Genomic DNA, 72,089 nt, shown 5'->3' with positions numbered 1-72,089 from the left:
AAAAAAAACTAATATGAAACAGCAAGAGGCGCCATTACAGTAGGAGGCGCCATAACAAGTATGAAACAGCAGGAGGCGCCATAACAAGTATAAACAGCTGGAAGCGCCATAACAAGTATGAAACAGCAGGAGGCACTATAACAAATATGTAACAGCAGGAGGCGCCATAACAGGTATGTAACAGCAGGAGGCACCATAACAAGTATGAAACAGCAGGAGGCACAATAACAAGTATGTAACAGCAGGAGGTGCCATAACACGTATTTAAAACTTGGCTGAAATAACACATAGAACAGACAGCACTAGTGCTGATACATGTGGCCATTGAGTAGGGTACAAGAACACTCACAGAGTCAGGACCGCTGTCTACCATGGCCGCATTATAATTCTTATGGCTTCTTATGTTGTATTTGGACCTTGGACCTTTTAGACACCAGGGCCAGCGTTTGGCTGCAGCCTCTGCACTTGCTATAGCTACACCAGCCAGAGTTTAGTTGTTTCCCCCCTGAGTAGAAGTAATTAAAGTTTTGGATGAAGACGGAAGCGGATCCAGCGCCTTGGGTTCCTGTGGTGCTGACAGCGCAGACACAAGGAGCAGAACAAATATGGAAGAATAACTTTTATCCTGACGTAAGAAACTAAAGGGAAAGATTCTCATAAAATTTTGACTTTAAAAGGTCAAATGAGGGATTGATGTAAATAAGAATTAGAAACAGATGATGAGACTGAGGCCATCAAAACTGCAGGATTATGCAGGACTATTAATTAAAGGGATTTTCTGGGTTATTGATATTGATGATCAATTCTTAGAATAGGTCACCAGTATCCGATCAGTTAGGGTCTGACACCTGGTACCCCTCAGTTTTTTATTCCTGGCAAAAAATGTATATATAGTAATGGGGACAGGTGTATGTGCAACACCCCTGCCAATGCATGGGTAGAGGAGTGGTTGCGAATAAGCCCCTTGTACCATTCAGTACATCTAGAGGTAATTATGCAGCGGTAGATTCTGCCTAGATAGGCAAGGGTTAATAATATTGCATACTGTTATTGTCCAATTACATGCTTCATTGTAACCTGGAGTGTGATTGGAGAATGAGCCACCACCTGACCAGAGGGAGTAACAAAACCCCTGGACAGGAAATGACACGTTCTCTTTCCAGCCAGATCTCCTACCAGAGAGACTTCAGACCACATGCTCTTACTACAGGCCTCCTAGGCCTCAGCTCTCACTATAGAGCTTACAGAGTGTCAGTGCACCACTTGCACAACATTGCCTCCGTCTGGTCCCTGCTATGGCTGTCACCATCATGGGCTCCCCATCCATTACCCAGTGACTTATACTACAGACACTCGGGTTGCCCCAGGGAGAACCAGTACATCATCCTCTCCCTCCATATTTCTTGCACACACCACCTGGAGACCAGCCCTCCGGTCCCCATACCAAGCACCATGACCACAGCGACTGCAACCGCCAGCCACTCCACACTGAACCACTCACACATGTACACTCACCGGCCACTTTATTAGGTACACCATGCTAGTAACGGGTTGGACCCCCCTTTGCCTTCAGAACTGCCTCAATTCTTCGTGGCATAGATACAACAAGGTGCTGGAAGCTCCTCAGAGATTTTGGTCCATATTGACATGATGGCATCACACAGTTGCCGCAGATTTGTTGGCTGCACATCCATGATGCGAATCTCCCGTTCCACCACATCCCAAAGATGCTCTATTGGATTGAGATCTGGTGACTGTGGAGGCCATTTGTGTCCAGTGACCTCATTGTCATGTTCAAGAAACCAGTCTGAGATGATTCCAGCTTTATGACAAGGCGCATTATCCTGCTGAAAGTAGCCATCAGATGTTACAGGGTACATTGTGCTCATAAAGGGATGGACATGGGCAGCAACAATACTCAGGTATTGAGTATATATGGTACTGAGGACAGGTGCGGGCGCACACATGTATATATGGTATTGGGGACAGGTGTCGGTGCACATATACTTTACAAAGCTCGGATGCTCCTTCATACGGCACAGATTCTGGACTCGCTCAGACACATAACTGCCCAGGATTTGGAGACCATATGACATAAAAAACATAAGTTATGTAACAGAGAACAAAGAAGCTCTGTATATGATCCTGATGTATAACACAAGCTGGAAAACATTAGTATCCTTCCCTCCTGAGCCGGCGGACGCTACATTCACATCTTATTTCTGTATACTGCCAGTGGACAAAAAAATAAAAGGATCCAAAGTGAGTGTTAGTGCCCCAACTGGCAGCGGCTATATCTGGAATCCCCGCAGGTCGGACCTGTCCATACTGGTGTGACCTGGCGGAGATTGATTCTGAATATAAATATACTAAATGAGCGCCGAAGGGGGAAGTTGGGGGAGAAATTAAGAATGACGTCCAAAACTCCAGTGTTATTAGATGCCCCCATTGTGTAGTTGCTGCACCTCTCCGGTAGTGTATGATGTACGTATGCAGAACTTTAGGTTCTCCATTGTGCGCTGCCCCCTGAGATGCGGCTTCAGCATATCTCTGCAATAGTCTACCTCATGTCTAACATTCGGGAAGCTCGTGTACATGTTTCCTCAGACATAATGGGGCACATTTACTAAGGGCATTGTGGCACAATTCTGATAGACTTTGCATGTTCTTTTACATGAAAATGGCTTGCATGGGTATATAAGAAGTGTCTGCGCTGCTATTGTGGCACACGTGACCCTATTCTGGCCTCCATGAGACACTGCACTCAGTTCCAACTGATTTTGGACTGAGCGCCGTATTGTCGTCCCGAGTTCACCAATATAATAGAAATATGATGGAAAAATTTGTGTCATAGTTTCCTTGCAGGGTCCTATGAAAAGGAAGAATCCGGGTTCCCAGAGCAGGAGCTCTAAAAATAATCTATCTTTATCCACACCTTCTTGTTGCTCCTGTAGCCCTGGCAGCCAAGGATGTCGCTTTAAACTGGCGCTGAGCTTGGAAATTCCTGGGCTGTATTGGACCGCAGGAGGAAGCCTTGAGTCCTGTCTGGCAAACTCTGTGTTGGGGTGAAGGCCTGGGTGCCCACAGAAAGGGCTCCGAGTGCCACCTCTGGCACCAGTGCCATAGGTTCGCTACCACTGCTCTATGTGCTTTCTTTCTGTCTTTTGATTCACCTCTGGGAAGTATGGTTTGGTTTTAAAGGACATCTACCAATAGTTAAGTGATAATAGATGTGTCCTAATAAGAATCTCCTGAGGAACATCATTCCTCAGGACTTCTTTTATCATAACTCTATCACCTATGTACAGGTGCGGGACCGCTGGCGCTACGGCGGGTGTGCACGAATTAAAATACAAGGCATAATTAGCATAAGTTTTATAACACTGTATTTTCGCAATTGCAGCATATAGACTTATAATAAAAGAATGATGTTCCGCAGGAGCTTCTTATTAGGTAGGACACATCTACCATCAGTAAACTGATGGTAGATGTCCTTTAATACACATTTAACTTACACTTTTATTATTATCCAAACCTGACAATAAACAGACACAGCAGTGCAGGCTTGGATGGAGTAGCATTGGCTTTGAGTCCAGCTATGGTTCCGGCCTTAATGACTTCCTCAGGTAGGTGGCTGTAAAGCTCAGACTAACCCCTTAATCTTTCTGTAGCCCACTCGGCTCTGCTACACATAACTCAGCATATGCTGTATATCTCCTTCAACTCTAATCACCCATAACCAGGGCAGAACACCTTTTATAAACTACTCTCCTTTGAGAATGTTCTGGTTTACCAGCCAATAGGACAGCCTGCATAATACCAGGTGATGTTTAACAGTAAACACAAAGCATGAATAATAAAATATGTTAATGCACAGTCATGAGTCAAAAATACCCATAAAGGTCAGTAGGGGGTGTTAATGTTCCACCAAGCTTTCTCTCAAAAACGGACTATAGATACTAGTTAGCTAAGCCAGCCTGCAGAAGGGACAGAAAGGAGATAGCTAGTCTCCCTTTAGGAATATACTTAGTATAGCTTATGTAAGGATTCCACTCTGGATCATTACATATGCTTGTTTTTCTTTGTATAGTCTCTCTTTAATGTTAACAGTCGCCCTTGGTGCTAGCACCGATAGCGGCACTTAACCCTTTAGAAGCTGCAGGTGAGCCAGATTGTGTTCCATTCTCAGTCCAGAGAAGAGGGTCTGACTGTGAAGATGAAGAAGACCCTCTCTATTTTTCTACTGAGTAGCTAATCCAATCAGTGGAGCCACGAGCCACTTTGGGACTAGTGTAATTCTTGACATGGCAACCAAATTGCCATCAAACGTCTGTTGTTTGAAATTTTTAAGGCTCTATTCAGAGGCGTAACTAGAGTCCTAGAGCTGATTGTGATGCTACTTTATTACAGGGGTCCAGTTGTCAGTCAGGCCACACTTCCATCTCATGTCTAAGTCCCCCCAGATGGTGTAGACCTTGCTGTTCCACAGCCAGACTCTGATCTAAGGTCTCCGCGCTTCCTCCAGCATATGCTAAGGCAGGTGACGGCCCCTCCAGGAGGACAGTAGATGCCTGGGGCAGTGGAAAGTGATAAGGCCACCATGGTCCGGGCACTGGAAGTCTCCCACAGCCGCTGCTCCTCCTTCTTGGAGCATGAGCCCTACAGGATCCTCACAGGTACGTGGTTACATAGCACCAGAGATCCCTGGGTTATGTCCTGCCCCCGCCACACAGCACGCAGCATAGGCCGACCAGAGAGCTGCACCATCCCGGGGACTAAGGAGCCAACTTGGTCCTAGGAGGAGGAGCCCAAGCCTAGTAACGATCATCAGCCGATGAGCCAGATTGGGAAATATTTAAGCACGACCCTCCACCATTTACAATGTATGTATGTACGTAGCCTTGTATGTATGAAAAGTTACCTTTCCTCATCCTTCTACGATAATATTTTACATTATAATTGTGAAACATGTGGACACCTCTGTTTGAGGGATTCTCACACATTGGTCCCACTGAAAGTCAAATCCCACTGAAGGTCAATCACCAAACACAAGGGTCAACAGCTACAGCAGGGACTTGTGGACCAAAGCTGACCCCAGTCTCAGTGACCTGGACACTCTCCATTAGTCCTGTGGACCACAACTCACATGAGAGTGGAAAGTAACCCCACAAATACATAGTAATGTATATACAGAACATGGGCTCCTCGATACAGACCATCATAGGCTCTCACATACTGTGAATGTTGATTATGTTACAAAGAATTTACATATAGAGAAGTTATATGGTGAATGTTATCTATAATAATTATAGCTAACAAGGCTGACAGACCAGACCTTGAGGCACAGGGCCTCCTACCCTCATCCATACCCTGCGTGCCATCTATGTGACTTCTGAGACAACTTGATGTGAAACTATTTTTGCTATTTGACCTGAAGTCTTAGTTAGAAATAATCAAAAACCAGTAATATGACAAGTCAACTAGGCCAACAAAGTATCTGTTATATATCTATCATTCGGTTGGGATTCCAGACGCTCTTCGGGTCACTGAGGTTAGAGAAGTCGTTTATGCTCCACTCTTTTAAGGTTTAAGGCTACTTATCCACATGCGCCATTCATGTACAGTCTTTTCATATTGTCCTGTCTTGAACTTGAGCATGTAACACGCAAACTGAGCCATGCAGAGTGCAAGATGTAGATCCTCAGATTTCTGTACTGCCACTATGCATTTCATATGGAATTTGCTAGAATATTCAATCCCTGGAAGATGTCTGTAGCCCTGAATGTTCTCCACTTGTGAATAATCTCCTTCTTTGTATGATGGACTTCAATATTGTTTGTAAATGGCTTTATAACTCTTTCCAGATTGATGGATAGTCACTATTCATTTCCTAAGATGACTACTTTCCTTCTTGGCAGTGTATTAACACACAATTGCATGCTCTGGACCGGAATATTGCCTAAACTGCTGGCTTTACAAAGGTGGTCACACTTACTGATGATAAATTACTGTATACAGTATACACAAGTATAAGCCAACCCGAATATAAGTCGAGGCACCTAATTTTACCACACAAACAAGGAAAACTTATTAACTCAAGCATAAACCAAGGGTGGAAAATGCATTGGTCACAGCCACCCCCTTCCCACTAATAAAATTACCAACAGCCACCCCACACTCATTTAGTACCCTGCAGCCTCCTTCACTCATTAAATTCCCTGCAGCAGCCTCCTCCCCTATAATAGCTAGCCGGCAGCCTCCCCCCTATAATAGCTAGCCGGCAGCCTCCCCCCTATAATAGCTAGCCGGCAGCCTCCCCCCTATAATAGCTAGCCGGCAGCCTCCCCCCTATAATAGCTAGCCGGCAGCCTCCCCCCTATAATAGCTAGCCGGCAGCCTCCCCCCTATAATAGCTAGCCGGCAGCCTCCCCCCTATAATAGCTAGCCGGCAGCCTCCCCCCTATAATAGCTAGCCGGCAGCCTCCCCCCTATAATAGCTAGCCGGCAGCCTCCCCCCTATAATAGCTAGCCGGAAGCCTCCCCCTATAATAGCTAGCTGGCAGCCTCCCCCCTATAATAGCTAGCCGGCAGCCTCCCCCCTATAATAGCTATCCAGCAGCCTCCCCCCTATAATAGTTACCCAGCAGCCTCCCCCCAATAATAGCTAGCCAGCAGCCTCCTCCCTACAATAGCTATCCAGCAGCTTCCGCTTGGACCGGTCTTTACCTGCGCTGCTACACAGAAAGCCGAAGAGGGAAGAGGAGCTGCGGGGAAAGACAGAGGTAAGTACCTACTTTATATTTAATATATTTGAGTATAAGCAAAAATTATGCTGGAAAAACTGGAGTATATACAGTAATCAGTGCATTTGATAAGAAGCATCTGGCTGCTACTTACCCTCTTAATTCCTAGGTGTGTTTCATACCTTCATTTTCTGTTTCTATCCTATTGTTTCCAATTTTACATAGTAACTAAAGTTGCTAAAAATCCACTTACATCAACATCATAATATCGGTTAGTAGAGTAGAGGAGTATTCTGGCCCTGGCTTACAATCAATTAGGAAGTTGATAACTTTAAAGGGGCGTTCCCATTTTGGCAAATTAATGCTATTGTATAAGTTATACAATTTTTCAATATTCTTTCTGTATCAATTCTTCACCGTTTTTTCTAGAAATCTATCTACAAATGTATCATCTTTCATATTTATCTTCTATCATCCATCTCCCCATCATCTGTCCGTCTCCTATAACATTCTCCTACAGCCCCATATTACAGATACTTACCTACTACTGGGTGTAACTACAAAGTGTTATTATTGTGCGCGGCTAAATGAGCCTCTTACTGAGTGTGACTGCTCATAGAATTGTTTTATTTTGGGGCCCCACTTTTGGTTTTGCCCAGGGCCCCACACTGTCTCAAACCGGCCCTGGTAAGAGAAAGGTTTCTGCTGTGTTAGATTTCTCACTGTGTCTGATGCTGGATGAGTAATCTATAAGACTGTCTGGTAATACTTTGCATCTGCAATTAGTTCGCTTACGCCAGAAAACTTAACCAAAACTCTGGAGCACCAGCAAAAATGTTGGATCACGATGTTGGTCTCCTGACCCGTCTCATTTTCTACATTCTCCAAGTCAAAAGAAGCCATGAAGATCGCTGTGGCTGGTCTCTATTTGGACAAGCAGTCAGATGGGCGTCAAGAGACTTCCGCTCTAGAGAAAATCTGTGGGAATGTCATAAATACCTGAGATATAAACAAGAACAATGATGGAGGTCATGCTCCCTGTGCATGGCAGATTTCCTGGGATCCACCTGATTTTGTGGCTCAAGGAACCACCACTCACAAACAAGGGTCTGGGATTCAGAGTTGTCACAACCATTGGTTTGCTACATTGGAGACAGTCTCCGCTTACCAGATGCACCTATGGGGCATATGGATGTAGTTCCCCTTCCTGCAAAAAGGAAGCCATCTCTAAACTTACAGGTGGACACTTTCTTATTTTAAAAGCCAAAGTTTGTGTTCACCTTAGGCATAAAAAAGTGGCATGTGCCACACAAGAAGTGCACTAGGAGGTGGTCTATGACAATGCCAACTATGAAAAGGTCAGGGGTCCTCTGTAAGTGTACCCAAACCCTTTCAGTGCCCCAGTCAGTGCTCTACTTGCTATGGTTTAGAGAAAACCCATTTGCTTTCCAGCTCTACTTTGACATTTGTATATTCACACATATGAGTTACAATCACATAGATTTATGCACTCATATATACACACATTTATATACTTATATACATAAAGCATATACACACCATATACACACATACAACAAAAACTTATACATACAGTATATACACAACATATATGCAGCACATAAATATGGTATCATATACACCCATGCAGCATTTTCACATCACATATGCACATACTGGGGGTCATTTACTAAGGGCCCGATTCGCGTTTTCCCGACATGTAACCCGAATATTTCAGATTTGCGCCGATTTCCCCTGAATTGCCCCGGGAATTTGGCGCATGCGATCGGATTGTGGCGCAACGGCGCTGGCATGCACGCGACGGAAATCGGGGGGCGTGGCCGAACGAAAACCCGACGGATTCGGAAAAACCGCAGCATTTAAAAAAATAAATAAATTGTCGCAACACTTGCACTTACCTTTACTAGGAATAGGCCGGTGAACTTGAGTGCATTTCGGCGGACTTCAGCGCAGCAGCGCCAGTTGGTGGACGTCGGAGGAACTACCTTAGTGAATCCCGGCCGGACCCGAATCCACCGCAGAGAACGCGCCGCTGGATCGCGATTGGACCGGGTAAGTAAATCTGCCCCAATGTACATATAGAGCATATATACATCACCATATTCAACATATACACACACAGTATTTATACACTACTACACACTACACACATACATACACACATCCAGCATATACAAACCCAGTACCCCAGATTCTGGGGCCCCATGACACTGCTGGCCCCATAGCAACTGCTATGGCTGCTACCCCTGTAGTTTAGCCATGAAAAGATCTAGATGCACCCTAGGCCGGGTTGAAGAATCCATTGGCCAATTACACACCCGTTAGACCACTGAGGTCCTTGTGACTGTGGAGCAACATGTGAGACCGGACATTATAGGCTGAGCTTTCTTTCTTTTGCATGAGAGGTAATTTGCATATCTTTTCCTGGCAGCACTGCATGGGATCCCCAGTAATCTATAACCGAATCCCTACCCTTTCAATAGGTAATGAGTTACTTTCATGTCTAACCATATCTGCCCCAGTCTACACAGTAAAGCTGACAAAGCTGTGGAAAATGGGAAGTTTCAACCAGTGTTACTAGGGTACAGAGAGCAAAGTGCAACAGTGAGAGAAGGTTTTATGTCATATAAGTAATTTGTCACTATTTACGATACCTTCCCTTTTAAAATATTCCAAAAATGAAATTTTGCTTAATTCCTTGTTCCACTTTTACGCTCCTCTATGCCTCAGGCTGTAGTGTATTGTGTGCACACAGTATTGCAATTTACATGAATTGCTCAATTTGAGAAAAAAAATTCCCTGAGCAACAAAAAAAAGTAAATTTCCTCTCCCCCTGTTCACCAATTGATACAATGACAGTGCCCCCTATTGGCAGCATAAGGAATCCATCAGCAATGTAGCTCCTCATAACCTGATTATCCATTCTCTTATCTAACATCCTTGGCCACAAACGGAAAAAAAACCGAAGAAATTAATTACCGCTCTACGAATAATCTTATTTGCCCCCTTATCTTAAGGACTTCTTCTCCTTGGAGCGGAGTCAGAATATTATTTTGTCTGGTTTGTAAAAATGAAAAAAAAAAAAATACAAGTAATGTATCGTATCTGTAGTAATTCTTAGAAGCAGAATCTTGAATTTTGTTAAATGGAGCTACTAGCTGTGCCGGCATACGATTCTGGCGTAGAATTGCGCTATTGACAATGACACTTTGACCGGTCGCAGGCAGTAGCGAGTGCACAGGGTGGTAGTGCCCCGTGCCGGTCTAGTCCGCCACTGCCTGCGCAACCCTCCATGCCCATATGACGTGGAGGTGGTGTAAAGAGCAATATCATCACAATGGCTGGTGGTTCGCTAAGTATTGTGATTAATTGGGGACTTGTGAGCCCGGATAAATGCCCCCCCTTTGTTTCTATCAGGGAAGATACGCAGAAATTGTCATAAGAACTATGGGGCAGATTTACTTACCCGGTCCATTCGCGATGCAGCGGCGCGTTCTCTGCGCTGGATTCGGGTCCGGCCGGGATTCACTAAGGCAGTTCCTCCGACGTCCACAAGGTGGCGCTGCTGCGCTGAAGAGCACCGGAATGCACTGGAGTTCACCGGACCATCCTGGATGAAGGTAAGCGCGTGTCGAGCAACCCCTTTTTTTAAAAAAATGCAGCGGTTTTTCCAAATCCATCAGGTTTTTTCATGGCCACGCCCCCCGATTTCCGTCGCGTGCATGCCGGCGCCGATGCGCCACAATCCGATCGCGTGTGCCGAAATCCCGGGGCAATACAGGGAAAAAAGGCGCAAAACGGAAATATTAGGTTAACCCGTCGCAAAAACGCGAATGACCCCCAATGACATCACTTCCTGCTCTGACCCGGAAATGTAAAGGGGTGTTCCCATTTCAGCAAATGTTATTGTTTGTATAATGAAGACTTATACTATTTTCAAAATTGAATCAGTTTCTCATGGTTTTCTAGATCTCTGCTTGCTGTCATTTTATAGGAAGCCTCATTCTTTATTTCCAGTGGATAGAAATCTGACCATGGTCACACAAGTGCACGGCTTGTCACACAGCTCTCATTACTGTCTATGATATAACGAGCCGTGCACCTGTGTGACCATGGTCAGATTTCCATCAACTGGAAGTAAACATAGAAGCTTTGTAAAGAAGGACAGCAAGCAGAGGTCTAAATAGATTTATAAATGCAGAAATATTAAGTAGATTATATTTAGATAGATATGAGATAGATATGATAGATAATAGATAGGTAGATAGAAGATAAATAGACAAAAAGCTAGATAGATAAATGGTTCGATAGACAGATAAACATAGGAAGTAGACAAATTATGGAGATAGATAACTAGATGGATATATGATAGATATATAGACAGGAGATAGAGGACAAGCATCTTCAACCAAGGGGTATTATAAGAGCAATATAAGTCCACATTAGAGATGAGCGAACATACTCGTCCGAGCTTGATGCTCGTTCGAGCATTAGCGTACTCGAAACTGCTCGTTGCTCGGACGAATACTTCGCCCGCTCGAGAAAATGGCATCTCCCGCCGTTTTGCTTTTTGGCGGCCAGAAACAGAGTCAATCACAAGCCAAGAGACTCTGCACTCCACCCAGCATGACGTGGTACCCTTACACGTCGATAGCAGTGGTTGGCTGGCCAGATCAGGTGACCCTGGGATAGACTAGCCCCTGCCTCCGCTGCTCGGATCATTCTCTGTCTGGATGCCGCTAGGGAGAGAGCTGCTGCTGGTCAGGGAAAGCGTTAGGGTGTTCTATTAGCTTACTGTTAGGCAGGAGTGATTCTACAAGAACCCAACAGCCCTTCTTAGGGCTAGAATAACGTTATACTTTTTTTTTTTGTTTGCTTGTGGCTGGGCTTGCTGGCACTAGTAGTGCAGCTACTACCATATTGTGAGGAATTTGCAGGGGGACTTGCTACCGTTGTGTTTAGCTCTTAGTGACACGCATATCCACCTCAAACACCAAAGTGGGACAATTTATTAGGGGTTTGATTAGAATTAGGCAGAGTCTGCTGATTTATTTTTTTTTTTTACCTTTATTTCATTTTATAGCTCAAACTCCTCTTGCAAAGCAGTGTGCTCTCATTGTAGGCTACAAAATAGCTATAGGAGAACCCCAACGGCTTACTTAGGCCTACAATAGCGTTATATTTTCCTTTTTTTTTGTTTGCTTGTGGCTGGGCTTGCTGGCACTAGTAGTGCAGCTAGTACCATACTGTGAGGAATTTGCTGGGAGACCTGCGACCGTTGTGTTTAGCTCTTAGTGACACGCATATCCACCTCAAACACCGAAGTGGGACAATTTATTAGGGGTTTGAGTAGAATTAGGCAGAGTCTGCTGATTTTTTTTTTTTTTTTACCTTTATTTCATTTTATAGCTCAAACTCATCTTGCAAAGCACAAAATCCAGTTGTGTGCTGTCAGTGTAGGTTAGAAACTAGCCATAGCAATAGGATAGCATCGTTTTGTTAAAAAAAATAAAAAACAAAAAAAATAAACACAAAATTTTTTTTTTTCAAGTTTACACTTTAATTTGGAAAATGTTTAACCCGAGGGCTAGGGGTAGAGGACAAGGGCGTGGGCGTCCAACTACTGCAGGGGTCAGAGGCCGTGGTCCTGGGCGGGGTGAGACACCACCTGCTGATGGGGGAGCAGGGGAACGCCGCAGAGCTACACTCCCTAGGTTCATCATGTCTCAAGTTACTGGGACTCGTGGTAGAGCACTGTTGAGGCCAGAACAGTGCGAACAGGTGATGTCGTGGATTGCGGACAATGCTTCTAGCCATTTGTCCACCAGTCAGTCTTCCACGCAGTCCACCCATGTCACCGAAATCGGCACTCCTCCAGCTCCTCCACCTCAGCCTCCTTCCCCCCAGTCTGCCCCCTCACACCAAAATTTGGCATTTGAACCGGCATACTCTGAGGAACTGTTTTCTGGACCCTTCCCACAGTCACAAACCACTTGTCCTGCTGCTGCTGAGCAATTTTCCGATGCCCAGGTTTTCCACCAGTCGCAGTCTGTGGGTGATGATGACATTATTCACGTAGTGGAAGAAGTGTGTAAAGAGGTGTCGGACGATGAGGAGACACGGTTGTCAGACAGTGGTGAAGTTGTTGTCAGGGCAGGAAGTCCGAGGGGGAGCAGACTGAGGGATCGGAGGATGATGAGGTGACAGACCCAAGCTGGGTTGATAGGCCGGGTGAACACAGTGCTTCTGAGACGGAGGAGAGTCCTCGACCAGAACAGGTTGGAAGAGGCAGTGGTGGGGCCAGACGGAGAGGCAGGGCCAGAGCTGGTGCATCAGCGCCAAATGTTGCCCATAGTCAAGCTCCCGTGGCGAGGGCTAGATTTTCAGAAGTCTGGAGGTTCTTTAACCCCTTAAGGACGCAGCCATTTTACAGCTTAAGGCTCAGCCCGATTTTTTGGATTCTGACTTGCGTCGCTTTATATGGTTATAACTTTTGAACACTGTTACTTATCAAAACGATTCTGAGATTGTTTTTTCCCCACATGTTGTACTTCATTTTAGTGGTAAATTTTGGCTGATAAGTTTTGCGTTTATTTACAAAAAAAAGAAAATATGATGAATTTTCTGAAAAATTTGCCATTTTTGAAATTTGAAATCATTGCGTTTTCAGGCAGATAGATTTACCACCTAAATAAATTGCTGAATAACATTTCCCATTTGTCTACTTTACATTTTCACCATTTTTGAAATGTCTGGATAATTTATTTTGATGTCACGCGGCTTACAAATCGAATAGCGCTTTTCCGGATTTTCAGAATTGACTATTTTGGGGATAAATACAGTTTTGAATGAAAATTTACATATTTAGCATCAAAACCCCCCATATAACCAACCCAATTTCAAATCTGCACCCCTCAAGCTATCAGAAACAGATTTTACGAAGAATGTTAACCCCTTGAGATCTTCATAGTAATTACATCAAAATGGAGGCGAAATTTAGAATAGTCAAATTGTGCCGGTTATACGTTCATTTAGCCCTAAAATTTACACATTTCCAAAAGATAAAAATACAAAACCCACCATACAATTTGTTCTACAATTTCTCCCGAGTGCAGCGACCCCCCACATGTGGCCGTGACTTGTGTTATGGGCACACAGTGAGGCGCAGAAGGGAAGGAGCACCCTGCAGCTGCCAGGATTTTACTTTCCTCATTGGCCTCTTTTGAAGGCTGTAAAATTTTCGCTTTTGCGCTATTGGGGCCATGTGACGGCATTTTTTTTGCGGGATGAGATGCTTTTTCCATTGTTACCATTTTGGGGTTGGTATCACCTATTGTTGAAAATTTAGGAACTTCTTTTTGAGGGCAGGAGTAGAAAAGCATCAATTCTCTACTGGTTTTTTTACTTTTTTTTTTGTGGTGTTCACCGTATAGACTAAAAATCATATTATCTTCATTCTATTGGTCGATACGATAACGGGGATACCAGACACGAATATATTTTCTTTCGTTTTACTAAATTTGTAAAATAAAACCCTATTGTGGGGAAAAATCTATCATTTTTGTATTGCTATCTTCCAAGTGGCATAACTTTGTTACGTTTTTGGCTACAGAGCTGGTTGATGGCTTGTTTTTTGCGGGACATGTTGTACTTTGCACCAGTATCATTCTAGAGTACATATGTTTTTTTGATCACTTTTTATAGCATTTTTTGTGGGATTGAATAGGTAAAAATCATAATTTTTGGAGGGTTTATAACAGATTTCTTTTACGGCGTTCATCGTGCGGGTTCAATAATTATTTATTTTTATTCTACGGGTTGTTACGGACGCGGTGATACTATATATGTGGGGTTTGTGTTATGATTTAGACTTTTTTTTTTAGTTATATGTCTTTTTATATGTCTTGGGGCTTTTGGGCATTTTTGGTGATTTATTACTTTATTTTTTTATTGAATAATTTTTTTTTTTACTTTTTCACTTTTTCCACCATGGGAAATGAACAAGCAATCATCTGATTGCTTGTTCATAATAATACCCTGCAATACTTATGTATTGCAGGGCATTATCAGTGTCAGCCTATGCACTTGCATAGGGTGGCACTCTGCCAGTAAGATGACGTCACAGACGCCATCTTACCGGCAGTTCCTGCAGGTAACACTGGGGTCCAGATCGGACCCCAGTGTTACCATAGCAACGATCGGTGCCCCCCGAAAATGATTCGGGGGGGCCGATCGTGGGGGAAAGACACCCCAGATGCAAGTTAGATGCCGCGGTCGCGATGACCGCGGCATTTAACGGGTTAATCACCCGCGATCAGAGACAACTCTGATCGCGGGTGTTACACTGGGGTGCCGGCTATCAGTCAGAGCCGGCACCCCGTGTTTCCCGATGCCGGTTCGGCTCAAATCTTGAGCTGAACCGGCATCTGCTCAGCGTCCGATATATCGGACGCTGAGCGTTAAGCCACTGAGCTCAGCGTCCGATATATCGGACGCTGAGCGTTAAGAGGTTAAAGAAACACCGGATGACCGACGGACTGTGGTGTGCAACCTTTGCCAAACCAGGATCAGCAGGGGTTCCACCACTACTAGCTTAACTACCACCAGTATGCGCAGGCATCTGAATGCTAAACACCCCACTCAATGGCACCAAGCCCGTTCACCTCCGGCCGGGCACACCACTGCTCCTTCCCCTGTGTCATCTGCTAGTCAGCCCCCTGCCCAGGACCCCGGCCCAAACACCTCCCGTGCGAAAACCCCATCTTCGCCTCCACGATCCTCCACAGCATCCACCAGCGTTCAGCTCTCCATACCCCAGACGCTGGAGCGCAAAAGGAGGTATAGCGCAACCCACCCACACGCCCAAGCCCTCAACGTCCACATCTCCAAGTTGCTTAGCCTGGAGATGCTGCCCTATAGGCTGGTAGAGACCGAGGCCTTTCGAAACCTCATGGCAGCGGCCGCCCCTCGGTATTCGGTCCCCAGCCGCCACTACTTTTCCCGATGTGCCGTCCCAGCCCTGCACAAGCACGTGTAAGAGAACATCCTCCGTGCCCTGACCAACGCCGTTTCTGACAAGGTCCACCTGACCACGGACACGTGGACGAGTGCTGCCGGGCAGGGCCACTATATATCGCTGACGGCACATTGGGTTAACTTGGTGGAGGCTGGGACCGAGTCTGACCCTGGGGCTGGTCATATACTGCCGACGCCGAGGATTGCGGGGCCTACCTCGGTCCAGGTCTCAAAGGCCTACTATGCCTCCTCCTCCTCCCACCCCTCCTCCACCTCCTCCTCTGAATTACCATCCGTGGGCATGGCGCCATCAGTCGGTAGCTCTAGGCACAGCAGCAGTGCCATCGCTAAGCGACAGCAGGCGGTGCTCAAACTGCTGAGCCTAGGCGATAAAAGGCACACCGCCCAAGAGTTATTACAGGGCATCACGGCGCAGACTGATCTGTGGCTGGCACCACTGAACCTGAAGCCAGGCATGGTTGTGTGTGACAACGGCCGTAACCTGGTGGCGGCTCTGCAACTCGGCAGACTGACACATGTGCCATGCCTGGCCCATGTGTTAAATCTCATAGTTCAGCGTTTCCTCAAGACATACCCCAATCTGTCTGATTTGCTCACGAAGGTGCTCCGCATCTGTGCGTATTTCAGGAAGTCCAGCACAGATGCTGCCACTCTCAGGGCAGCGCAGCGCCGCCTCCAATTGCCCGCTCACCGACTGTTGTGCGACGTGCCCACGAGGTGGAATTCAACACTAACCATGTTATCCAGAGTTTACCAGCAGCGCAGAGCGATTGTAGACTGCCAGATGTCAACTTCCACCAGAACTGGTAGTCAGGTCAGTCAGCTTCCTCAAGTCTACAATGAGGAGTGGACGTGGATGTCTGATATCTGTCAGGTGCTGAGTAACTTTGAGGAGTCAACACAGATGGTCAGTGGTGAAGCCGCCATCATCAGCCTCACCATCCCGCTGCTTGGCCTGTTGAAAAACTCTCTGGTCAGCATGAAGTCGGAAGCTTTGCGCTCATCACAAGAGATGGGGGAAGAAGATTCCCTTGTTGATAGCCAAAGCACCCTTAGGTCTGTTTCTCAGCGCATATCGGAGGAGGTGGAGGAGGAAGAGGAGGAGAATGTTGGCGAGACAGAAGAGGGGACCATTGTTCAGTCCTTCACTGTTCAGCGTGTATGGGCAGAAGAAGAGGAGTTGGAGGAGGAGGAAATGAACAGTCAGGCCAGTGAGGGGAGTGAATTCTTGCGCGTTGGGACTCTGGCACATATGGCAGATTTCATGCTAAGCTGCCTATCCCGTGACCCTCGCGTTCAAAGAATTTATTCCAGCACCGATTACTGGGTATTCACTCTCCTGGACCCACGGTACAAGCAAAATCTTTCCACTCTCATCCCTGGAGAGGAAAGGAGTGTGAGAATGCATGAATACCAGCAGGCCCTGGTGCACAAGCTGAAACAGTATTTCCCTTCTGACAGCGCTAGCGGCAGAGGGCGTACTTCTGCGGGACAAGTAGCGAGGGAGAGTAGGCGAGCAGGCAGCTTGTCCAGCACTGGCAAGGGTACGCTTTACAAGGCTTTTGCCAGTTTTATGTCACCCCAGCAAGACACTGTCACCTGTCCCCAGTCTCGGCAGAGTAGGGCTGATCTTTACAGAAAGATGGTGATGGAGTACGTAGCTGACCATACCATCGTCCTAAATGATCACACAGCTCCCTACAACTACTGGGTTTCAAAGCTGGACATGTGGCACGAACTGGCGCTGTACGCCTTGGAGGTTCTTGCCTGCCCTGCCGCTAGCGTGTTGTCCGAGCGGGTTTTCAGTGCAGCTGGTGGCATCATCACCGATAAGCGTACACGCCTGTCGACTGACAGCGCTGACAGGCTGACGCTTATTAAGATGAATAAAGCCTGGATTTCTCCGCATTTCCATTCTCCACCAGGTGAAAGAAGCTGAACCTGAATAATGTATGCACTCCTCCTCCTCATTGTCCTCCTTCTCCTCCTCTTTGTACACTAAAGCAGAGGAAACTGGCTATTTTTTTGCCAGGGCCAACTGGCTCTGGCTATAGTACTCTATGTATTTAATTTTTCTGGAGGGCCAACTACCCTGTCCTCTGTTTTAAACAATTTTTGGGAGTGCCACATACAGGCACTCAATCTATGTAATTTTTCTGGAGGACCAGCTACCTGCTCCTCTGGTTTGAAAACTTTTTTGGACTGCCACATACAGGCACTATCCAAATTAAATTGTCTCCATAGCAGCCTCCACACGTCGTCTTTTTAGCTGCCTTCACACGTTGTCTCCATTGCTACCTCCACACGTCATCGCCATAGCTGCCTCCAAAAGTAGTCCATATAGCTGCCTCCATACATGGTCCCCTTATCAAACGAGCTGTGTCAGGCAGAATTTTGGATTGTTTTCATGGCTTCCATGTTAACTTTGTTGCCACCCTGCTGTGTAATCCACAAAATATACTGGCAAACTTTTATCATTTACCAATATTATTTCAGTGCTTCTTGCGCATCTGTTTACTTTCCCCTCACCCGCCATATCCTAAACTTATAAGAACGCTACTACACTTGATCTTATACAAAAGGTTCTTAGAAGTGCTGTTTGGGGAGTAGCCTAGAGACAGGGGCTTGAATTGGCGAAAGCTCGCCTGGCAGCGGAGCGCCAGCTCCATCCCAAGATCCAACTAACATAGTTTTAACTGCAGCACCTTTAATCTACTACTAGTTCACTGCCTCCATACATGGTCCCCTTATCAAACGAGCTGTGTCAGGCAGAATTTTGGGTTGTTTTCATGGCTTCCTCATCAAACTTGTTAACTTTGTCGCCACCCTGCTGTGTAATCCACAAAATATACTGGCAAACTTTTATCATTTACCGATATTATTTGAGCGCTTCTTGCTCACCTCCTTTGGTTCCTCTCTGCCACCCATTGGTTTTAAGCCTGAGTCCATTGTTGCTAAGACACTCTCTAGCCTGCCGCTGCTGCCGCTGCGTCTGCATAGTCCCCTATAGTGTCAGGGTCAATTATTGGATGTTTTAGATGCTATCTAGCCTCATTCGGTCACTCTGTCATGGCCATGCTGTTGCCCATACTTTTGGCATAATGGTGCGATTAAGCAGCCTCAGAGGCATCCATGCATGCTGCCCCTGCTGTTTCCTGTCCATTTCCGTGGTGTTTCCATCCTTTTCTGAGGTTTCCAGGTGTTTGGCCAAGCTTCCCTGTGCAGAGCCTTGGTCCCCTTGAAAAATGCTTGAGTCTCCCACTGACTTCAATGGGGCTCGTTATTTGAGACGAGCACTCGAGCATCGGGAAAAGTTCGTCTCGAATAACGAGTACCCGAGCATTTTAGTGCTCGCTCATCTCTAGTCCACATGCAGGGAGCCCCTTTAGGACAGGGGGTCCTGGACAAATGCCCAGTTTGCCGCCCCCTAATGCCAGCCCTGACTCTTATATTACAAAACTTTTGATAAAACTGTTCTATTGTATCAGTTTTTCCCCACAGTGATTAAATAGCAGAGTGGTGAATTGTAAGCGGGATTATAGCACAGCACTTTATAATAGAGACGATGCTGCCATTACTTTCCACATGTAAGTGACATAGATTACAGGGAACATCCTCAAGAAGGCAAACAGGCAGTGGAGGCAGACATCTATGCCTTAACACACAAGCTAGAGATCCTTGATTCATGACCACAGAAATCCTGACTGTCCACAGCGTGTGCAGGGTGTTCTATACCTCCCCTCCGCCACTATATTATACCACTATGGGGGTGAGGGGGTGTTACCAGAGCTCTTCCATGCAGCAGCTTCCCAGGCTGTTACACTGTCTCCTCTCTTCCCTGCAACACTTTCCCCTCCCTTTGCCTGCTCTAATCTGGCACAGTGGGAGGTGGGAATTACTCCTGTACAGTGTAACAGCCAGTAAAGCCAAAGCATGGTGGTGCTCAGGTAAGGCCCTCCATAGCCCTTCTGGCTCATTATCATAATTTTTTAAAAGTTGATTTTAGATATAATGAGGCCATGGATAACAAATGTAAGAAGATTTGCACAATCACGGTGCCTGGATCTATGAGTAAGTATTATTTATTTTGATGGAAGATTTCCTTTAAAGGGATTTTCCAGATATAGCGGTTATCAGAGCAGTTGGGTCGGAGACCTTGGACTCCCATGATCAGCTGATTGCAACTTCTACTAAAAGAAGTATGAAGAACAGAGCCAGGACATCAGCACCATTCATTGCCTGGTGGTCGGACCGCGTAACAGCAGCTTAACTCCTATACAAGTGTTCATTCTGGCACTGATCAACGGGGGTCCCAAATGTCCAATTCACTTTCATCTATGCCTAAAACATCAATGTATATGAGCTGGAAGACCCTGTTAATGTCTACAAACTCATCTTAAAGGGGTGGAAAAAAATAAGCATACTACCCTGAACTAGCTTCCATCAGACAGACGTTCCAAGTGTCACATGATCAGCTTTGGCCAATGAGCGGCCTCCTTGGACCATGGGACATCACTTCCTCTACATCAATTGATGTTCCTGGGACGCCACTTTTTGGCCAAAGCAGGTCCCGCGAACCCTGGAGTTTTTGGTGGGAATGCAGATGCCCAGGATCGAAGTGATATGGGAACCAGGATCCAGAATGGGGTAAGTACAACTTCTTTCTTGCCAATCTTGCCCCAACCACAAATGGAAAATCCCTTTAAGGAAAGTCTTTTTTTTTCCCTATGCAAATAAAGCAAAGTTCTAGATCTCAGGTGTCTTAATGATAGATGAGGACTGTGGCACAGGATATGGTAGGTATGTAGAGGGCATGTGTTAGGTAATACTCATACCTGAGACATGCTCTAACATAGGTAAGTGACAGCATAGTCCCACATCTCTGGCGGCGGCTGGATATAGACTGTGTACAGCGCACCGCAAATCTCTCACTGGTCTATGAAATATTTGCAATCACTAACAGAGACCTGACACTTGTCTATGCAAAGTAATGTGACAAATCAGGATTTATGCACTTCTCCTCAGGCGAAAATGTAAGAATCTACGTTGTGGGATTTCACTTTTTTTATGAATGTTGAGCATGTCACCAAGTGGTCAAAGGAAATGTCCCATTTATTTCTCAGTTAATACAAAATAAGAAATGGTTAGGAAGTAGGATTCACAGGCTTTCTCTATGAGTAGGAGGGGGGGGGGCAGGACTCACAGGCTTTCTCTATGAGTAGGGGGGGGGAGCAGGACTCACAGGCTTTCTCTATGAGTAGGAGGGGGGAGCAGGACTCACAGGCTTTCTCTATGATTAGGAGGGGCGGGGCATGACTCACAGGCTTTCTCTATGAGTGACTGGAGGGAACAGGACCCACAGGCTTTCTCTATGAGTAGGTGGGGGGCAGGACTCACAGTCTTTCTCTATGAGTAGGGGGGAGAAGCAGGACTCACAGGCTTTCTCATTAAGTAGATGGAGGAAGCAGGACTCACAGGCTTTCTTTATGAGTAGCACGGGGGAGCAGGACTCACAGGCTTTCTCTATAAGTGGATGGAGGGAGCAGGACTCACAGGCTTTCTCTATGAGCGGGTGGAGGAATCAGAACTCACAGGCTTACTCTATGAGTGGGTGGAGGAAGCAGGACTCACAGGCTTACTCTACGAGTGGGTGGAGGAATCAGAACTCACAGGCTTACTCTATGAGTGGGTGGAGGAATCAGGACTCACAGGCCTACTCTATGAGTGGGTGGAGGAATCAGGACTCACAGGCTTACTCTATGAGTGGGTGGAGGAAGCAGGACTCACAGGCTTACTCTATGAGTGGGTGGAGGAATCAGGACTCACAGGCTTACTCTATGAGTGGGTGGAGGAAGCAGGACTCACAGGCTTACTCTATGAGTGGGTGGAGGAATCAGGACTCACAGGCTTACTCTATGAGTGGGTGGAGGAATCAGGACTCACAGGCTTACTCTATGAGTGGGTGGAGGAAGCAGGACTCACAGGCTTACTCTATGATAGGGTTGAAGGAATCAGGACTCACAGGCTTTCTCTATGAGCGGGCGGAGGGAGCAGGACTCACATGGTTTTCTCTATTAGTAAGCAAAGTAAGGATTCTTGACCATGTTTGCTCTTTTTTATTGTAGTCATATTGTGAGGAGAAACAAAGAACATTGGGGGTCATTTACTAGGGGCCCGATTCGCGTTTTCCCTACGTGTTACCAAATATTTCCGATTTGCGCCGATTATTCCTGAATTGCCCTGGGATTTTGGCGCAAGCAACGGAAATGGGGGGGACGTGGCTGAACGAAAACCCGATGAATTCGGAAAAACCGACACATTTTTTAAAAAAAAGTGTCGCTGGACACGCACTTGCCTTCACCAGGAATTGGATCGTGGACCTCGGCGGACTTCAGCGCAGCAGCGACACCTGGTGGACGTCGGAGGAACTACCTAAGTGAATCGCCGGAAGACCCGAATCCACCGCAGAGGTCGCGCCGGGTAAGTAAATCTGCCCCATTATATTATGGTTCATGGAATCTATACACTATTGTCTGCATAGGTGTCAAATGTTGATACAAATAAACCCCCTTTAAGACAAGCACCACATTTCCTCTGGACACACATGTAAATCTTGGCATGGAGGCATCTTTACATATGTTTGCATGTGGATTTCACTATATCCTTGTTTGTACTTGTTTGTGTCCCGATTGAAGTGAACCATAGGTTTTATTTACATCTCTCTGGTGTTATCTTTATGTATGATGAACTATTCTTATTTCACCAGCTCACCCCATACAGTGGGGGTAACTAGCAGGGACAAGCACACCCCATACAGTGGGGGTAACTATCAGGGACAAGCACACCCCATACAGTGGGGGTAACTAGCAGGGACAAGCACACCCCATACAGTGGGGGTAACTAGCAGGGACAAGCACACCCCATACAGTGGGGGTAACTAGCAGGGACAAGCACACCCCATACAGTGGGGGTAACTAGCAGGGACAAGCACACCCCATACAGTGGGGGTAACTAGCAGGGACAAGCACACCCCATACAGTGGGGGTAACTAGCAGGGACAAGCACACCCCATACAGTGGGGGTAACTAGCAGGGACAAGCACACCCCATACAGTGGGGGTAACTAGCAGGGACAAGCACACCCCATACAGTGGGGGTAACTAGCAGGGACAAGCACACCCCATACAGTGGGGGTAACTAGCAGGGACAAGCACACCCCATACAGTGGGGGTAACTAGCAGGGACAAGCACACCCCATACAGTGGGGGTAACTAGAAGGGACAAGCACACCCCATACAGTGGGGGTAACTAGAAGGGACAAGCACACCCCATACAGTGGGGGTAACTAGCAGGGACAAGCACACCCCATACAGTGGGGGTAACAAGCAGGGACAAGCACACCCCATACAGTGGGGGTAACTAGCAGGGACAGGCAGTGTCAGATATCAACAACAAGAGAGGACACCCTGGTGGTCTTTAGTTGGACTTCCTGTTCAGGATTTGGTTTGATCCACGACCCAATGGAGGATCCTTTGGTACTGTGGTGGGTGCATCTGACACTGACTATGGGTACCACATCTGAATTCAGAAGTCTAACCCCTAACATGGGACCGAAAAATGCTCCACCCCCAAAGTACAAGGTCTTACTATTTTCTGCTGTAGGTCTCAGAATAGGAACTGTGCTAGGGACCCCGGGCTGCCCTAGTCCGAGACCCTCTGTGACGTGGTGTATGGGCTCATTCACATGACCATATGCTCTACTGGACCGGATCTCTAGGGAGCACCGGGCCGGGTGGGGCACGGTGCTGTGATTCATCGTGTGCTCACCGCGCTGTGACCGGGAGCTAAAGAGGTCTATAGAGGTAGTCACTGTCCCCAGAATGGTCATGTGAATGAGCCCTAAATTGCAATTCCTGGTTATGCACAAGGAATAATCGTGGTGTAAAAACCATGATAAATGCCCCATTTTGTGTCCAACTTGAAACAGAGCAGAAGGGGAAAGCTCCTGCTGGAGCCAATTGTCTAACCATTGACTATGTTAAAGGGGATGTCCACTTTCAGCAAATATACTTTCTGTATGAATTCCTCATGGTTTTTCTTGATCTCTGCAAAATTGTAGAACTTTTCAACATACAGCTATTCAATTATTTGCTGAAAGTGAAAAACTAAATAAGCCCCATCAAATCAGAAATGGTTATTTCCGTTGATTATGAATATGTCATGTTTGGGATAACCCCTTTAGGATGTCAGGCTAGCCCCTGCACATGGCTGTGTTGTTCTTGGCGGCAGTGACCCCACGGAATCTCCGCTTTCTAGCCACGACATCTCCGTGATCGCTGCCTAGTGTGTGTGAACAACAGGAGCAAAGGAAAGTGAATCCTCTGTGTAGCCGCCATGATAAACAGAAAACTATCAGGGGATTTTCTGGTTGACTCAGATCCAAAAATGATGAAGGCACCAAGAGCAGCCATAATCCCAAAGTATCATATGCTAATATCTAAAACAAATAATAATGGGACCAGAGGAGAGCTCTGCTTCCACCTGCCAGGCCTGTGATGTCAAGTGTCATAGTCTGATCTCAGTTGCATTAATGTCAAGTTGCAATACCAAGTGCAGCCACTAAAGAATGTATGGCGCTTCACTTGGTAAGGAGTGCAGGGACTGGGGAACTTGTCCCAAAGATTTTGTGTCCCCCAACCAGCTCACATATAGGCAAGTCCCTCATCTCAGATATATTGATGATCAATTATGACAATCAAAATATTAGTCTCGGAAAATCCATTAAAAGAAATTGGATATTAAAAAGAAAATTGCAATTTCAACCCATATAGATATGCTACTTCCATACCTAATGGTGTTCCACTGTTTTTGGGAAAAAGCATAATGCTGGACATAATCTTAGACAGAGCCTTATGGATGTGGGGTTGGATTCCAGAAGTTTCCGTGTCCTTACTTACCCTCCGTTAGTGAATTTGCCATGACGACCACAAATAACTTTGTATAAATAAAACCCCAAACTGTGAAATTCTTTATCTGCTCCCTTCCCAAATTCCTCTCCGAGAACATCTCATTATGAGTTGATACTTACATGGATGACAAGCAAAATGGAGAATGTAAAATTAGGAGGACATGATCTAAAGGTTTGGATAATCGTGAAGCTGAACATCTTCCTGCACACAGTGCCAGCAGGGTGCCACCATAAGCAGTGCCAGCAGGGTGCCACCATAAGTAGTGCCACCAGAGTGCCACCATGAGCAGTGCCAGCAGGGTGCCACCATAAGTAGTGCCACCAGAGTGCCACCATGAGCAGTGCCAGCAGGGTGCCACCATCAGCAGTGCCACCATAATCAGTGTCACCATAGCCAGTGCCAGCAGGGTGCCACCATAATCAGTGCCAGCAGGATGCCACCATAATCAGTGCCAGCAGGGTGCCACCATAAGCACTGCCAGCAGGGTGCCACCATAATCAGTGCCAGCAGGATGCCACCATAAGCAGTGCCAACAGGATGCCACAAAAGCAGTGGCAGCAGGGTGCCACCATAAGCAGTGCCACAAGGATGCCACCATAAGCAGTGCCAGCAGGATGCCACCATAAGCAGTGCCAGAAGGATGCCACCATAAGCAGTGCCATCTGACGGGGGACAGGCCGTCGGATGATCCGACTGATTCGGACTGAGCGCGGGATTTAACTTTAAAATTGTGTTGCACACCCAAGCACTTACATGCACCAGGAAGAAGAAGGTGAACTCCGGCGCATCTGAGCGACACATGCAGGATATCAGGCGCACGATCTTAGTGAATCGCGGACAATGCACTCCAGTCGGACATTCCGGATCAGGGAACGTGCCAGGGACTGGTAAGTAAATGTGCCCCATCATGTATGGAATAACAGGCATATGGTGTTAGACTTTTCATGTTTATGGGAACATTTTGATACTGATGTGTGAACATTTCTACTAGAATTACTGACCAAAACCGAACCCAAGTCCGTGTGTACATCTTTTCCTAAACAAATAGGAGATTGAATACTTTTACAAGGTCCTGCACATATCAATACAAAAACAGAATGAACACAGAATAGAGAATTTTTGTGACCCAGGTGTAATATGCACCTTGCCAGACTTTATTTTATCCTTATTCTTTCAACCTTTATGAAAGTGTTTGTTACTTTGTAAAATTAATTTGTTAAAGTAAATCAGAATCCATTATGGTAAACCAGGGACATTACACACAGATCCAGGCGCCGTGATTGTGGTAATCTTCTTCTCCCTTGTAAAATCTACCTTTATAGGTATGCTAATGAGCCTGAAGGGGTCTGGGGGATTTTACTAGATCTCCTACGTGTTTCACATTCACAGGCTGCTACAATGTGCAGGAGCACTCCCCCCTCCCACTGTGTGCAGAAAAAGGGAGGGGGAATGCTGAGGGAGCAGAGAGGGAGACAGTATAACATTCAGTGAAGCAACAGCACAGAATGGTTCTAGCAACACCCCCCAGGAATCCTTCTGGCTAATTAGCATAATGTAAAAAGTTGATTTTAGAAGGAAGAAGACCATGTATAACAAATATAAGAAGATACATGATATGGATTTTGATGGTAGATATCTTTAAAATTATACATTACTCTTTGATGTCTTTTAAGGCATCTGTGCAGATGAAATAACACTATGGGGCTCATTCACTAAGGGTCCAAATGCCACATTTTCGTCGGGTTTTGCAATTTTTTTCTGTTTTGCCCTGAATTGACCCGGGTTTTTGGCACACGCGATCAGATTGTGGCGCATCGGCGCCGCCATGCCATGTGACACAAATCGGGGGGCGTGGCCGCCGGACAACCCGACTGATTCAGACAAACTTGGAATTTAAAAAGCAAATTGTTTCGCAAGATTAGCAATCACATGCACCGGGAAGAAGAAGGTGAACTCCGGCGGACCTCAGCAGGGGAAGCCACACATGCAGGAAATTGGACGCACGATCTTAGTGAATCGCGGCAGCTCCAAATCCTTGTCAGACAACTCACGACGGGGATCGCGATGGGACAGGTGCCCCAATATCTTGCCATTCTATGACTTGTATTACCGTATATACAGTGTAAGTCGAGGATTCGAATTTAACCACAAATAGCTGGGAAAACCTATTGGGCCACCTTTATTATGCATAGGGCATATGGGCACAGACTGCACATAAATACATGTGCAAAATAGTTGCACATGTATTCATGAAATATTTGCACCAGTATTGTGTCGTGCCTGCACTATGCACACCACAACACAATCCTGGGCACAAAAGAGGCGCTACAGTGTGTACTCGCACCAGCTGCCACATTTATGTCGGCAAGTCCGACAGAAATGTGGCGCATGCCCTTTGAACTGAGTGCACCAGAAAAATCTGGTGCACTCAGTTCCAGCACATCGGGCACGTGCTTTTATCAGTATCCAGTCTTCATGAATGTGTCACCCACTGCACGATAGTAAGGCAAACTGCAAACTGGATGGTAGTGAAATGGCCAGCAGCCTCCCCCAGTAATGAAATGCCCCATGTAGCCTCCCCCAGTAATAAAATGCCCCATGTAGCCCCCCCCCAGTAATAAAATGCCCCATGCAGCCCTCCCTTAGTAATGTAATGCCCAGCAGCCTCCCCCTGTAATGAAATGCCCAGCAGCCTCCCGCAGTAATGAAATGCCCCATGCAGCCCTCCCTTGGTATTGAAATGCCCAGCAGCCTCCCCCAGTAATGAAAAGCCCCCACCTTTGTACTCCTTTACAGCTCCTCCCTCCTGCTCATTCACAGAGCTGTACAGGAGTACAAAGGTGGGGGCTGAGAGCTGAGAAGTCTTCAGCACAGACAAGTCACATGTTATTTTTTTTAATGTATCCAGTCCAAAGCCCAACCCCTGGGACTACACATGTAGATTTCCAATGCATTTCACTTTTATTTCCTACCTCATATTTTAGGCCCAATTCAAATACAGACCCCTCAAACACAAAGAATTCTGGAGTCTGGGGTGGTGAGATGACACGGAGCACACAAAGGTCGAATAATGAAATCCTCTGAGTGCATTGTGGGTGGAGGAGATTAGATGGAAGCAGGTGATTGCTGCAGAACAAAGACAGACTGATAATGTGGGAGTAAGAGCAACACGAGAGCAGAAAACCATTACACACATATGTTCTGCCGAATAGGAAAAAAAATCCCACCTATGATGTGCACAGTGCGGAAAAACTCATAATAACCTGGAAACTCTGATGGATTAACCCATTCAGGATAAAACTGGCTTAATGGTTTGGTATAAACTCAACACAATCGGATAAGGGAGATAACTGCCATATGGTATCAATATAATACTGCATACCTCCCAACTTTTGTGGAGGAGAAAGAGGGACATGGGGCAGAGGGGCATGGGGTGCCCCCTATTGTTCAAATCAGCCAGATACAAAAAAGCAGCAGCAGCCTGCTATTACTGAGCTGGGATAGGCCACTGTTAGGGGGCTATCCCAGCGCAACAATAACAGCCTGCAGCCGCCCCAACACCTGACCATCTATAGACGGTCAGGTACTGGTTTGTACCCGGCTCTTCCCGGCACCCCTGGTGGCGGTGGGTACCGGGGTAATGGTATGGGCGTTAGTGTAAATTTGCCAAAAAAATTAAGGCAAACACTAAGGCCAGCCCTTAGTAATGAGCACCGTCACCTAGCCGGCACCACTACTACGGCAAACTATGAAGAGTGTCGCAAAAAAATAAATAATCACACCGTTTTCAGAAAATTTTATTGAACAAAAGACGCAGACACACCCTCGTTGACCATTTTATTTGTTAGAAATGTCGGTCATAGACGTAATCCTTCGAATCCGAAGCAGTCCACAGCAGGCACGGTCCTGGAAGACAAAAATAACACAAACACACAAAAAAGGGCACGCAGCCACAGGGGAGGACATGCTCGTTGTCTAGGGGTCAGGGGTAGACATGCTCGTTGTCTAGGGGGGGGGGGGAAATGCTAGTTGTCTAGGGGGGGGACATGCTCGTTGTCTAGGAGTCGGGGGGAGACATGCTCGTTGTCTAGGGGGGGGAATGCTCGTTGTCTGGGGGGGGGGACATGCTCGTTGTCTAGGGGGGGGGGCATGCTCGTTGTCTTGGGGGGGGACATGCTCGTTGTCTAGGGGGGGGACATGCTCGTTGTCTAGGGGTCAGGGGGAGACATGCTCGTTGTCTAGGGGGGGGACATGCTCGTTGTCACAGTAAAGGGGAGGGGTCCTATGGAGCGCAGTAAAGGGGAGGGGTCCTATGGAGCGCAGTAAAGGGGAGGGGTCCTATGGAGCGCAGTAAAGGGGAGGGGTCCTATGGAGCGCAGTAAAGGGGAGGGGTCCTATGGAGCACAGTAAAGGGGAGGGGTCCTATGGAGCACAGTAAAGGGGAGGGGTCCTATTGAGCGCGCAGTGAAAGCCATAAAAAACACATTTGATATTTTCCTTCCCGCTTCCCAGTACAGGGCCTGGAATATTTAATACTGTCACTAGGAAGTATAATTTGTTACGCAGAAACAGGCCGCACACAGCTCTGTACGTGGAAAAATAAAAAAGTTATTGATTTTTGAAAGTGGGGAGTGAAATATGGAAACGCAAAAATTGTTCCGTCAGAGTAATGGAGCAGGCGGCCGTGTATGACCATTCTGCTCCATTACCGTCATAGAGCGATGACATGGACCTTATGTGGACCCCAACAGACCCCTTGTTTTCATGATCTATGGGGGTCACATCACTGAAACCCCCACACATCAGCAGGTTAAGCCCTGTCCTATGGATAGGGCCTAACTTGTATTTGTGGGAAAACCCCTTTAACCCCTTAACGCTCTGCGCCGTAGCTCTACGGCGCAGAGGTATAAGGAGTGTATGAAGAGCGCTCACGGGCTGAGTCCTCTTCATACAAGGTGGGGGGTTTTGCATGTTGCAGAAAACCCCCACCGCTAATAACCGCAGTCGGTCATTGTCGCCGGCAAAGTCTTTTTTACGATCGCTGTGCCCCCGAACGTCATCGGGGGCGGCGATCGTTTGCCGTGGTAGCCTCGGGTCTTCTTTTGACACGAGGCTACATGGCTTCTGCAGGTTCGTTACAATGAGCCAGAAGTATTGCAGTATATGGTAGGAGCGATCTGACCATCTAGGGTTAATGTACCGTAGATGGTCTAAGAAATAGTGGAAAAAAAAGAAAAAACAGGTTTTAAAAATAAAAAAAATTTATAAAATATTAAAAATTCTAATCACCTCCCTTTCCCTAGAACGGATATAAAACATAATAAACAGTAAAGATCACAGACATATTAGGTATCGCCGCGTCCCAAAATGCCCGATCTATCAAAATATAAAAACGGTTACGGGCGGCGGTGACCTCCGAGGCGGGAAATGTCCGAAATGCGACTTTTACACCTTTTTACATCACATAAAAAATGAAATTAAAAATGATCAAAATGTCGCACAGACCTCAAAATGGTAGCAATGAAAACGTCGGCTCATTTCGCCAAAAATGACCCCACCCCCAGCTCCGTGCACCGAAATATGAAAAAGTTATTAGCGTCAGAAGATGGCAAAAATTTTTTTTTTTTTTTTTTGCACACATGCGTTTAATTTTTGAAAATGTATTAAAACACAATAAAACCTATAAATCCGGTATCACCGCGATCGCACCAAACCAAAGAATAAAGCTGAGGTGTTATTTTGAGTGCACAGTCAAAGTCGAAAAAACTGAGCCCACAAGAACGTGACATGTGCGGTTTTTTAAAAATTTTTTTCCACATTTGGAATTTTTTGCAGCTTCGCAGTACACGGCATGTTAAAATAAATAACATTACGGGAAAGTAAAATTTGTTACGCACAAAATAAGCCCTCACACAGCTCTGTACACGGAAAAATGAAAAAGTTATGGATTTTTGAAGTTGGAGAGCGAGAAATGAGAGAAAAACCCTGCGTCCTTAAGGGGTTAAGGGATTAAGTATATGGTACAATAAAAGCAGAATAGAAGGGCACTGGGGGGGTTAGGGATGGGGGCAGGGGGTCTATGGAGGAAAGTGTTTAACCCTTTAGCTGCTGCCTGCAGTCACTGTAGAGTACCTGTTATCACACTGCAGCAGCTGCACACACTCGGCTCTGCTTCATCAGACGAACTTCAGTGAGGAGCAGGAGGAGGTGGGGGCAGGGAGCCATTGATGTAGCAGTGCTGGAGAGTTCCTGCCTGCACGGAGGATGATCCCCTGGGGCTGCTGTGCAGGGGCAGTGCAGAGAACATGACACTCTGCACTGCTCCATCCATCCATCCATCCATGTGCCTGCAAGTGGCAGCCTGAGGACAGGGAGGGCTCTGCCTCCCAGGGGAGGGGATGGGGGAGGTGCCGGCTCTGCAGCAGACAGCCCGGGAGCTGGAGAGGAGGAGGACGCTGTACCCCGCCCCCTGGCTTCTCTGTATCCTGAGCAGGACGGGGGCGGGACTCGGGGGCGGGACTCGGGGGGGGGGGGCGGGACTCGGGGGCGGGACAAAACGGAAAAATCCGTGAAACCGCAAAAAAAACGGGACTTTCACTTAACGGTCCGTGCAGGCGGGACAAGGGTTAAAAAACGGGACTGTCCCGCCCAAAACGGGACGGTTGGGAGGTATGAATACTGCTGTATACAGATCATATAATATCATCAACAGTGGTGATATAATCATGCCATACAGAAAGGAAGTGTGTGTCTCCAATATGTCCTCCCCTTATACAGACAATACAGGAAGGAAGTGTGTGTCTCCAATATGTCCTCCCCCTATACAGACAATACCGGAAGGAAGTGTGTGTCTCCAATATGTCCTCCCATATACAGACAATACAGGAGGGAAGTGTGTGTCTCCAATATGTCCTCCCCTATACAGACAATACAGGAGGGAAGTGTGTGTCTCCAATATGTCCTTCCCTATACAGACAATACAGGAAGGAAGTGTGTGTCTCCAATATGTCCTCCCCTATGCAGCCAATACAGGAAGGAAGTGTGTGTCTCCAATATGTCCTCCCCTTATACAGACAATACAGGAAGGAAGTGTGTGTCTCCAATATGTCCTCCCCCTATACAGACAATACCGGAAGGAAGTGTGTGTCTCCAATATGTCCTCCCATATACAGACAATACAGGAGGGAAGTGTGTGTCTCCAATATGTCCTCCCCTATACAGACAATACAGGAGGGAAGTGTGTGTCTCCAATATGTCCTCCCCTATACAGACAATACAGGAAGGAAGTGTGTGTCTCCAATATGTCCTCCCCTATGCAGCCAATACAGGAAGGAAGTGTGTGTCTCCAATATGTCCTCCCCTATACAGATAATACAGGAAGGAAGTGTGTGTCTCCAATATGTCCTCCCCTATACAGACAATACAGGAAGGAAGTGTGTGTCTCCAATATGTCCTCCCCTATACAGACATTACAGGAAGGAAGTGTGTGTCCCCTATATGTCCTCCCCTATACAGACAATACAGGAAGGAAGTGTGCATCTCCAATATGTCCCCCCCTATACAGACAATACAGGAAGGAAGTGTGTGTCTCCAATATGTCCTCCCCTATACAGACAATACAGGAAGGAGGTGTGTGTCTCTAATATGTCCTCCCTTATACAGACAATACAGGAAGTAAGTGTGTGTCTCCAATATGTCCTCCCCTATACAGACAATACAGGAAGGAAGTGTGTGTCTCCAATATGTCCTCCCCTATACAGACAAAACAAGAAGGAAGTGTGCATCTTCAATATGTCCTCCCCTACAGACAATACAGGAAGGAAGTGTGTGTCTCCAATATATCCTCCCCTATACAGACAATACAGGAAGTAAGTGTGTGTCTCCAATATGTCCTTCCCTATACAGACAAAACAAGAAGGAAGTGTGCGTCTCCAATATGTCCTCCCCTATACAGACAATACAGGAAGGAAGTGTGTGTCTCCAATATGTCCTCCCCTATACAGACAAAACAAGAAGGAAGTGTGCATCTTCAATATGTCCTCCCCTACAGACAATACAGGAAGGAAGTGTGTGTCTCCAATATATCCTCCCCTATACAGACAATACAGGAAGTAAGTGTGTGTCTCCAATATGTCCTTCCCTATACAGACAAAACAAGAAGGAAGTGTGCGTCTTCAATATGTCCTCCCCTACAGACAATACAGGAAGGAAGTGTGTGTCTCCAATATATCCTCCCCTATACAGACAATACAGGAAGGAAGTGTGTATCTCCAATATGTCCTCCTCTATACAGACAATACAGGAAGGAAGTGTGTGTCTCCAATATGTCCTCCCCTATACAGACAGTACAGGAAGGAAGTGTGTGTCTCCAATATGTCCTAACTATACAGACACTACAGGAAGTAAGTGTGTGTCTCCAATATGTCCTCCCCTATACAGACAATACAGGAAGGAAGTGTGTGTCTCCAATATGTCCTCCCCTATACAGACAATACAGGAAGGAAGTGTGTGTCTCCAATATGTCCTCCCCTATACAGACAATACAGGAAGGAAGTTTGTGTCTCCAATATGTCCTCCCCTATACAGGCAATACAGGAAGGAAGTGTGTGTCTCCAATATGTCCTCCCCTATACAGACAATACAGGAAGGAAGAGTGTGTCTCCAATATGTCCTCCCCTTATACAGACAATACAGGAAGGAAGTGTGTGTCTCCAATATGTCCTCCCCCATAGAGACAGTACAGGAAGGAAGTGTGTGTCTCCAATATGACCACCGTTGGGAAAGAAGAATATAAATATGATTTTTTTCCGTAGATTTGCTAGCAATTATTTTTAGAAAGAAAAATCAAGGGAGATGATAACATTTTGGAGGGAGGGGTTGAGGTTATGCTTTACAGTAAAAGACTTTGATCCAAGTAGATGCAGCAAATAGCGGAAAATGATGGAGAGATTGTAAGTAATGGAGTAGAAAATGTTCTGATGAAAGCTTTGATAGAAGAGTATGAATAATGTGCCCCTTGCTTTTTCCTGCATTCCATAATTCATATGTAGCACTAAGTAGGGGCTTATTAAGAATGGCGCATTTCATATTGGAGGAAATTTATCAATCTGTTTACACCAGAATTTTTGAGTAATTTGCACTTGCACCACAATTGTTCACGGTTTTAGACCATTTTGTGCAGTTTTCCAGCTTGTCTGGAAATGAGGAATGGACTCTGGAAAAGTGCCGTGACCTAGTCTGTGCACCAGAAAACTCGACCAATGAATTTTTGGACAAAAGTGGACTCCACATTCTTAAACTACTCCAGATTTATCATCTGGCATGATTAATCTAGTGCAGAATAAGATTGTGTAACCTATTAAAGCCAATTCGGTCAATGAAAGCACAGGTCTGGGAAGCTGAAGTGTTGATCACTAGACTCAACAATCCTGTTCTAGACATTTCCATGACCCTTTGGTATTAAAGGAAATCTTCAAAATCTATAAAAATGCCACTTACTCATAGATCCTGATCATGCAACATGATTGTTTTAATCTTCTTATATCTTCTTATATATATATACATGGCCTCCTTCCTTCTAAAATCAAAGGGGGGCACAGTTTAACAACCTGTGAAGCTACAGCACAGAGGGGTTTTGGTAACGACTTTGCACTAGAAAGAATCTGCAAATTGCTCGTACATGTAGTGTCTGTACTAGTATTGTGTCGCAATTGCACTGTGTCCGACAAGACAGAAATTTCAGCACATAAAGGGGCGTTCTGGTGCACAGACCGTGTACTACATTCATTACAGCACCTTGACAGAATTGTCAAAGATGCACCGAAAACAGTTGGTGCACTCTGTTGGGGCAGTGCAGTGGGCGCCAGATCTTAGGGAGATTTTAGCAAGAAACACTGAGGGCCAGCTCCAGGTTTCAGTAGCCCCTGGGCAACGGACCCTCAGTGGGCCCCTTTGCAGTGAACGCACATGGCAGCATAAAAAATTCTCCTGTTCCCCAAAATATTCCCTAGTTTATCATCCCAAACGGCCTCTTCATGGTAATTTTATATACAGCCACTCATGGTTATTTTATATTAATCCCCCTCCCTCCTTATGGATTTATCAAATACAGCCCCCCTCAACCACATGGATTCCTTATGTGGGCCCCCAGCAGCTCTGGGCCCCAGCACTTCCCCGGGTATTCCCAGTGCTGGCGCAGGCCATGGTTGTAACTATAGGAGGTGTAGACATAGAAGTGGTTGCCCAGGTTGTCTTAAGACTATACTAGCCATCTGCCACATAGCAAGACACAAGGCACATAGAATAGGAAATGGACTCGGAGACATCAGATATTCCAGCTCTTCCTCCTTGATCCGGTGCATTTCTCCAGCCACAATAAACATGAGGGAAAAGCACAGGACTGATATATAATTCCATCCATGATGGAAGCGTGCGCAGTATGTACAAGCATCTCCCGAGTCTCAGCGCAGGGAACATTTATCTCTTCTTATTTGTTCGTTCGTGGAGAAAGATAAAAAAAAAATGAGTCATTTATAAGGCAGCGGCAGCGGCATACATTATAGTGTCAGCGGGGTCCGCTTCTCATCCATTCTCACAGTTCTTGACTTTCCCTTCAAGAATTGTAATAAAATCTCAGGGAATGCAGAAGGAGACGTTTATTAAAGGCGCTTTCACCTCGAATCTTTCAGGGAAATGTTCTGGAGAAGGTTGCTTTGTGAGTCACAATACAAAGTGTCGCCTCCAGGAAGCAGCAGGACTTGTTACATTGTCTATTGTTACCCTGTGAAGGCAGAGATGTCAATGCTATCTCTAGTAGAGACATACTGGGGGCGTGGGGGTGGGATTGATTGATTCTACACCATGAAAATCCTACTCTGCTCCATTGTATGTCATTACATGGATAGATTCTCCTCCGTCCATGGGCCATACTCAGTGGAGTTGATATTTTGCACTAGGGGTGGGTAAATTTCCTGAAAATTTGACATAAGATGGGGACAAAATGGTTATCATAGTAGTTTAAGTGGGAATAATTTTGGTCCAAATTTGCACATGCTTTCCTAAAAAGTTTGTTGTGATACTCAATGGGGGAGATTTACTTACCCGGCCCATTCGCGATCCAGCGGCGCGTTCTCTGCGGTGGATTCGGGTCCGGCCGGGATTCACTAATGTAGTTCCTCCGCCGTCCAAGCGACACATTTTCGGTTTTTAAATGCGTTCGGCCACGCCCCCCGATTTCCGTCGCGCACATGCTGGTGCCGATGTGCCACAATCCGATCGCGTGCGCCAAAATCCCGGGGCAATACAGGGGAAATCGGCGCAAATCGGAAATATTCGGGTAACACGTCGGCAAAACGCAAATCGGGCCCTTAGTAAATGACCCCAATACCTCTTTTACGCAAAGGCCACATTTCAAAGTGACAGCATAACTGAAGAATCGGTTCTGGGTCATAGTTCCAGGAGTGTACAAAGAAAGATCTGACACTGCAGCCAATGGTACCAGGTACTGGTTCCTATATCTGAAAACTCTTCCAAAAGTGGTTACATTTTCCAAGTCCCTGTTAGTTTATATTTGATAACATTAGGAAGCCTGTAACTTACCCCTCTGAGGTCCCCTGCTTTAACCATGTCCAATGTCCTGTAACTCCTTCCCAATATAATGCAGGGAATCGTGTCCTCTGCTCTGTGTGCAGCCTGGGGGATCATGCCACCATATGGCACATATACATGGGCTGCACAGGTTCATGTACAAGAGCCCTAAGCGTGGTAAACAGTCCAAGCATACAAAAAACAGAATCACAAATACAGAGGAGTAGTCACTAAAGAAAGCCAAGACTCAAATACATAGTGTTCAAAGGAATCAAACCACAGCAAAGCAAAAAATGAGCTAGCAAAAGGATTTGACCAGCAAGGTATAAGCTGTGTGTAGCATAATTATAGTGAGGAGGAACTCTGTGGTAGGAAGTAGGAGCAGGCACATGGTGTTAATTCTTGCTGGTCCAGACCCTGGCTGCAGAGAGATGAGTGAGATGAATACAACTCACAGACAGCTACTAAAACATAGAACACACTGCTGGAAGAGAGTTAGCCAAAGGAACATTGCACAGATTTGCAACGGTAAGGCTACATTCACACATGTAGTACGGCAGGCATAAGTCGGCGCCGGACTCACTCCCGGCCCTCTCCATAGTGATATATTGTGCATGACACCATATTCGGGGGAAAGATAGGACATGTCCTATCTTTTTTCCGGCTACGGAACGGTACGGTGCTGCACATGTGCGGCACCGTACCAATCTCGTATGGCGCCGTGCTTCCATTGCCGTCTATGGGAGACATATATATGCGTTTATACGACTACCGTATATACACTCACTGGCCACTTTATTAGGTACACCTGTCCAACTGCTCGTTAACACTTAATTTCTAATCATCCAATCACATGGCAGCAACTCAGGGCATTTAGGCATGTAGACATGGTCAAGACAATCTCTCGCAGTTCAAACTGAGCATCAGTATGGGGAAGAAAGGTGATTTGAGGCCTTTGAACGTGGCATGGTTGTTGGTGCCAGAAGGGCTGGTCTGAGTATTTCAGAAACTGCTGATCTACTGGGATTTTCACACACAACCATCTCTAGGGTTTACAGAGAATGGTCCGAAAAAGAAAAAACATCCAGTGAGCGGCAGTTCTGTGGGCGGAAATGCCTTGTTGATGCCAGAGGTCAGAGGAGAATGGGCAGACTGGTTCGAGCTGATAGAAAGGCAACAGTGACTCAAATCACCACCCGTTACAACCTAGGTAGGCAGAAGAGCATCTCTGAACGCACAGTACGTTGAACTTTGAGGCAGATGGGCTACAGCAGCAGAAGACCACACCGGGTGCCACTCCTTTCAGCTAAGAACAGGAAACTGAGGCTACAATTTGCACAAGCTCATCGAAATTGGACAGTAGAAGATTGGAAAAACGTTGCCTGGTCTGATGAGTCTCGATTTCTGCTGCGACATTCGGATGGTAGGGTCAGAATTTGGCGTCAACAACATGAAAGCATGGATCCATCCTGCCTTGTATCAACGGTTCAGGCTGGTGGTGGTGGTGTCATGGTGTGGGGAATATTTTCTTGGCACTCTTTGGGCCCCTTGGTACCAATTGAGCATCTTTGCAATGCCACAGCCTACCTGAGTATTGTTGCTGACCATGTCCATCCCTTTATGACCACAATGTACCCTGTAACATCTGATGGCTACTTTCAGCAGGATAATGCTCCATGCCATAAAGCTGGAATCATCTCAGACTGGTTTCTTGAACATGACAATGAGGTCACTGGACTCAAATGGCCTCCACAGTCACCAGATCCCAATCCAATAGAGCATCTTTGGGATGTGGTGGAACGGGAGATTCGCATTATGGATGTGCAGCCGACAAATCTGCGGCAACTGTGTGATGCCATCATGTCAATATGGACCAAAATCTCTGAGGAGCTTCCAGCACCTTGTTGAATCTATGCCACGAAGAATTGAGGCAGTTCTGAAGGCAAAATGGGGTCCAACCCGTTACTAGCATGGTGTATCTAATAAAGTGGCCGGTGAGTGTATGTCCCCCATACGGCACTTTAAATGTAGCCTTAATCAGATGGATCTTCAAGCAGATCTACTACTGCTTCGACTGGCACCCATTTGGATTGATGGTTGGTTCTCTTGCAAATATATGTTAACTTTATCTTTGCAAAAATCTGTGGCTTCTGATCATAACCTTAAGAATTATGAATCCTCCAGTCCCATCTGTTTAAACCTTCAGATGTACTAATTAACATTAAGCCAACATTATGCCATAGGAGCAGGCCCCCCCCCCCCAGGGTCATGTGACTGTCACACCTTATATCTGTGTGTAGTTTACCCTATACACCTGGAGGGTTTACCACATTCTGTACAAACAGCTCCCAAAATAAGAAAAAATTGTTACAATTAATAAACTGATGTGAAACAGATAACATGTATGCAAACAAATATCACACCCAGTAAGGGAAGCAAGAGCAGGCATGTATGGCTAAGACATGTGCAGATGCTGGGAGCGTCTTGTGCAAATCATCTTCGTGTAATAATAATTTTAATTTTTAATTTCACAAAAACATCCCTCAAAGAGGCCATTTTGGAGGCACAGCCTTCCTCTCCATATTGGAAAGTGAATAGAGCGTGTGCTTTAAGAATGGGAGTCAATTGTCTTATAAATGTCATAGACTAATACATGCTCTAGTGATTGTCAGGCCTGGACCACTGTGGACGATGATGTAAGCTGACACCTGGGACCGGAATCTAAGTGGTACCGGGTTTTTAGCAGAGCCTGTTGCAAAGCGGGTTGGACAGGTGGGTTCTATAGGTGTGACTTTGTCCACGGTGGCAGCCAAGGCGAGGTACACAGATGTTAGGCAGAATCGTATTCTTCTCATCACCTACCAAATGGCTTTAACATCCTGGGGCAGATTTACTTACCCGGTCCGTTCGCGATCCAGCGGCGCGTTCTCTGCGGTGGATTCGGGTCCGGCCAGGATTCACTAAGGTAGTTCCTCCGCCGTCCACCAGGTGGCGCTGCTGCGCTGAAGTTCCCTGGAGGCGCGCTGGAATGCCCTGAAATTCACCGGCCTATTCCTGGTGAAGGTAAGTGTAATTTTCGCGACACATTTTTTGTCTTAAATGCGGCGGTTTTTCCGAATCCGTCGGGTTTTCGTTCGGCCACGCCCCCCGATTTCCGTCGCGTGCATGCCAGCGCCGATGCGCCACAATCCGATCGCGTGCGCCAAAATCCCGGGGCAATTCAGGGAAAATCGGCGCAAATCGGAAATATTCGGGTAACACGTCGGGAAAACGCGAATCGGGCCCTTAGTAAATGACCCCCAATGGCTGCTAGGTGAAACTTTTACCCAGTTAGGACCCGTTTTTTCCGTTTTTATTATTTAATCCACTCTTTTCACTTTTGGGTTTTTCCATGTACAGTGCTGTATGAGCTATTATTATCTGTGGGACAAATTGGAACTTTCTGGTGGCACCATTTGATATTATTTACCATGTTCTAAGATGCTGGAAAAAAATTCCAAATCAGTTGCGCCATATAACAATCGGCTTCATTTTTTACTATTTTCATGGTAGCCATGAATAAGGAAAGCTATTTCCGAAACGCGTAGGCAAGAAGTGGTCTCCCCGCTACCCTGTGTAATGTATTAACGTGTTTCTCACATTGCGTTACGAGCTGTCTTTAGCCGTGATCATTAAAGAATTGGATTTTACCCCACGTGGCATCTTATTGGAAGCTGGATTGAATTTTGTTGTGTATTTTCAATGTGTGGTTTACAGGTGGCACGTCTTCTTTATTCTTTGGGTCGGGATGATTGCAGAGATATCAATTTTATGTAGTATGCAAAAAAAGGAGTTAAAAACTCTGACCGGAGCTCCCAATGTTTCCAATACGTCTGCTTTCCAGTAATCCTTCGGTAAATCTTCACTTGTATTCTACCGATGGAAAGATCTTTTTCAACAAGATGTAGGTCACTATTCAGAACATCTTTGTGGTACGATTTTTTCCTTTTGAATCCACCCAATAATTTGATAGAGAAAAACTAGGAAAAATTGTAAGCACCAAATAGTGTAGTATGTTCATTAAATCTTGAAATTTATTCTTAAAAGTTAGACTCACAAGAGCATGTTAAAAATGGCATAAAAGGGGAGCGTGGCCTGGATACCGGTCTGCATGGACGTGTGAGCAACTAGCTCCTGCACGGACTTCAGCCTAAAGCGACTTTCACCGCATAATACCCGATAAAAAGCAGATACGGAGGTATTATACCCTAGCGGGAACATGACGAAGAGGAGAAAAAACATCTCTAAACCCCGCAAACTTACGGAATTTTACTTTCCGACTCCTCCGGACTCGATCCAAGATGGCGCTGACCGCATGCAAGCGAATTCCCCGCGCGCACAATGTCAGCAATTGGAAGAAGAGGGAGAGAGAGCACTGAGCCACAACAGAAGATCCAGCTCAGCTCCGGTTTCCCCGACCCCTGCAGAAAGAGAGGATGATGAGAACATGTCGGAGGATCGAGAGGGCCGAGGCCGAGAAACACTGCGGCGCAGCAACTCTGCAATATGGCCGTCGCCTCCCTCCCCAACTGTGCCTGTTAACACTACCCGGCTATCAAACGCAGCGCTAGCGCAGAGCAGCTTAACATCTGAAACAGATGGCTCCTCCAATACACTATCCTCATCTCGGGACGCCTTCGACCTACTTCCAGCATCAGATAAGGTACTTACTGAATGTACGATGAAAAACATGCTGATAGCATGGAGACAGTCCTTCCAAAGTGATATGCATAACATGCTGACCCCCATAAATGCCGAAGTACAAAAGCTGGGTCAAAGAACCCTCCATACTGAGGAGAAAATGGGAGAACTGGTTAAATCTCATAATGAACTCATAGATGCCCACTATAGTTTGGAAGAGGAGGTCAATCGGCTTCAAGCTAAAATGGCTGACCTGGAAGACCGGTCACGCCGGAATAACGTCAAATTCCGGGGTATCCCTGAACTGATCTTACAAAATGAACTAACTCCTTATCTGAAAAAATTAATGCATGCCTTATTGCCTGACTGCAATACACAAGAGCTCTGCATAGACCGAGCACACAGGCTACCCAGACCACAGCACTTAGAGGAGACGACTCCCCGAGATGTACTGGCTCGTATTCATTTTTACACGGTTAAAGAAAGATTGATGTTGGCAGCCAAAAAGAGAGGATCCCTACCCCAGCCGTATCAAGATATAATCCTGTTTACGGACTTGTCGGCCTCTACGCTCAAGTTCAGAAAACAACTACAACCCGTAACAGCCACTCTCAGAGAGCGCCAGATCATTTACAAGTGGGGATTCCCTGCGAAATTGGTGATAAACCGAAACGGCACAACATCGCTAGTTAGGTCTCTTGAGGAGGGAACTCGGCTATTAGAAAAGTGGGGAATCCCGATCACAGATACTGTACAGCAACAAAGAAATCTTCCAACGAGAATAACAGAAGAATGGCGCACTGCAGGGTCCAGAGAAAAGAAGAAAAGATGAAGCTCCGATGCGGTCCTTGTTGTCACCGTCCATGCTAATTAACATCTGGGACTGGTAACTATATACCCGAACTGTTGCTTTTCACCCCCTAAGTGTGCAGCAAATTAGCTGCAGAGTTATTATTGTTTAGACAGCAATGTTATATGCCAAGTTGTTATGTTCTGTTGATGCGGGCCCTACTATAAGACAAAGGGGTGGTGGAAGATGTGGTGTTAGTGGTATAATGCCGAACACACAGAAGTGCTCCCACATGACTAGAATAGCTTCTAGACAAGCATTAAAAAAAAAATAACTTATGGGTATCAAGATTTTATCTATGAACACGAAGGGACTAAACAGTCCTTACAAAAGGTCCCAAATTTGGAGAGAGGCACACAATCAAGCCTGTGATGTACTCTACATTCAAGAGACACATCTTAAGCAAGCAGATGCAGGACGTCTAAAGAACCCTAATTTTCCCCATATTTACCATTCCCACTTTCATACAAAAAGCAGAGGGGTTACGATAGCTATTAAGACATCTGTAGCATTCCAGGAATTGAAAGTGTTGAGAGACACAGCAGGTAGATATGTTCTAGTTGCTTGCCTACTTAATAATGAACCGTACACCCTAGTTTCAGTGTATGCACCTAATAACCGTCAGATACATTTCTTTCGTAAAATTATGAGGTTGATAAAAAAGCATGCGCAGGGAGAAATCATATTAGGAGGGGACTTTAACATCACCCCTGACCCGGAGCTGGACTGTTCCTCAACACCAACGAGGCGTCCACCTCACTTGAGTAAAGAGTTGTGGCAAGCTGACTTATACGACATATGGCGAGCGCAACACAGTACAGAGCGAGATTATACCTTTCACTCCAATGTACACAATTCATATTCAAGAATTGACCTGCTCCTTGTCAATAGATCCCTTCTTACAAAGGTCGTAGACTCATCCATAGACAACATCACGTGGTCAGACCACGCGGCTATAACGATCACTATCTCTGACGCCCATGATCAAACGCCCATGTATATTTGGAGATGTAACAATTACATATTGAGTCAACCCAAATATAAACACATATTTGAACGGGATTTGAAGGAATACTACAAATTTAATCCTGCCTCAGTTAGAGACCCCATCCTGCTGTGGAACGCGCATAAGACTTATATAAGAGGCACCTTTATTAAATTGGGAATACAGGATAGGAAACAAAGAACTAAAGAGATTACTAACATTTTAGAGGATATTGCCAAGCTAGATAAGGAAAATAAAAAGAACCCTTCTGCCAATATTGCAGCAGATCTACTCAGTAAACGAGAATGTTTGAGACTTCTGTTAATACACATATATGACAAAAGGTTGCAAAAATCGGGTGCCCTATACTACGCAGAGGGAGATAAAGCGGGTAAGCTCCTAGCCAAAAGATTTAAGTCAAAACAGATTAAGGCCAAAATCCCTTACCTATACACACCCGATAATAAAGGGAAACTTCTCACTCCCAAGGATATTGCCAATAGGTTCAAAGATTATTACTCAAATCTATATAATCTGAAGGAGGACCCCTTTACCTATCAACCCTCCCACAGTGAGATTAAAACCTTCTTACAAAACTTAAAATTGAAAACATTATCTAGGGAACAAACGGAGGAAATATCGGCCCCAATAACCATTGAGGAAGTATCCAGAGCTCTCAGAGAACTCCCCCCACATAAAGCCCCGGGACCTGATGGGATTATAGGAGAATATTACAGACTATTTAATAATATCCTCTCAGCGCCGATGGCCACTGCATTTAATCAAATGATAGCAGAGGGAACGATGCCCAGGGAAAATCAGGAAGCACTGATAGTCACGATCCCTAAACCTGGCAAGCCAGCGGACAACCCCCAAAACTTTAGGCCGATATCCCTATTAAACGCAGACACCAAGGTATATGCAAAAATTTTAGCGACTCGACTCATGAAATTCCTTCCTGACCTGATTAGCGACAATCAAGTGGGTTTTATTAAACACAGGCAGGCCTCAGACAATACCAGGAAAATTGTAGACCTGGTCCACCTTATAGAACACCAACATGTCCCCTCGGTGTTTCTGGCCTTGGATGCCGAGAAGGCGTTCGACCGAATACACTGGTCGTATGCCTTGTCGGCACTTGAGGAAATGGGTTTTGGGGGAGACATAATAAAGGCCATTAGGGCCCTGTATACTGCCCCGTCCGCAAGAGTCTTTACGAATGGTACCCTATCGGACCCGTTCCACATCACAAATGGAACGAGACAGGGATGCCCCCTTTCCCCACTGATTTTTATATTATCCTTAGAGCCCTTAGCTTGGGCGATACAGAACTCCCCCTCCATACATGGAGTGAAAGTAGGAGATCAAGACCACATAATATCACTATACGCGGATGATATCATACTCTCCCTGACACAACCAGTAAAATCACTAGAATCGGCTATGGACTTAATACAAGAATTTGGCAGGATATCATACTATAAGCTTAACACGTCCAAAACCCAGGCGTTACCAATGTCACTAAGATCTGAAACTCTTTATTTTATGCAAAATAAATATCCGTTCGATTGGAAAACACATAGGGGGTCATTTACTAAGGGCCCGAATCGCGTTTTCCCGACGTGTTACCCGAATATTTCCGATTTGCGCCGATTGTACCTGAATTGCCCCGGGATTGTGTCGCACGCGATCGGATTGTGGCGCATCGGCGCCGGCATGCGCGCGACGGAAATCGGGGGGCGTGGCCGAACGAAAACCCGACGTATTCGGAAAAACCGCCGCATTTAAAAACCGAAAAAGTGTCGCTTGGGGACCGCTTACCTTCACCTGGTCCGAGGTGGTGCATTCCGGCGCGTGGAGATGATTTTCAGCGCAGCAGCGCCACCTGGTGGACGGCGGAGGAACTGCCTTCATGAATCCCGGCCGGACCCGAATCCAGAGCAGAGAACGCGCCGCTGGATCGCGAATGGGCCGGGTAAGTAAATTTGCCCCATAGTCTCCAATATTTGGGAATTCAGGTAACATACCCGTCATCGAAACTATATACAGTAAATTATGAAACCTTACTAGAGGCTATACATAAAGAAGCAAAGTCGATGCTCAATATGGAAGTATCATGGTTGGGTAGAGAGGCGGCGTATAAAATGCTACTGCTTCCAAGACTACTATACTTATTCCGCACTCTCCCAATATCCTTGCCGGAGAGGTTCTTCGCCAGAGCCCAAAAAATAATGTCCTTCTATATTTGGAAGGGGAACAAACCACGACTAGCAAGAGCTATCTTGTCTAAACATAAAAAGGTTGGAGGTCTGGGAGTCCCAGATATCAAAGGGTATTACAGAGCCATAGTACTTCAACAGGCGGCAGGTTGGCTACAAGCCATAAGAAAAATGCCATGGATGCAAATAGAGTCAACAGCTCTAGGTACAATAGACTTAAGAGCTGTATTACATGCCAGATTATGGGGACAAAAACCACCCACTCCCCCATTACCAATAACACGCAACATGCTGGAAGTCTGGACACAGGCACATGTTTCAGGAAATACCAAAAAGGCAGAGTTACACTTAGTGGATATGCCACTGGAGTCGGTGGAATATGCCATAGCGGACATTGACCTTCAAGGGTGGAAAGACGCGGGAGTAAATACGATCGGTCAAATAATGGAGGACAATCAATTATTAGACTTTAATGACTTACAAAAAACATTTAAACTGCCTAGTGTAGCTCTGTTCACATATCTGAGACTCAAACATTTTCTGGGCACAGTTAGAGAAGCAACGTATACATACGATAAAATGTTATGGAAAATGATTCAACTCCCCACAAAGGGTCTTCGCACATTATATACGCACCTAACTGCTAGCACCCAATTTCGCAATCATTATGCATATAGACTGTGGGAGAGAGATTTGGGTCAGACCGTTGATCCAAAAGAGTGGTGCAAAGCAACCTCCCTAACACACAAAGCATTAAAATGTACATCACACATGGAAAATGCAACTAAGCTAACGCTGAGGTGGTACTACACCCCGGATAGAATAAATATAGCCTACCCTAACATTCCCCCAGTATGCTGGAGAGGATGTGGGAGTAAAGGTACACTAAAGCATATCTTTTGGGACTGCCCCAACATACGCCCCTTTTGGGATGCTATATATGCGGTCCTAAACCAAATCATGAGACGCAACATAGACAGAACACCCGGGCTTGCATTGTTAAGCTTGGGACTACATAATCTCCCCGGGGTACAAAGAATACTATTATGCAAGATTTTTGCAATAACAAGAATTACGATTGCTAAATACTGGAAAACACCAAATGTCCCATCACTAACGGAATGGCTCGCTAGAATAGACAAAATATACAAATATGAAAATGCATTATCATTGGGATTCCTAAAAACCCAGCCTATTAACTTGATTTGGCATCCCTGGAAAACTTACAGAAACCTGTAATGACAGAACGGGTGGGGCTCTGGCGGTGAGCTTCAATCGGGGGATTTCTCATGCAGAGAGTACTCAAGAAAAGGAAAAACTCACACCGGACACCACATAGACAAATCAGTAAACAGGAGAATTGGTAACCCGCTAGGTTTTTCAAATGTTATTTGTTGGTCCTTGACCTGGTTAAATGTTATATTCTGTATTTGATGCTACACAAGCATATGAAGATCTAGATAGAATATGTGTATCCTAAACAGTGTGAGTAAGTGGAGGCTCGGCAACAAATGAGCAATTTTAAACAGACTAACCGCTACAGACATGATGTATAACCTTGTTCAGATTGTAATATACGTGTATTCCTTCTGTTCCTCTTACTGCTCGACACTGTATATCATATTTCACTATTGTAATGCGCAAAATTTTTTAATAAAAACTATTTAAACAGAAAAATGCGCATAAAATAGTATACAAACGGGACGCCAGCTCACTCGCTCGCCCGACCCTGGGTTTTGCCGTTGTCAGCTTCTTCCGGGGCGGCCCGGATAACTTTTAAGAATAAATTTCAAGATTTAATGAACATACTACACTATTTGGTGCTTACATTTTTTCCTAGTTTTTCTCTACCATATTATTGGGTGGATTCAAAAGGAAAAAATCGCACCACAAAGATGTTCTGAATAGTGACCTACATCTTGTTGAAAAAGATCTTTCCATCGGTAGAATACAAGTGAAGATTTACCGAAGGATTACTGGAAAGCAGACGTATTGGAAACATTGGGAGCTCCGGTCAGAGTTTTTAACTCCTTTTTTTGCTGTTTATGTGGGACTTGTTGGATCGGTCTCGGACTGTGGTGTAGCTCTCGTGGTGTGAAAGTGTGCTGCACTGTGCATTTTGTTTTTATGTAGTATGGTTACATCTTAAAAAATTCAAAAACTTTGCATTAAAAAACCCTTTGTGCCCCACATTCTGACCAGGGGAGATTTGGACAATTATTTTTGGATGTTATTTTCATTACAGCGTTTGCCGCTGGTAATAATCGTTTTAAGATTTAGGGACATGATACTTAACTAGAGATGAGCGAGCACTAAAATGCTCGGGTACTCGTTATTCGAGACGAACTTTTCCCGATGATTTTCAAGGGGACCAAGGCTCTGCACAGGGAAGCTTGGCCAAACACCTGGGAACCTCAGAAAAGGATGGAAACACCACGGAAATGGACAGGAAACAGCAGGGGCAGCATGCATGGATGCCTCTGAGGCTGCTTAATCGCACCATTATGCCAAAATTATGGGCAACAGCATGGCCATGACAGAGTGACCGAATGAGGCTAGATAGCATCTAAAACATCCAATAATTGACCCTGACACTATAGGGGACGGCATGCAGAGGCAGCGGCAGCAGCGGCAGGCTAGAGAGTGGCATGGCGACATACCCTAAATGGACTCAGGCTTCAAACCGATGGGTGGCAGAGAGGAACCAAAGGAGGTGAGCAAGAAGCGCTCAAATAATATCGGTACATGATAAAAGTTTGCCAGTATATTTTGTGGATTACACAGCAGGGTGGCGACAAAGTTAACAAGTTTGTTGTGGAAGCCATGAAAACAACCCAAAATTCTGCCTGACACAGCTCGTTTGATAAGGGGACCATGTATGCCTACAGTTCATGCCAGTCGCTGCACTGGCTGCCAGTCTCCTTTCGAATACAGTTTAAAATAATAACCCTCATCCATAAAGCTCTGTATAATGCTGCACCCCCCTACCTCTCCTCTCTTATCTCAGTCTATAGCCCAACCCGTGCTCTTAGATCCGCCAGTGATCTTAGATTAACCTCTACCCTAGTGCGGACCTCCCACTCGCGTCTCCAAGACTTCTCTAGAGCTGCACCAATTCTATGGAATGCTCTGCCCCGGACTATCAGACTAATACCTAACCTCCAAAGTTTCAAACGTGCTCTTAAAACCCATTTCTTTAGGCAAGCCTATAACACTCATTAACTGCATGAAGTTTTAACTCTTCTACTAACCCGTCCTGTGTCGTCCTCCCATCTGTTATCCAGCAACCAACAGGCACCAGACTGCAGTCCCATTCACCCTGGACCTGGTATATTAGACGACGGCTGAGTGGTTCAAGCGACAGCAATTCCATTTATTATATTTTGTTCTATTCCCTAAGAAGAATGGCTTGACCATTAAATATTCTTTTACCTCGTGTTACCCCATCATCTTCATAAACCGTAAGCTCTGGCGAGCAGGGACCTCACTCCTGTTGTTCCATACAAATGTTGTGCTCTGTTACATTACATTTGTATTTGTTTCCTATGATTTGTAAAGCGCTACGGAATATGATGGCGCTATATAAATAAAGATTATTATTATTATTATTATTATTATTATGGAGGCAGTGAACTAGTAGTAGATTAAAGGTGCTGCAGTTAAAACTATGTTAGTTGGATCTTGGCATGGAGCTGGCGCTCCGCTTCCAGGCGAGCTTTCGCCAATCCAAGCCCCTGTCTCTAGGCTACTCCCCAAACAGCACTTCTAAGAACCTTTTGTATAAGATCAAGTGTAGTAGCGTTCTTATAAGTTTGGGATATGGCGGGTGAGGGGAATGTAAACAGATGCGCAAGAAGCGCTGAAATAATATCGGTAAATGATAAAAGTTTTCCAGTATATTTTGTGGATTACACAGCAGGGTGGCGACAAAGTTAACAAGTTTGATGTGGAATGCCCTGTAATAGCTCTTGGGCGGTGTGCCTTTTATCGCCTAGGCTCAGCAGTTTGAGCACCGCCTGCTGTCGCTTAGCGACGGCACTGCTGCTGTGCCTAGGGCTACCGACTGATGGCGCCATGCCCACGGATGGTAATTCGGAGGAGGAGGAGGTGGAGGAGGGGTGGGAGGAGGAGGAGGTATACTAGGCCTTTGAGACCTGGACCGAGGTAGGCCCCGCAATCCTCTGCGTCGGCAGTATATGACCAGCCCCAGGGTCAGACTCGGTCCCAGCCTGCACCAAGTTAAGTGTAGTAGCGTTCTTATAAGTTTGGAATATGGCGGGTGAGGGGAATGTAAACAGATGCGCAAGAAGCGCTGAAATAATATCCCTAAATGGTAAAAGTTTGCCAGTATATTTTGTGGATAACACAGCAGGGTGGCGACAAAGTTAACAACTTTGATGTGGAATCCATGAAAACAACCCAAATTTCTGCCTGACACACTTCGTTTGATAAGGGGACGATGTATGGAGGCAGCTATATGGACGACTTTTGGAGGTAGCAATGGAGACAACGTGTGGAGGCTGCTATGGAGACAATTTAATTTGGATAGTGCCTGTATGTGGCAGTCCAAAAAAGTTTTCAAACCAGAGGAGCAGGTAGGTGGCCCTCCAGAAAAATTGAATAGATTGAGTGCCTGTATGTGGCACTCCCAAAAATTGTTTAAAACAGAGGACCGGGTAGGTGGCCCTCCAGAAAAATTAAATGCATAAAGTACTATAGCTAGAGCCAGTGGGCCCTGTCAAAAATAGTGTACAAAGAGGAGGAGAAGGAGGAAAATGAGGAGGAGTGCATAAATTATTCAGGTTGAGCTTCCTTCACCTGGTGGAGATTGGAAATTATGAGAAATCCAGGCTTTATTCATCTTAATAAGCGTCAGCCTGTCAGCGCTGTCAGTCGACAGGCGTGTACGCTTATCGGTGATGATGCCACCAGCTGCACTGAAAACCCGCTCGGACAACACGCTAGCGGCAGGGCAGGCAAGAACCTCCAAGGCGTACAGCGCCAGTTCGTGCCACATGTCCAGCTTTGAAACCCAGTAGTTGTAGGGAGCTGTGTGATCATTTAGGACGATGGTATGGTCAGCTACGTACTCCCTCACCATCTTTCTGTAAAGATCAGCCCTACTCTGCCGAGACTGGGGACAGGTGACAGTGTCTTGCTGGGGTGACATAAAGCTGGCAAAAGCCTTGTAAAGCGTACCCCTGCCAGTGCTGGACAAGCTGCCAGCTCGCCTACTCTCCCTCGCTACTTGTCCCGCAGAACTACGCACTCTGCCGCTAGCGCTGTCAGAAGGGAAATACTGTTTCAGCTTGTGCACCAGGGCCTGCTGGTATTCATGCATTCTCACACTCCTTTCCTCTCCAGGGATGAGAGTGGAAAGATTTTGCTTGTACCGTGGGTCCAGGAGAGTGAATACCCAGTAATCGGTGCTGGAATAAATTCTTTGAACGCGAGGGTCACGGGATAGGCAGCCTAGCATGAAATCTGCCATATGCGCCAGAGTACCAACGCGTAAGAATTCACTCCCCTCACTGGCCTGACTGTCCATTTCCTCCTCCTCCAACTCCTCCAACTCCTCTTCTTCTGCCCATACACGCTGAACAGTGAAGGACTGAACAATGGTCCCCTCTTGTGTCTCGCCAACATTCTCCTCCTCTTCCTCCTCATCCTCCTCCACCTCCACCTCCTCCGATATGCGCTGAGAAACAGACCTAAGGGTGCTTTGGCTATCAACAAGGGAATCTTCTTCCCCCGTCTCTTGTGACGAGCGCAAAGCTTCCGACTTCATGCTGATCAGAGAGTTTTTCAACAGGCCAAGCAGCGGGATGGTGAGGCTGATGATGGCGGCATCGCCACTGACCATCTGTGTTGACTCCTCGAAGTTACTCAGCACCTGACAGATATCAGACATCCACGTCCACTCCTCATTGTAGACTTGAGGAAGCTGACTGACCTGACTACCAGTTCTGGTGGAAGTTGACATCTGGCAGTCTACAATCGCTCTGCGCTGCTGGTAAACTCTGGATAACATGGTTAATGTTGAATTCCACCTCGTGGGCACGTTGCACAACAGTCGGTGAGCGGGCAGTTGGAGGCGACGCTGCGCTGCCCTGAGAGTGGCAGCATCTGTGCTGGACTTCCTGAAATGCGCACAGATGCGGCGCACCTTTGTGAGCAAATCAGACAGATTGGGGTATGTCTTGAGGAAACGCTGAACTATCAGATTTAACACATGGGCCAGGCATGGCACATGTGTCAGTCTGCTGAGTTGCAGAGCCGCCACCAGGTTACGGCCGTTGTCACACACAACCATGCCTGGCTTCAGGTTCAGCGGTGCCAGCCACAGATCAGTCTGCGCCGTGATGCCCTGTAATAGTTCTTGGGCGGTGTGCCTTTTATCGCCTAGGCTCAGCAGTTTGAGCACCGCCTGCTGTCGCTTAGCGACGGCACTGCTGCTGTGCCTAGAGCTAGTGACTGATGGCGCCATGCCCACGGATGGTAGTTCGGAGGAGGAGGTGGAGGAGGGGTGGGAGGAGGAGGCATAGTATGCCTGAAAGACCTGGACCGAGGTAGGCCCCGCAATCCTCGGCGTCGGCAGTATATGACCAGCCGCAGGGTCAGACTCGGTCCCAGCCTCCACCAAGTTAACCCAATGTGCCGTCAGCGATATATAGTGGCCCTGCCTGGCAGCACTCGTCCACGTGTCCGTGGTCAGGTGGACCTTGTCAGAAACGGCGTTGGTCAGGGCACGGATAATGCTGTCTGACACGTGCTGGTGCAGGGCTGGGACGGCACATCGGGAAAAGTAGTGGCGGCTGGGGACCGAATACCGAGGGGCGGCCGCCGCCATGAGGTTGCGAAAGGCCTCGGTCTCTACTAGCCTATAGGGCAGCATCTCCAGGCTAAGCAATCTGGAGATGTGGACATTAAGGGCTTGGGCGTGCGGGTGGGTTGCACTATATTTCCGTTTCCGCTCCAGCGTCTGGGGTATGGAGAGCTGAACGCTGGTGGATGCTGTGGAGGATCGTGGAGGCGACGATGGGGTTTTTGTGCCAGGGTCCTGGGCAGGGGGCTGACTATCAGCTGACACAGGGGAAGGAGCAGTGGTGTGCACGGCCGGAGGTGAACGGGCTTGGTGCCACTGAGTGGGGTGTTTAGCATTCATATGCCTGCGCATACTGGTGGTAGTTAAGCTAGTAGTGGTGGAACCCCTGCTGATCCTGGTTTGGCAAAGGTTGCACACCACAGTCCGTCGGTCATCCGGTGTTTCTTTAAAGAACCTCCAGACTTCTGAAAATCTAGCCCTCGCCACGGGAGCTTGACTACGGGCAACATTTGGCGCTGATGCACCTGCTCTGGCCCTGCCTCTCCGTCTGGCCCCACCACTGCCTCTTCCAACCTGTTCTGGTCGAGGACTCTCCTCCGTCTCAGAAGCACTGTGTTCACCCGGCCTCTCAACCCAGCTTGGGTCTGTCACCTCATCATCCTCCGATCCCTCAGTCTGCTCCCCCCTCGGACTTCCTGCCCTGACAACAACTTCACCACTGTCTGACAACTCCTCATCGTCGGACACCTCTTTACACACTTCCTCCACTACGTCAAGAAGGTCATCATCACCCACAGACTGCGACTGGTGGAAAACCTGGGCATCGGAAAATTGCTCAGCAGCAACCGGACAAGTGGTTTGTGACTGTGGGAAGGGTCCAGAAAACAGTTCCTCAGAGTATGCCGGTTCAAATGCCAAATTTTCCTGGGAGGGGGCAGACTGGGGGGGGGAGGAGGCTGAGGTGCAGGAGCTGGAGGAGTGCCGATTTCGGTGACATGGGTGGACTGCGTGGAAGACTGACTGGTGGACAAATTGCTCGAAGCATTGTCGGCAATCCACGACATCACCTGTTCGCACTGTTCTGGCCTCAACAGTGCTCTACCACGAGTCCCAGTAACTTCAGACATGAACCTAGGGAGTGTAGCTCTGCGGCGTTCCCCTGCTCCCTCATCAGCAGGTGGTGTCTCACCCCGCCCAGGACCACGGCCTCTGACCCCTGCAGTAGTTGGACGCCCACGTCCCCGCCCTCGTCCTCTACCCCTAGCCCTCAGGTTAAACATTTTGAAAATGAAAGTTATAACTTTAATTTTTTTTTAACTTTTTTTTGTGTTTTTTTGTGTGTTTTTTTTTTTTGTGTTTTTTAGTTTTTAAAACCAAACGATGCTATCCTATTGCTATGGCTATTTTCTAGCCAAGTATGAAAGCACACTGCTATGCCAGATGAGATGACGCTGGGTTATGAAAAAATAAACATAAAATAAAAAGGAAATGGCAGACTGTGCCTAATTGAAATCCAACCCCTAATAAATTTTCCCACTTCGGTCTTTGCGATGGATATGTGCGTCACTAAGCGCTAAACACAACGGTCGCAAGTCTCACTACAAATTCCTCACAATTTGCTAGTATATGCACTGCAGCAACTACAGCCACCAGCAGATCAACCAGAAATAAAATATATGTAACGCTATTGTAGGCGTAAGTAAGCCGTTTGGATTCTCCTATGGCTATTTTCTAGCCAAGTATGAAAGCACACTGCTATGCCAGATGAGATGACGCTGAGTTATGAAAAAATAAACGTAAAATAAAAAGTAAATGGCAGACTGTGCCTAATTGAAATCCAACCCCTAATAAATTGTCCCACTTTGGTGTTTGAGGTGGATAATTCCTCACAATATGGTACTAGCTGCAAATAAAAAAAAAAAAAAGTATAACGTTATTGTAGCCCTAAGAAGGGCTGTTGGGTTCTTGTAGAATCACTCCTGCCTAACACTATTCTAATAGAACACCCTAACGCTTTCCCTGACCAGCAGCAGCTCTCTCCCTAGCGGCATCCAGACACAGAATGATCCGAGCAGCGCGGACAGCGGCTAGTCTATCCCAGGGTCACCTGATCTGGCCAGCCAACCACTGCTATCGACGTGTAAGGGTACCACGTCATGCTGGGTGGAGTGCAGAGTCTCCTGGCTTGTGATTGGCTCTGTTTCTGGCCGCCAAAAAGCAAAACGGCGGGAGCTGCCATTTTCTCGAGCGGGCGAAGTATTCGTCCGAGCAACGAGCAGTTTCGAGTACGCTAATGCTCGAACGAGCATCAAGCTCGGACGAGTATGTTCGCTCATCTCTATACTTAACATGTTTATGATCTTATTTTAAACTTTTTACATTTATTTTCTGTAATATAAGGTCCCTAGGGCAGGAAGGCAAACTAATTTCCACCAGGGGCAACATCAGCCTTAAAAGGGCCAAATGTAATTTTATTACTGTATAATGCATCTTTTCCTCAACGGTAAATCATTGTAGTTTATTAAGTATTACTATTGCAAATTCATAGAAAAGGCCACAGAAAAAGGACATTATAAGAAGTGGGCTACAGAAAGGGGCTTTATAAGGAGAGAAATACAGATAAGGGGCGTTATAATAGCCCCTTTTCTCCAGCCCCCTTACTTATAATAGCCCCTCTGTCCAAAACACCATCCATTCTCAAACAAAACCAAAATAAACATATACTTACCTACCCCATTCCACTGAAGCAGCAGTCCTTTACTTTGTGGTTGCATTACGCCACTCTGAAGCTGGTAGGCGCGGTGTGATGACATCATCAGATCTGCCTGCTCCTGTGCTGTGTACAGGCTCTGCACAAAACAGAAGAGGAACAGGGAAAGTGAGTATCGAAAAGGTGAGTGTCTTCTTCAGTGGCGTAACTTGAAGCTGATGGGCCCTGGTGCGATGTCTGTGCCAGGCCCCCGACTATAATGTATGGTTTATAGTACTAGTCTTTTCATATGGGAAATGGAGACCTTATGGGCCCCCTAAGCCTCTTGGTCCCTAAGCACAATTCTGCTCTTCCGACTAGCTTTAGTAGGCAATGGGGCACATTTACTTACCCGTCCGGAGGAGTTCACAGAAAGTGCATTGTCCATGTATAATGGACTCTGCCGCGATTCACTAAGATCGTGCGCCCGATATCCTGCATGCGTCGCTTCCCCGCTCAGGTCCGACAGAGTTCACCTTCTTCTACCTGGTGCATGTAAGTGCATTGTCCTGCTACAAAATTTGAAAGTTAAATCCTGCGCTCAGTCCGAATCAGTGGGATCGTCCCCCCGTTTTCTGTCACATGAAAGCAGCGCAGCTGCGCCACAATCCAATCACGTGCAACACAATCCCCTGCTAAATACCTGTCCCAGCAGTGCAAATCCTGAAAACGTTGGAAAGTCCGACGAAAGTGCATCCGCGGACCCTTCGTAAATAAGCTGCAATGGCTGAGCACAATTTCTCATGTACGGGTTGTTTGGGTAAATTCGAGTGCTGGTGCATGCATGACACCATTTTGATATTATCTTTGGAGCCCCACTTGCTCCTACAATACATATGCATTGGATTTTTATATTTTTGTGGCGTAAGTTTAGTATAAGCGAGATCCTAATGGCCTGTTATTGTGCGGTTACAACCGGCTGGGTTTTGCTGACTCGACACCACTTTACTTATAAAAATGCTGAGTGCAGAATAGGAGCGGTACAGGGAGTTCACAGCATCCAATCTCGTCACATCATTAAATGTCTATCCCGAGTTCTCACACGGACACGAGAACTTGTTACCTAGTAATACTGTGTCATTAGAAGGACCACTCAGCCCAGCGGAGTACAAAGCCAACAACAACCCCCACCGGACGCCACAAAGGGAAGTGGTCAACAATTAAGGGTAAATAGCAGCTGAAAGGAGAATTTAGATAATCTGAGAAATTATATGTAATTTACATCCTTTATGGAACACCTCCCTATAATCCATCCTATTATACGCTCAGGCTTGCTGGCTCGCCCCTGTCTTATTCTATAGCTGATCTGTCATTTCAGAGGAAAATTCAACATCATTTCACCTAACTATTTCATTGTCAGCCTTTTCAGACCTTTTTTGCGTCTTTTTAATTTGCCATTTTTGGGCAAAGTGAAGAGTCCTGACTTTTTAAATTTCTCTGTAAATGTAAATGTTTAAACTCTTGAACTGTACGGAGAGAATACATTCCTATCTTAACCCCCAGATGTCAGGGCCCACTGTGGCCCAAGGTATCTAAAGGATTAAATTCTTGGGAACTACTACTCCTATCCTGTATATATGGGCACAACACAGTACTACTACTCCTATCCTGTATATATGGGCACAGCACAGTACTACTACTCCTATCCTGTATATATGGGTACAGCACAGTACTACTACTCCTATCCTGTATATATGGGCACAACACAGTACTACTACTCCTATCCTGTATATATGAGCACAGCACAGTACTACTACTCCTATCCTGTATATATGGGCACAGCACAGTACTACTACTCCTATCCTGTATATATGAGCACAGCACAGTACTACTACTCCTATCCTGTATATATGGGTACAGCACAGTACTACTACTCCTATCCTGTATATATGGGCACAACACAGTACTACTACTCCTATCCTGTATATATGAGCACAGCACAGTACTACTACTCCTATCCTGTATATATGGGCACAGCACAGTACTACTACTCCTATCCTGTATATATGAGCACAGCACAGTACTACTAATCCTATCCTGTATATATGAGCACAGCACAGTACTACTACTCCTATCCTGTATATATGGGAACAGCACAGTACTACTATTCCTATACTGTATAGATAAGCACAAAACAGTACTACTACTCCAATCCTGTATATATGGGCACAGCACAGTACTACTACTCCTATCCTGTATATATGAGCACAACACAGTACTACTACTTCTATCCTGTATATATGGACACAGCACAGTACTACTACTCCTATCCTGTATATATGGTAACTTCACAGTACTACTACTCCTATACTGTATATATGGGCCCAGCACAGTACTACTACTCCTATCCTGTATATATGGGCACAGCACAGTACTACTACTCCTATCCCGTATATATGGGCACAGCACAGTACTACTACTCCTATCCTGTATATATGGGCACAGCACAGTACTACTACTCCTATCCTGTATATATGGGCACAGCACAGTACTACTACTCCTATCCTGTATATATGGGCACAGCACAGTACTACTACTACTGTCCTGTATATATGGACACAGCACAGTACTACTACTCCTATCCTGTATATATGGGCACAGCACAGTACTACTACTCCTATCCTGTATATATGAGCACAGCACAGTACTACTACTCAGGGGCATAACTAGGAGAGGCAGGGCCCCATAGCAGATGTTTGAATGGGGCCCGTACACCCTTAGAAAATATACACATTTGTATACTTAAACACACTCTTACACACATTTATGTACTGATAAATATGCTGTACAATGTGCAGCGTAATATGTATATAATGGTGAACGTCTTCCATTCTTTAATGTGTCAGATCAGATGCCAGGACCCCCTGACACTGTGGGCCCCATGGTGGCTGCTATGGCTGCTACCACTGTTCTTACGCCCCTGCTACTACTCCTATCCTGTATATATGAGCACAGTACTACTACTCCTATCCAGTATATATGGACACTGCACAGTACTACTCCTCCTATCCTGTATATATGGGCACAGGACAGTACTACTACATCTATCCTTTATATATCAGTACTGCACTACTACTCCTATCCTGTATATATGCGCACAGTACTACTACTCCTATACTGTATATATAGGGCACAGCACAGTACTACTACTCCTATCCTGTATATATGGACACATCACAGTACTACTACTCCTATCCTGTATATATAGGTACAGCACAGTACCACTACTCCTATCCTGTATATATCGACACAGCACAGTACTACTACTCCTATCCTGTATATATAGGGCACAACACAGCACTGTTTCTCATATCCTGTATATATGGGCACAGCACAGTACTACTACTCCCATCCTGTATATATCGGCATTGCACAGTACTACTACTCCCATCCTGTATATATGGGCACAGCACAGTACTACTACTCCTATCCTGTATATATGGGGACAGCACAGTACTACTGCTTCTATCCTGTATATATGGATACAGCACAGTACTACTACTCCTATCCTGTATGTATGGATACAGTACTGTACTACTACTCCTATCCTGTATATATGGGCACAGCACAGTATTACTACTCCTATCCTGTATATATGGGCACAGTACTACTACTCCCATCCTGTATATATGGTGACAGCTCAGTACTACTACTCCCATCCTGTATATATGGGCACTGCACAGCACTACTACTCCCATCCTGTATATATGGACACAGCACAGTACTACTGCTCCTGTCCTGTATATATGGGTACAGCACAGTACTACTACTCCTATCCTGTATATATGGGTACAGCACAGTACTACTACTACTATCCTGTATATATGGGAACAGCACAGTACTACTACTTCCATCCTGTATATATAGGTACAGCACAGTACTACTACTCCTATCCTGTATATATGGGCACAGCACAGTACTACTACTCCTATCCTGTATATATGGGCACAGCACAGTACTACTACTCCTATCCTGTATATATGGGCACAGTTCTACTACTCCTATCCAGTATATATGGTGACAGCACAGTACTACTACTCCTATCCTGTATATACGGGTACAGCACAGTACTACTACTCCTACCCTGTATATATGGGCACAGCAAAGTACTACTACTCCTATCCTGTATATAGGGGTACAGCACAGTACTACTACTCCTACCCTGTATATATGGGCACAGCACAGTACTACTACTCCTATCCTGTATATATGGGCACAGCACAGTACTACTACTCCCATCCTGTAGATATGGGGACAGCACAGTACTACTTTTCCCATCCTGTACATATGGGGACAGCACAGTACTACTGCTCCCATCCTGTAGATATGGGGACAGCACAGTACTACTACTCCTATCCTGTATATATGGGCACAGCACAGTACTACTACTCTTATCCTGTATATATGGGCACAGCACAGTACTACTACTCCTATCCTGTACATATGGGGACAGCACAGTACTACTACTCCCATCCTGTAGATATGGGGACAGCACAGTACTACTTTTCCCATCCTGTACATATGGGGACAGCACAGTACTACTGCTCCCATCCTGTAGATATGGGTACAGCACAGTACTACTACTCCTATCCTGTATATATGGGCACAGCACAGTCCTACTGCTCCTATCCCGTATATATGGGCACAGTACAACTACTCATATCCTGTATATATGGGCACAGAACAGTACTACTACTCCTATACTGTATATATAGGGCACAGCACAGTACTACTACTCCTATCCTGTATATATGGGCACAGCACTGTACTACTACTCATATCCTGTATATATGGGCACAGAACAGTACTACTACTCCTATACTCTATATATAGGGCACAGCACAGTACTACTACTCCTATCCTGTATATATGGGGACAGCACAGTACTACTGCTCCCATCCTGTAGATATGGGGACAGCACAGTACTTATAATGCTGTCCTATATAAACAGTTTTCTCTCTGGTCGGGGGCAGATCTGTAGCACTGGGCCCACAAAGATGTCAGAACTGCACTGTTGGTACCAAATACCTTATTATTGTGTAGTTAGTTTATATCAGTGGAAGGGGGGGGGGGCTGCCTCAACAATAGCTGCTGTACGGATGACACATTTCCCTATGGAATATTCCTAGGATACATGAAGTGCTTTGCGTGGTAAGTTCTGGATGAATCATCCTCGATGCTGTGCGGACCCCAACTGCTCAGGTGTTTATTATGAAATAATGCATCATTTCTGATTTATGTTTTTGAAGAGTTTTGTGTTGATTAAAAAGCAGCAAACCCCATGAATTTTTAGCAAATCACTGCAGCCCACAGGGAGGAAAAATCTCACAATCTGCATGAATAGTCATACAAAACCTCTACGTGCAAGAGCAGGAAAGGTTTGTAGCAAATACATAACTGCTAGACCGAACAAAAGAAGGGTCCTCCTTTATATATCGCGGACATTCGAAAATAAATAGTTTTACAGTGTTAAAGTGTTTCTTTTTTTTCAAATTTTTACCCAAATTATTCCGTAAGGTCCCTTACACACAAGCGACTGTGTGCACTATAGAGGCATATTTACTTACCCCGGCCGCTGGAGTTCACCCAAAAGTGCATTGTCCGTGTATAATGCACTGTGCCGCGATTCACTAAGATCGTGCGCCCGATATCCTGCATGCGTTGCTCCCACGCTTAGGTCCGGCAGTTCACCATCTTTTTAGTGGTGCATGTAAGTGCTTGGGCGTGCAACACAATTTGAAAGTTAAATCCTGCACTCACTCCGAATCAGTCGGATCGCCCAATTCGTGTTGCATTGTAGCTTTAGTGTTATCAAGTTTTGCCCCTGTTCACACAACCTCAGGTTCTCTAATGACTAATAAAATTCACAGAGTGAGCTCAAAGAAATATAAAATATGGTATACTATCTCAATCTCTGTGAAATGATGCCATGAAAGGTTAGGCAGATGTTAGATGCTTTATTTGCTTCACAAAGGATTATACATAACCTTCAGTGAGGCAGGACCTGGGCTTGGTTAGTTAAAGATAAGTAGTAATGTCCATAGTTCATTGGGTAGTAAATTATAACATAGGCATCGCAGGAACAAAGGCTCTGTTCTCCTTGGAGTGGGTGGTATCATAAATCAGCCAAAGCCCACATTCTTTCACAGCATATGAGTCAGGTATCAATCTTCATCCACAGTTGACCGTCTTCTTAGTTTTCAGCATTTAACAAGCATATAAAATAAAAATCATTTTCATTAAACATATAACAATGCTTCACAGTGTGATCTTGTTGTTTTGTTCTATTAATAGTGTGATTGATCTTATCTCTGTCATTACTGTGATCCTGTGGTATCTGATTTTAGCTTTAGTATTATGCTGTTATCTACTTTCATCTTTAGTGTTATCTTGTATTATCTGCTTTTAGCTTTAGTATTATCCTTTGTTATCTATTTTCAGCTTTAGTGTGATCCTGTGTTGTCTAGTTCTAACTCTAGTTTAAAGGAAAATTGCCATCAAAATCCATCATGATAAACCAGATCCAAGCACCGTAACTGTGGTAATCTTTTTATATTTCTTATCCACTACTTCTAAAATAAATTTTAAAAATTATGCTAATGAACCAGAAGGGCTTTGAGGACATGACAGGAACTCTGGTATAATCCTGTGTTATCTTCCTCCACCTGCAGTGTCCAATTCACACAGCCGTTGTGGGGACGTATTTCCAGCACAAATGATATATCGGTATATAAATCCTCATAGATGGCTATAGGCGCCTGGCGGCAGTAGGGTGCAGCACTTATTGCTCCCTACGCAGGGAAAAGATAGAGCATGTTCTATCTTTCCTTAAGTGTATGGCCATGCCACGCTATTTCCTTTCTAGCACACCTGCCATATGCTCACCCGGCTATGGCTAGGCAAGCATATTGTAATGTGAATGTAGTCTTATTCTGTGTCGCAGCAGCACAGTGATCATCATCTGCTTCCATCTTTAGTGTGATCCTGTGTCCTGTCCTCACATCTTTATTGTGATCCTGTGTCATATTCTTACATTTTTAGTATGATCCTGTGTTATCTGCTTACAACTTCAGTGTGATCCTGTGTCCTGTCCTCACATCTTTAATGTGATCTTGTGTCATCTCCTTACATCTTTATTGGGATCCTATGTTATCTCCTTACATTTTTAGTGTGATCTTGTGTCATCTCCTCACATCTTTAGTGTGATCCTTTGTTATCTGTTACATCTTTAGTGTGATCTTGTATCATCTCGTTACATCTTTAGTGTGATCCTGTGTCATCTCCTTCCATCTCTAGTGTGATCCTGTGTCATCTCCTTCCATCTCTAGTGTGATCCTGTGTCATCTCCCTACATCTTTAGTGTGATCCTGTGTCATCTCCTTCCATCTTTAATGTGATCTTGTGTCATCTCTTTCTATCTTTAGTGTGATCCTGTGTCATCTCCCTACATCTTTAGTGTGATCCTGTGTCATCTCCCTACATCTTTAGTGTGATCCTGTGTTATCTGCTTACATCTTTAGTGTGATCCTTTGTTATCTGTTACATCTTTAGTGTGATCTTGTATCATCTCGTTACATCTTTAGTGTGATCCTGTGTCATCTCCTTCCATCTCTAGTGTGATCCTGTGTCATCTCCTTCCATCTCTAGTGTGATCCTGTGTCATCTCCTTCCATCTCTAGTGTGATCCTGTGTCATCTCCCTACATCTTTAGTGTGATCCTGTGTCATCTCCTTCCATCTTTAATGTGATCTTGTGTCATCTCTTTCTATCTTTAGTGTGATCCTGTGTCATCTCCCTACATCTTTAGTGTGATCCTGTGTTATCTGCTTACATTTTTAGTGTGATCCTTTGTCATCTCCTTACATGTTTAGTGTGATCCTTTGTTATCTGTTACATCTTTAGTGTGATTCTGTGTCATCTGCTTCCATCTTTAGTGTGATCCTGTGTCATCTCCTTACATCTTTAGTGTGATCCTGTGTCATCTCCTTCCATCTTTAGTGTGATCCTGTGTCATCTCCCTACATCTTTAGTGTGATCCTGTGTCATCTCCCTACATCTTTAGTGTGATCCTGTGTTATCTGCTTACATCTTTAGTGTGATCCTGTCATCTCCCTACATCTTTAGTGTGATCCTGTGTCATCTCCCTACATCTTTAGTGTGATCCTGTGTTATCTGCTTACATTTTTAGTGTGATCCTTTGTCATCTCCTTACATGTTTAGTGTGATCCTTTGTTATCTGTTACATCTTTAGTGTGATTCTGTGTCATCTGCTTCCATCTTTAGTGTGATCCTGTGTCATCTCCTTACATCTTTAGTGTGATCCTGTGTCATCTCCTTCCATCTTTAGTGTGATCCTGTGTCATCTCCCTACATCTTTAGTGTGATCTTGTGTCATCTCCTTACATTTTTAGTGTGATCCTTTGTCATCTCCTTACATGTTTAGTGTGATCCTTTGTTATCTGTTACATCTTTAGTGTGATTCTGTGTCATCTGCTTCCATCTTTAGTGTGATCCTGTGTCATCTCCTTCCATCTTTAGTGTGATCCTGTGTCATCTCCCTACATCTTTAGTGTGATCCTGTGTCATCTCCCTACATCTTTAGTGTGATCCTGTGTCATCTCCCTACATCTTTAGTGTGATCCTGTGTCATCTCCTTCCATCTTTAATGTGATCTTGTGTCATCTCTTTCTATCTTTAGTGTGATCCTGTGTCATCTCCCTACATCTTTAGTGTGATCCTGTGTCATCTCCCTACATCTTTAGTGTGATCCTGTGTTATCTGCTTACATCTTTAGTGTGATCCTGTCATCTCCCTACATCTTTAGTGTGATCCTGTGTCATCTCCCTACATCTTTAGTGTGATCCTGTGTTATCTGCTTACATTTTTAGTGTGATCCTTTGTCATCTCCTTACATGTTTAGTGTGATCCTTTGTTATCTGTTACATCTTTAGTGTGATTCTGTGTCATCTGCTTCCATCTTTAGTGTGATCCTGTGTCATCTCCTTACATCTTTAGTGTGATCCTGTGTCATCTCCTTCCATCTTTAGTGTGATCCTGTGTCATCTCCCTACATCTTTAGTGTGATCCTGTGTCATCTCCTTACATCTTTAGTGTGATCCTGTGTCATCTCCTTCCATCTTTAGTGTGATCCTGTGTCATCTCCCTACATCTTTAGTGTGATCCTGTGTCATCTCCTTCCATCTTTAGTGTGATCCTGTGTCATCTCCTTCCATCTTTAGTGTGATCCTGTGTCATCTCCTTCCATCTTTAGTGTGATCCTGTGTCATCTCCTTACATCTTTAGTGTGATCCTGTGTCATCTCCCTACATCTTTAGTGTGATCCTGTGTCATCTCCTTACATCTTTAGTGTGATCCTGTGTCATCTCCTTACATCTTTAGTGTGATCCTGTGTCATCTCCTTCCATCTTTAGTGTGATCCTGTGTCATCTCCTTCCATCTTTAGTGTGATCCTGTGTCATCTCCTTCCATCTTTAGTGTGATACTGTGTCATCTCCTTCCATCTTTAGTGTGATCCTGTGTTGCCTGTTTCTAGTTGCTATTAGAGGTTTTAATTTTCACATCATCCCACCTTGCGATGTCAATGAGATACCTGCTTTTTCCTCCCAATATACAATGCAGAAATCATGTAGAAATAGCATATTTTATGATTAGTTATAAAAAAATGATTACCCAATAGTTGATACTAATAAGCATCTACAAAATATGTATGTAAAGGCCCTCCATTACCATAGTGCGATGTCAGTACATTCTCGATTTTCTCTTGACAGTACAGTAAGTGCAGATCTCCTCCTTCGCACATCAGCCCCTAATTGTTGAGGCGCCCCACTTAGCTCATACTAGGCATAGAGAGTCTGCTCTTCAGGATGAGTTCGAATCGGTCTAAAGTCAAAATATCTCTTAAAGGGATGTATTATATGGAATGCCAGCAATGGAGAGGTGCTTGAACTCAATATTCTAAGCTCTCATCTACATTGAACCCTCTGTTCTCATCTCCCTGACTCCTTACAGTACATTATTGCTGTCTGCTCTTCTCTGTTGCTATGACCACATGTCACATTTGGAAAAGCGAATGCCCCAAAGTGACCGCTACCTGGAAAGACTTTTATCTTAGTGTTTTAATGAAAATGTATGCATCTCCTTTCCTACCCTGTACGCATCTGTTATTACTTTTAATTTCAATTGTTCTGCATTTTGTAGATCTCCACTTGTTGTGATTGTAACCCTCCTGTCTCCATCCAAAGGCAGTAGCCCTACACATAGCTGGAAATAATTGTATCCAGTGTAGACAATACTCTTTGATCTAAACAGCCTGGACTTTTACTATGTAACAAACTAGCAGAGAGATCTGTGCAGCTACTGCAGATGTGTTTAGCTCACAGAGCATTGTCTAGACTGGATACATGTGTCTCCATTCAGAGGCAATAACCATGAGTGGGATCTCTCTGCTTTGCCAAAGCCAATTTTTAAATTGACATCTGGGGAGAAGCCTGGCAGAGATCCAGCTCCTTCCTCTGGAAGGCGACAGAGCACAGTGGGACACATTTACTTACCCATTCCCCCAATCCATAGAGTCCAAACGGAATGCACTCTTCAAGAAGATTGTGTGCCCAATTTCCTGCATGTGTCGCTTTTCCGATCAGGTCCGTCGGAGTTCACCATCTTCTTCCTGGTGCATGTAAGTGCATTGTCTTGCGACACAAATCGAAAGTTAATCCCGCGCTCAGTCCAAATCCATTGGATCGTCCGACAGCACGCCCCCCGATTTCTGTTGCATGAAAGCTAGTGCCGATGCGCCAAAATCCGATTGTGTGAGACACAATCCTCTTCTAAATACCTGTCCCAGCAGCGCAATCCCCGAAAAGTCGGAAAACCCGGCAGAAATGCAGCCGCGGGACCCTTAGTAAATAAGCCCCAGTATCTGTGGGGCAGTGTTACATCTCGCTATTGTGGGGGTTCTGGTGTTACTGGCTACTGTGGAAACAATAAATTCTGGCTGCTGGGGGAACTGTAACTTTTGGCTAATGATTGGTTCAATCACCACTGGGGGTTCTATTACTGCTGACTACTGGGCTCACTGTGACTATTGGCTACTGTGGGGACTGCAACTAATGGACAAAGTGGATAATGTGGGGAATTATTACTGTTGGCTGTTATTGCATACTGTGACAATATTGGCCACCCACGGGGTCCTGTTAATATGTTACTGAGTACTGATAGACATCCCTCGAAAATAAGACCTAGTACAATTTTGTTCAGGCTTTTAAATATAAGGCCTCCCCTGAAAATAGGACCTAGCAGAATCCATTGCAGCAGCTCCCCCCACACAATACATTAGCAATGTTCAGGCAGCTACCCAGACAAGAAGGGATCATTAAAAGTAAGTGCTAAACAAGAGAGATTCGACTCTTGAGATGGAATTTCAGCATGAAATAAGTTTGGAGAATTATAGGGACGTTAGAGATGATTTTTTGTTCAACAATAAATGTGAATTCTTGTTCATGGAAATCCGGCATATGACATCCCCTGAAAATAATACCAGGAACTTCTTTAGGAACAAAAATTAATATAAGACACTGGGGCACATTTACTTACCCGGTCCATTCGCGTTCCAGCGGCGGCTTCTCGGACGAGCGTTCGGGTCTTCCGGCGATTCATGAAGGTCCTGCGCCCGATGTCCACCAGGTGTCGCTGCTGTGCCGAAGTCCGCCGAGGTGCCCCGGGGTTCATCGTCTTCATTGTGGTGCATGTGAGTATGGCCCGTGCGACCAATTTTTTTTTAAATGCGGCGGTTTTTCCGAATCCGTCGGGTTATCGTTCGGCCACGCCCCCCGATTTCCGTCGCGTGCATGCCAGCGCCGATGCGCCACAATCCGATCCCGTGCGCCAAAATCCCGGGGTACTTCAGGGGAAATCGGTGCAAATCGGAAATATTCTGGTAACACGTCGGGAAAACGCGAATCGGGCCCTTAGTAAATGACCCCCACTGTCTTATTTTCAGGGAAACACGGTATATTGTCTGTGAGGGCACTGTTACTACTTCAGCTTCTCTCTATTACCATCCGCTATTTTCACAACCGTATCCAGGACTTCTCCCGTGCTTTCTCCATACTCTGGAACTCTCTACCGAAATGTGTCAGACTGTCCCCCACCTTCCAAACCTTCAAACATAACCTGAAAACCCACCTCTTCAGTATCACTGCAATTGCACTGCTCTGCTCCGTCACCTCGTGTCTCCCTCCCATATAGATTGTAACTCCTCACAGGCAGGGTCCCCCTCCCACTTGTCTCCTGATCTCTGTAGTTTGGTTTTTTGTACTTGCATTTGTTCTTGTCTTAATGTGATATAATGTATGTGATCCCCTTGTTGATTAACAGCACCATGGAATTATGAGTGCTCTATAAGTTATAATAAAATAATAATATTATGAAAAAGGTAATACATATACATAAAAAAAATGGAAGAGTGAAATCTTTTTTCTGCTTTGCACAAGGAATTTGGGATCCCTCATTCCTGTTATTTCTCTTTTTTACAACTAGTGCATTGGTGAAACTCAATTGATGGTGTGGGATATGTTACCTTCCGTAATAGCGTAAATACTTGTGTATAAGCCAAGTTTTTAGCACAAAAAATGTGCTGAAAAACCTAATTTCGGCTTATACACGAGTCAATAAAACTTACATCCTCACCTTCCGGCGCCCCCCATGCTTGCATGGCTCCTCTTCTGTCTGCTGTAACACTGGTGCACACTATTCGCCGGCCGGCAGAGCGCATGGCCACATCTCTGCCAGCTGTTACAGCAGACAGAAGAATGAAGAGGAGCCGCAGCGAACATCAGGACCACCCAAAGGGTGAGTATGTAAGTTTATTCTTTTTACGTGCTGGGCAAACTGGGGGTTGGCTGGTTACAATAGGGGGCTGTCTGGCTACTAAAGGGGGATGGCTACTAAAAAGGGCTTGCTGTCTACTAAACAGGGCTGGCTGGCTACTTAAGGGGACTGGCTAGCTGTATACTATTGGAGGCTGACTGTATACTAATGGGGGCTGGCTGGTTATATACTACAGGGGACTGGCTGGGTATATACTACAGGGGACTGGCTGGCTGTATACTACTGGGGGCTGGCTGTATACTACATGGGGCTGGCTGGCTGTATACTACTGGGGGCTGGCTGTATACTACATGGGGCTGGCTGGCTGTATACTACATGGGGCTGGCTGGCAATATACTACATGGGGCTGGCTGGCTGTATACTACATGGGGCTGGCTGGCTATATACTACAGGGGACTGGCTGGCTGTATACTACTGGGGGCTGGCTGTATACTACATGGGGCTGGCTGGCTATATACTACAGGGGACTGGCTGGCTGTATATTACATGGGGCTGGCTGGCTGTATACTACATGGGGCTGGCTGGCAATATACTACATGGGGCTGGCTGGCTGTATACTACATGGGGCTGGCTGGCTGTATACTACAGGGGACTGGCTGGCTGTATACTACTGGGGGCCGGCTGGCTGGCTACTAAAGGGAACTGGCTGGCTGTATACTATTGGAGGCTGGCTGTATACTAATGGGAGCTGGCTGGCTATATACTACAGGGGACTGGCTGGCTATATACTACAGGGGACTGGCTGGCTGTATACTATTGGGGGTTTGCTGGCTATACACTGGGAGGCTGTGACCAATACATTTCCCATCCTCGGCTTATACTTGAGTAGGTTTTCCCAGTTTTTGGTGGTAAAATTAGGGGCATGACTTATACTCGGATCGGCTTGTACTCAAGTATATAGGCTAAATAAGATTAGGGCGTCATTAAATTAAAAAATGAAGAGTAAGAAGTTCTATAGTATATTATTAAGACAGAGACACCAAGCATATAAAAATAGAATCGCGGAGAAGTGGATGAAGGAAGTAGGAGTGTTAGACGAACATATTTGGTTACATACATGCAGAGATATTGGAAAAATATAAAAAATTAAATCACATCGCCTAGCACAATTATCCCTACTACAAAGTATATATTACACACCAAAAAAGATAGATTCATTTTCTAGGAAACTGATAGGATGTAAAGTATGTAGTAGAGAGAGAGTAGATGATGCACACATTTTGTAGTTTTGTCTTAAAATAAAAAAATACTGGGAAGATATAGGGGTACATTTACTTACCCCGTCCGCGGAGTTCACGAAAGTGCCCTGTCTGACGATAATGCACTGTGCCGCGATTCACTAAGATCGTGCACCTGATATCCTGCATATGTCGCTTCCCTGTTCAGGTCCGCAGGAGTTCACCTTCTTCTTCCTGGTGCATGTAAGTGCATTGTCTTGTGACTCCATTTGAAAGTTAAATCCCGCGCTCAGTCCAAATTAGACGGATCATCCGATGGCACGCCCACTGATTTCTATCACATGAAAGCAAGCGCAGCCACGCCACAATCCGATCGCGTGCAACACAATCCCAGCGCAGACACTTCTACAATACTTGTCAAAGCTGTGCAAAAAACGTGAAAAGTCCGACAAAAGTGCGATCCGCGACCCTTAGTACATAAGCCTCATAGTCTTGGAAATTAAGAAATGTGGTGAATTTCAATCACCCCCTATTTTCAAAATGTGTGCTCTTGGTATTTCGGAAGGGGGGGGAATTATGGAAACTAATGCTTTTGGCCAGATTTAGTATTTTGAAAAAAATGGTTTGATCCTGATCCTGATCCACCTATTGTTTTTTTTGGAAACGATTGACGAATAAGACTATTTTGGCTGAAGGATTAAAAAAAAAACATGAAGAATGGTTTAGAAGTGAAATATACCTTCATTACTTTATGGCATAAATGGGTTGAATTATTCTTTTCCCTGGAAGGAAAGAGGTTGTTGGGTTTGAGTTAATAATATTGAGACGGAGGGGAGTAATTTTAAGATTAAATTTTAATTTTTTTTTTCATTTTTTCTTGCTCTGGGGGGGATTAGGGTGGGGAGACTGGTTATTAAAGAGGTAAAGTAAGGTTACATTTCGTTAAGAAAATAAATATAGGGTGTAAGCAAGAAAATGGTGTATAACATGTGATTTTGGAGACATTTGTGACTTTTAGGAATTCATCTGATAATTAAAATGTTTCCTATTGTAATTTATTCTTTATATTTGAATTGTTTCATTGAAATATGAAATTTGGAGGATCTCCTTTTTGGTGACCCTAAGTTTTAAAGGAAACCTACCAGTTAGAATGGTCGGTGTAAGCTGTAAGTACCGAGCACCAGCTCAGGGTGAGCTGGTGCCGGTACTTACTTTCGTTAGTGTTATAAACCGCGGTATCACGGTTTTAACACTTTTTAAACTTTAGAGCAGAAGGGGCTTCGGCGCTGCGCGCGACCGTGCGCGCGCAACATCTCCGCTATTTCCCATGTAGGCGCGCGCACGATCGTGCGCACGCAGCGCCGAAGCCTCTTCTGTTCTAAAGTTTAAAAAGTTTTTAAAACCGCGATACCGCGGTTTAAAACACCCTGAGCTGGTGCACGGTACTTACAGCTTACCCCTACCATTCTAAATGGTAGGTTTCCTTTAACTTCGTAATATGTGTCATATATTTGTATTTTGGAAATGTATTTTTTTCTATTATTATTTCTATTGTATGTCTTCCTTTTTTACAGCAAAATAAAAACAGAACTATTTGCATCAGTTTTATCTTGTACTGCAAGTTTTAGAGATAGTTGGGTAATTGTTATCTTACAATACCAGTCTTAAAACTTTTTGATTCAGTGCTACCTTACACTACTAGTCTTAGAACCATTTGCATCAGTGTTACCGTACACTACTAGCCTTAGAACTATTTGCACCAGTGTCAGCTTACACTACCAGTCTTAGAACTATTTGCATCAGTGTTACCTCATAATAGTATTGAATAAGTGCAACCTTACACTACAATTTTATAAGTATTTGAATCAGTGTTACTTTACACTACCAATTTTTGAAGTGTTTTTTAGTCTGCATTACCGTACACTACCAAACTTAGAACTATTTGCATCAATGTAACCTTACACTACCAGTTTAAGAAGTATTTACATCAGTGTTACCTTACACAACTAGTTTTAGGAATATTTGTGTCAGTGTTACCTTACATAACCAGTTTTATAATTATTTGAAACAGTGTTACCTTACCCAGCCAATCTTAGAACTATTTGCATCAGTGTTACCTTACCCAGCCAATCTTAGAACTATTTGCATCAGTGTTACCTTACCCAGCCAATCTTAGAACTATTTGCATCAGTGTCAGCTTACACTACCAGTCTTAGAACTATTTGCATCAGTGTTACCTTACACTACCAATTTTCGAGACAGGTTAGACCGAGATGACGGCATGACGTGAGCAAAGCGTTGTTGCCGCCCCTTCCTGTCCGCTCTTACCGCGTGTGATGCCCGCTCTCCTGTCTCTGCCCTGACTGACCGCCCGACAGCGCTTTTCAGCTTGCCAGTGGATCTCTCCCCTCGGAAGCACCCACAGCATCTCGGCAGCCATTTGTGACGCGAACACGGCTATTAGAGCAAGGAGGTCACCTATGCACCTGAGGACAGGAGCGGGGATCAAAGCCCAGCTTTGAAGTAGCGGACCCGCGCTTGCTACCAGAGAGGTGGAGGACACACTGCAAGTATAGAGCGGCTGATCACTGACTCCCACTTTGGTTCCAGACGCTACTCCTCCCAATGTGCTGCCTGCATTTTGGAGCTGAACCCCTATCATGGCTGGATGTGCTACCTAGGAGAAGTGTTGACTGGCTGGTGTGGCTACTAATTGAGAGGTAACAAACGTGGCTATTTTGCTGTAAGAGGATGAGCACTCATGAAATGCCAGAAGCATCAGGTCTGGACGGTGAAACAGAGTAATAGTGGTGTTAATGCCAATACTCTCTGAGCTTAATCTGGTAACTGGCTACGTGTCTGCTTTATCCACAGCTCTATAGGAAATGTCTGCTGTTCTAATCCTAATAACATAACTAACCACATTTATGTTCCTCTCGAACCCTTGGCAACCGTACTTTCTTTTTTCTTTTGCACCCCTTTTACTGCACTTCTAAGAAGAACTGCCAGGGATTCCAGTTTGGGAGCATATGAATGGATACAATTTCCACTAACTGCTTTATTGTCTGTTTTTTGGACGCAATCTATACTAACTGTCCTATTGCCGTAAATGCTCAAACTAACTCTAACATAATTTGTCGTCCAAAGTGATCCTCTGCATTTAACCTGCTTAACTGAACTGAACTTATTTCTTTCTATCCCGGCATATCTTCGGTGGCTACGGGCTTGAGCACTGATCACTGAAATGTACTGGTCCATGAGGAAGGAGTAATACACTCTGGGAGTATTTGGAGTAATAGTCAACAGGGACTTTTTGATTCTTGGGGATTTTTTGATGTA

This window comes from Engystomops pustulosus, chromosome 1 (assembly GCF_040894005.1).
Source record: "Engystomops pustulosus chromosome 1, aEngPut4.maternal, whole genome shotgun sequence".
Classification (NCBI taxonomy): Eukaryota; Metazoa; Chordata; class Amphibia; order Anura; family Leptodactylidae; genus Engystomops; species Engystomops pustulosus.
Note: the sequence above shows the minus strand (reverse complement) of the source record.